This window comes from Neopsephotus bourkii, unplaced genomic scaffold (assembly GCF_033783945.1).
Source record: "Neopsephotus bourkii isolate Nb327-2 ecotype Australia unplaced genomic scaffold, CSIRO-AGI_Nbou_v1 NB_1780, whole genome shotgun sequence".
NCBI classification, from domain to species: Eukaryota; Metazoa; Chordata; class Aves; order Psittaciformes; family Psittacidae; genus Neopsephotus; species Neopsephotus bourkii.
The window spans coordinates 4946225-5018313 of record NW_026902254.1 but is presented as its reverse complement, the minus strand read 5'-3'; the positions used below and the strand labels follow the sequence as shown (position 1 = coordinate 5018313).

Sequence of the window (72089 nt, the reverse complement as noted above, 5' to 3'; positions counted from 1 at the left end):
TAAACAGCAATGAGACTTAAACAGGAATTAGTGTAAAAGCCATTGTGGTCATACTGCTGGCAAAAATAACGCTATTCTTAGCAATGGGAAAAGAGATGATGCTTTAAAATCCAAACCACAAAAAATGTAATATAAGGTGTTTGGACTCATCTGTGGATTTGGTACTCAGCAAGAGACTGTGGGAAGTTAGATTCACAAGGAAGAGAGCAGAGCAGGAGTTTTTAGATAAGGAACCTTTAGAGCAGGACTCATGGACAAGGGCAAGCACAGCTATCATAAGTCTTTGGCACTTTTGGTGCCATGATAGTTCCAAGGCCAACATGGCATTTGATGCATGGGATATCTAACACAATGATACACTCATTTCTTTTTAAAGATACATTTCAGAAACACTACATTCTGCTCACAATTTTCATTTCACACCTCATCAGTAAGGCTATAGAATGCACCATGTGCTACCAAAAAGCTATCTTAGACTGAGAGAATCTTTAAGAAATAAAAGAATTGTTTAATATATATTTCTGCCTGCAAAGCCACATCCTTTCATTAGAGTGAGGCGAATAGAAGAAAAATAAACATTTTTTGTGACAGAAAATATTTCCCAGATTACACCAAACTAGATTTCCCTATTAATGTCATTATTTAAAATACCCAGTGTCTTGGACCTTTTTAGAAATTAAATAAAATCTGGTTCACATAGGGAAGATTATCATCTGTTGTTTCCCCCACCTCAGCCTCAAAACCAAAAAATAACTTTCTTTTTTTTTCTGCTAGTATACTAAAGTTTTTGGCTTTTTGACTCTTAAGTAAGGGTTTCGTGTATCCAAATGTGTGTAAGACTCTCAGCCATCAGCAAGTATCACACTATGGTAAAAATGGTGAGTTTTGAGTAAAGTAAAACTTTCCTTGAAGTGTTAATTCTCCTCAGAGATTAGTGCTCACAGAAAAGAAAATTGAGTCAAAGTTATATGATGAACTGACCAAATGCTATCACATGAGCTTCTAATTCATCAAATGCTCCAGCAGTTCATCACAGTGATGATTGTCAAGGCTCCATTTTTATGCTTGCAACTATTTCAAACTATAGCATCTTGAACCCTAATACAAATGTGGCTCCAGCCAGTGGTATATACTTCCATGTGTGTGTGTTCCCTTACATGTGCATGCAAATAACATTTGAATATATTCATAGCTTGGAGGTTGCTGTTAAGTTCAAAATCTTTTTTTCTGAAATGAAAATGGTGGATGAAAGAAGAAATGGTGGCTCATGGACATGCTCAAATTATGCAGCAATGGAAAATCCTGAACTTTGAAAACAGACCTGTTTCTCTGTAGCCTTTAACCACACAAAATGTAATTCAAATAGCAATCTTGAATGTGCCAATCACATACTTTTTCTGAAGAAAGAAACAGTTTGTGGGGAGTTTAACAAGAAAAATATCTTCAGAATACCGGACAGAAATAGTACTGCAAAACACCCTACTCGAGGTTTAATAAATAACCATTAACATTGCTGGACAGATTCCTACAGGTTTCTAATAGGCTTTAGATGAAGACATCAGTAATAACCCAGGCAACATAATTTATACCTTTAAGAGACCTGATGATTAGAAACAGAATTTTTTTTTTTTCAAAGCAAAAGACAAAATATGAAGCAACTTCTTTTCCTTGTCTCTCCCACAACCCATCATCCAACATCATTTGCTGTCATCATGCAAAGTACAAACAGGAGCATTTAAAATAATCTTTCATATTATTTTATTCCAAGAGTAAAGCAGCAGACTATCTGATTATTGCTTAAAATTCATATTTAATGAAAATATTACTTGTGAGGAAAACAAATACAGAAGCACAAAAGTAGTTCAAAAGAAAAGATAAGGTTAAAATAAGGAAGGTGCATAGAAAATGGAACATACAGACCATAACAAAAGTAGAAACAAAACACTACTATTTTAGACACAGTAATTCTTTAGAAATAATTTGTAAGGGAATTCACAGACACGACTTTAGTCTTCAAGGATGATAAAATTATAGTTTCACTGCTGGAATATGTTTAAAGGAAGAATTTGAAAGAAGAAAGTAGGTATGAGGTTATTATTTCTGGGGCAGAAAACTAATCTACATGTAACCCCCAAACCAGCAGCACCATCATATGTTCTATTATACATTTTGATGTAAGTTCAAGGTTGTTTTTTTTTCTGAAACTGTCTACACATATGAATTAAGATAAGAATGTATTTAAAGCATCTATAGTCACTGAGGCATAAGTTTGCATTTAATATCTTTGCTGACCTGGAGGCAGCAAGACGGATAGCAAAGTTACATTACAAGAAGAATGGCAGCTATAGAGAATTTCTAAGTAAAAAGAAAAAAAGAGTGATAATGTGCATTTAGGAAAGCTAATAAAGAACGTATGAGAACATGTTTGTTCTGTTCTGTACTTCCAAATTCTGAAAATGCCTCAAATTGAAATTATTTTAGGAATACGAGATGTCTGTCCGTAATTTTGCTTTCTGAACTAATCAACAAGATTTGCACAAGGAAAAAGAGAGGCAAATCTGAGCCCTATGTGCATATGCTTAAGGAAAACATTTTTACAATAAATTGAAAAAAAAAATTGTTTCATAATTTACACCCCAAAATAGCAGCAAATTTAATACAGCTTGTTAATAGGGATTACCTAAGAAAAGCTATTGCTGAAGCAAGCGTACAAGCATTTAAAATATCTAAATTGAAACAACTCTTTATTGAAAGAATAGTTTTCTCTCCTGCTGCTTCCAGCATCAGCCGAACAAGCAAGACTCTATCTTTCTTTGCCTCAATTTCCCCATCTGCTCAATGAGTCTTATGGTATTTATAACCCTAGAAAGTCTTTTATGATCAGCTGACAACAAGACATTACATAGCTGCTAGACAATCTCAGTATCGCTTCCCACTGTGCGACATTCTCTATGGAGAACATCTGTACTCTTAATCATAATGATAAATGCAACATTTCAGGTTGCTGAGCAAAAGAAGTGCTACATACAATAGAATTACAGTCATTTGTATTCCATCAACACCCACAATGTGCTAGCCACTGTTCTTACACACACGCATACAGTTAGACAGGCCCTGAAGACCATGTTTATAGGAAGTGGCAGCAGTGCCTTAATGACACATCAGTAATTTACAGCATCAGAGACAACAGCATGATCTATGCTGTTAGACATAATACATCCTAAGCATGCTACATCAATTCAGAGACAAGCCTAGAAAAGCCTTTTCATTTATGGAGATTCAGAATCTGAAGAACTGTGCTTAGAAGTACCGTAAATATATAATTATAAGGAATAATAAATGCTAATTAATAACACTGATTCCTAAAAACCCTATTAATTCACCATTATATGTGATACCACATAATTGTATAATAAAAATCAATCAGTCTTAAAAATTCTTCCGGTAAATGAAATTAATAATGAAGAGGGAGAAAGGGAGTGACCCCATTACAGTGACTCAGCCTTGTTTTTTCTCACTTTCTTGGTTTAGATGGTCTGTGTGACCATCTTGCAAATAGAAATGTGTTTTGCAAAGGGATATTATCAATTTACAGAGAGCGTTTTGTGAACACTTTAGTTCTAGTGATTTTTTATCGGGGTCTGTAAAGGCTTCTTGTTGAAATTTACTTTCTATTGCTCACAGTTATTATGTCTTTAAATCAAGGGCATATTCTGCCTAAGGGAAAAATAGGCGTTGCATATATATTTTCCTTTATTAATTAGAGTTTTGATTCTCTCCAAACAATATTGGTTAGAATGCAGTTTCCAACACAGAAAGGGGTTTTTTTGCCCTTTAAAAAAAAAAAAAAAACACACCGAAATATTAATAGAAGATGAAGAGGGGAAAAAAAAGCCACCACCAAACACAAAACCAAAACCCAAAACAAAAAAGCAAACAAAAAAAACCAACCAAAAATCCAAACAACGAAACAAACATTTCCTTTAGATCAATGAAGCAATTGAAAGCACACAGGAGATCCAGTTTCTCAAAAGCAATTGAAAAATATTCTCTTAAACTCATGGAAGCATGAAGAACTGAGGAAGAAATGAACTTCTTAATGCTGGAAAATTTCAAGCAGAACCAGAAGATTATCTAGGGTGATTTGTCAAATTGTATGAAACACCCTTCTCTGACAATATATTTTGAAAAGAAAATATGAGGGATAAGCAGATATTTGACATTCAGCAAAGTGTATTTTCTTTGTGAGAGAACAGTTTCATTATAGAGATCTGCAAACTTTTTCTTAACATTTATTTCTATATAACTCATTTACCAGTAATTTCCATATTTATTCTCTGCCATTTGCAAAAAGCAGGTTGGCTGCTAACTCTCTCTATATTTTTTTTTAAATTACATTGCAAATTCCTTGGGTTTTTTTGTTGTTGTTGTTTTTTTTGTTTTTGTTTGGTTTGGTTTTTTTTTTTTATATAACACTTCCTTTTCCTTCTGTTTTGTCCTTTCATTTAGTACCACGCATTGAGATTTTTCTTTTGGTTTGAGACTTATGTGGACTTCAGGTACAGTATTAGTTGAAAACACTGCCTTTTCTAGTCTTTGGGTTTTAATCTAGCTGTTTTTAAATGCAAAATATACTGTCTTATATAATATTATTGTAAGTATTATAATATTACTAAAAGCATTATTTAACATGTTTAGTTTTTTGGTTTTTTTTTACCTGAAGAAATGAGAAATAAAATTTTGGATAGCATTTTTCTTGTTTTTATTGGAAATTTCAGTGGGATCAAATACTTTCTACTCTCTTATTTCCACTAATAGTTTTAACAGTGAATTATTGCATGGAAAACTTGTAGTGGTTCACCACTGACCTTGAAGTAAATGGATTTTACTATTGATTTAACTGAAGTCAGCTTTAACCTTTATATTTAAACTATTACAATCTCTCAATGGGTAATTTATGCTTCTTTGTTCCTACAAAGGTATGAATCAGTTACATTTCTGTAGAGGTGTGAGTTTTGACTTCACAATTGTCCACTTAAATCTTAATAACTAATAAGACAGCAGATGTCACATCAACCTCTTGCAAAAATGATCTCTTTTTCCCTGTGTTTGTAAAGGGACAATGGGAAGGTCCCGATCATGACTTGACAATAGCACTATAAGAATAAATTATTACTAAGTGATATTGATGTGAAAATGTATGGAAGAACCAAAGTATAAAAAGTGAACAACATTGCAGCTCTCATACTTTTAGACAAAATTAAGTTTTTTTCTTATGTCTGTTATATTAAATGCCCTGTGGTTCTTCAGTAATGCAGCAAAAGCAGCTTCTAGGCTCACTAAAATGGCAGTTGTGCCATGTCTATCTGTCTCCCCTAGTTAAACATGTTTTCTGGAAAATAAAATAATGGTCTATTTTCCTGTTAGAGAACTAAGAATACCTAAGAAAAAAAAATGTAATATAACTTTCATTGATACTACAGACATACAGAAAGCAAAGTTGCAAAGGGAAAGACTTTTAAGACTCCGTTGATTTGCTTTTGAATACAAAATCTTATTACATTTTAACTATATTAAGGCTTTTTTATTCTTAAAAGTAGTATCAAAGCACTAGCATTTTGCATATTATGGATGAAAATGTGACTCTTCACTGGGGTATGCTCCAAAGTCTGCTAAAGAGAAATCCACCCACTGAATTCTTAGGTCTTATCCTGGATCAAGCCATAGTAATGCATTTGTTCAAGTTCTACACAGATTTTGGACGACACATGGCAAAATAGAACCACCTATTATCAGGAAAAAAAACCAAAACGCTTCTGAATATATAAGTAATCAAATCAAAACCAGAAGAAGAGAAAGAAGATATCTTGAAACCATTAATTTTCCATTGAGAAACATTAAGTTTCAGTCCTGATTTTTTTTTTTTGTGTGTGTGTGTGTGTAATCCAAGATAAGAGATCTAAATTCCTCTCATAATTTCCTATGCAGGATTTTCTAATCTCTTATCACTTCTGTGACTAAGTTTAATATTTTCTGAGGCATTTTGTCATCTTTGAAGAAAAGTACTACACAGACAGAAACCTACTAGCACAGCAAATTTGAACACAGAAATTTTGATGCTTCCACTGCAACTAAATTAAATCATCTTTGTGCTGTGTAAACACTGTCCAGCATGTCCAGCATATTTGACCTGCCAAACCTGTTACTCACCTTGATCTGTATATAATCTATGTCTGCGTTTGTATCTTCTGAGAAAACAAGGTGAAGAATTTTAGACTGCACACAAAATCAGCACAGATTAGTTCTATCATTAATAAAGAATTACGGACTTAAGTTGGAATAGTAGCTTCCTATTGTACATAGATTGAAGCCAAATGCTGGAGTGCAAGCAATGCAAGTATTTTAACACCTGACATATTTGGAAGACCCATCAAAGCTTCTCTTGCTAAACTACTACTTTTGCTGATAAGTAACTACTGTTGCTGTTTCCTGAAAAAAAATGGACAAAAACAATTAAAAGTTGTAGAAGAATGCCTGGAGCAAAAAAGTGCCTTTACCATCTCTTCTGCTGGGATGAATCACTGGACAAAAAAGTAAATTTATATGTTATATTTAAATTCTTGTACCTCTTAGAGTGGCACCCAGCCAGGTATCATTCTCTTAGACCCTTGGCAACCTGATTTGGAGCTGCTCCCTACAATGCTGACCCAGAACTGATGGAATATCCGCAGCTTTAGACCTCTACTGCCTGGATTACATAGAGTTTCTCACATCATGTATGATGCACAAACTCTGAGGCGCGAGGGGACGACTCCTTGTTTCTTTACCATACATGCAGCAAATTAGGAATGTTTCTCATCTCATTTTTTCCAAAAAAACTTCAATGAAGTTTTCCTTTTATTGCAATTCTAGTTCTCTTTTCTCTGTGTTAAGAGAAATCACTACCCAGAATTTCTCTGCCTTATAGTTAGGTTATGGCCATAGATTCAATGGCTCCAATCCTGCAATATTACCTTGTAATATCACCAATGCCAACTAAAATTCCTGTCTCTCATGTAGCTGGGAGTGTTGGGAGTGTTTCTTGGTACAGGTGCAATTAAACAATGTTTACAGTAAAAAAAAAATAGAACCCTCTATGAAAAACATTAGAAATCCAAAAGACCATAAATAATGGCAGCAGTTTGTAACCTGTGTTTTTATCCAAGTTGCTGAAGATGCTAGATTAAGGAACCCTTGTCTTGCCACTGCTTTATCCAAGTCTCTTTATCTAGCCAGGGACTAATTTATATTGTCTGCAAGAATAATAAGGTATTCCTTTTAGAATTTTCTCAAGAAACTTGACAAAAAGTGCTTTTGTTTGCTGTCCAATAACTGCACTTCATCTTCAAATAGCATATTGTTTTCGAACTTGCAAATAATGAAAAATATATGGTTGTGAAACACAATAAGATAAAAAGATAAAACCAGCAGCAATGCACTGGTTGTATTCCTCCTTTCACTTCCACAGTGGCTGTTGACAGGAGCAGGCTAGGGTGCAGTGAGAATACAGTCCTTGCTGATCATTGTAACAAGGCTGGTTCAAGGCTGGTGGCTATAATTTCAAAGTCTAGTGAGGATATTTTCAGCTGATTAAAAAAGCTCAGTAATTCTTTGTGAATCTGGCATGTGTGCCGATTTCTAAACGGTTGTCACTAGAAACGGTTTTTTAATAGTTTTTCACGTGACTATTTTTTTTCAGTAGAGGTTTGATGTTCCTGTTTCAATTGCTATTAACCGTGTTAGTAAACATATTTAAACAAAATTGTGAAAAAGTCCTAGGACCAGAAGTTTTTCAAGATATAGGACCAGGCAAGGTGATGCAAACATATGAAGATCCTATATTTGACAAAAGTAGTACCCACTGAAACAAAAAAAAATTATCTGACCTTAATTTTGGACCCAGTTTTGAAAGGGAATCCTAAATAAATGAGCCAGTATAGTAAATAAAGCGGTCTGCAATCTGTAATTCTCCTATGCCATGCAATCTCCTTAATGCTTACAACTTTTTTATATATATATATGACATCATCCGTAACATGCACAAAACGTTTTCTTCTCTGCTTTTCACAAAAAACTGTTATAAAAATGATTGCTAAGCAAAATTTATTTTACAGAAAAACTGTCTGCAAGCTCCTCTGCACAGTTTAGCAGAAATTTATGGAGTGACAATTGTAAGGTAGTCACATAAAAATTAAAAGACATTAGAGGAAATAAAGATATTCAAGAAGAAAATCTTATGCACTGGTGTGTGACTCATATTATTAACAACACTATCTTGTAAGATGGTCTGCTAATAATAAAAATAGCCAGATATTTCACACTGTGTTGGAATGTTGCTTCTTTGCCTCAGTCATGGAAAGAAAAATTATTACCAGACATGAAACTAACCTTTTTGGAAAAGGCCTTAAAAGGACATTGCAGCATAGATAAAATACAAAACCACAGACCTCACAAATTTTAAATGTTGGAAAGCCTGACCATTAAAGAGGAAGTTTCTACTTAAGCAAACAAATTTTGAAAAGCAAGGAAACATAAAATTGGTGGCATGCAGACAACATACAACTACTGTCATAGTCCTTCCACAGCCAAAGGGAAGTTGAGACAGCTTGCCACCTCTTTTCAACACTGAATCTCTGATATTTTTAACCTATAGACTGCTTAATAGAGATTTTGATTTGGTTTCCAGGTTAAATGTTGGATATTTACTGCTTTTCATTTTGGTTCTATAATAGATAAGGAAGATACTCCAAGGCAGCATGACACAAGTATATTTACAGCAATTTCCCAGGTGCAGTAAGGTCTAAGATTTTCTGTTCTCTAGCGGTGTTTAACTGAACAATAGGCAGAGGACAGTTAAAACAACAGGACAAATGGTAGTGCCTAATTCACGCATTCGTATCATTGTCACAAATACTAGATCTAAGGTCTGGAAATCTGACAAAACAGTTTGGAGCAATTCAGCACCCTAAGACTAGGAGAAAAAAGAATCCATTAGGTAATTGCTGTGCTTTTCTCATATAATTTTGAAATTACATTGTTCAAAATGAGGATAATGAATAAACAGCACACTGTCTTTCTTAGCCTGCAAGATTGTGCAGCTTGTTAGGTTGGGTTTATGATGCAAATTATACTTGAAAGCCTTTGTAATGAAGAACACTTGTTTATGTCATGTGTGTTTGATTTACTATTCAGCTATAGTCCCAAGTGGAAACTTGTGATTTGTGACTAGTCCATAACTAATGGCTTTGGATACCAGTTGAATAAATCAAGTTTCTCACTTTTGCAGAGCTAATTAAGTACTGAAGAAGAAAGAATACTTTCCCCCAATTTCTCCATTCAAAATAAAAAGACTACAGTTCTTCTGTCTACATAGAACATGTTGCTGTCATCCTAGTGTTGCAATAATTTAAATGGGTGTTCAGGATGGTGAGTACTGACAGCATGTTTTATTGCTTTGTGTACAATGAACTTCTCCAGTTTTTCTTTTCAAAGAAGAAGTGTAGGTTTCCTGTCTATCTTATCACCAGTAATATGAGCTTCATATGGAGATTTAGAAAACCAAAAATCCACATTGCCAACCAGATAGGAAAAATACTTATTTTTTATTGTCTCAGTCTGCTTGGAAGAACTCTGCACAATATCCAGACTAACAGATTGAAGCTAGTCTTTGGTTTGACTTGCTTCCAAAAGATTCAGGTATTTTATTTATTCTTTCTATTTACACTGGGTTAATTTCAGCCTTCTAATTACAGATTTTTGTATAGCTGATTAATTTGGTATAGTTCTTCAGGAAATCATGCGAATCCTGTGCTGCTGGCTGCTTGTCATTTGAGTGAACTTATTTCTTCCATAGTAACAATTAACTATCAAATGGAACAGAATATGAACAGATTTTTTTTTTTTAACACTGAAGAAGCAAGAGAAAGGGGAGACAAAGAAGATGGCAATCTGAAAAGGTGAAATTTACAGAACTGTATACTACCATTAAACATTGTGATACAATCCTTCTCCCTACATCTCAGCTCTTCCCAATCAACATGATATTTAAAGAATGTGTTTAAAAATGCTTATTATTACCCAAAGACTTAATTAGTATAATGCTTTCTGTGTGTATTTGTTCATGTTCTCTCCAGTTTGCTTCATGTAGGACAGTTATTTTCTCACCACACCCTTAGAAATATTCATACACAGATTTGGAAATACATGTTAAGTCAGGTCCATGTACCCTCTTCATACGTCTACTGAATCCCTTTGAATTCTACATAAAAAGTTTATTCTCCACTGAGGATGCGCATACAACATCCTTTAATTCTTAATGAGATAGTACCTGTGTAAGAACACTTTACAATAAGAAAATGGAAGACAGAAGCAAGCAAGAAAAAATGCCCAGTTATACAGTAAAAATGGAGAATAGCTCAGCAGTTTTGAAGTGAGATATTTATTGAAATTCTTCTGAGGCTATAAACATTCAAATAAAACCTTATTTTTCTGCTTTTGTTCATGGCAATGACCTAAGGAGGCTAAAGACCCTGGATACGCTAGGAAGCAAATATACTACCATAAAGAAATTCTTCCACACACTTAACCTGCTGCAGGAAAGACCCTCGAATGGCTACTTAAGCAGTCAAAAGATAAGAACAGAAAAATAAGTATAAAATCATCAAGGCAGGAGCTCACACATATCCTCTAAAATATCTGCCTCGAGGTCTGCAATTAGTCTTCCATGTTCATTAGTGCAAGGTAGAAAGCAATAAGTTGAATTCTCGCAAGAGAGATTTTGCCCAGGAGCAGAAGGAAAGGCCTAACTATAAAGGCAGGTAAGAGTTAGGATAGATTGCCTAACACTTAGGTTTTCATTTCTCTGTTTTCAGTTCAGGGAAATATTGTATTAAATGGAGTGCCTGCTTTTTATTAAAACTTCTTATATTAAAACTTTCAAACTTTCTTCTTCTTGTTCCACCAAGGGTCTTTATCGTATTTTCTTACTGTTAAACACCTACAGGTGTTCCTTGGTAACTTTTAGGTGACTACTGCCAAAAAAACAGTTCATGTACTAAGGCAGTTTACTATATTACTTGCACTAGTGTTAGTATTTCTGCTTAAAATACTGTTGCTATTACTGATAATACTACTATTTTTAGACTGTGTAACCATACTAGAAAAAGCTTTCTAATATTCCTTTATCTTTCTTTCTTTTTTTTTTTTTTTTTTTTTTTCAATAGCCCTGTGTCCTGGGTTCAGCAGTAGCAGTAATTTTTCATTTTTCTCCTTCTTAGTAGATGGTGCAGTGCTGAGGTTTTGACTTTCAGCCTGAGAACAACACTGATAATACCAATGTTTTTAGTTGTTGCTAAGCAATGTTTAGTCTGACCAAAGACTTTCTGAGTCTCATGCTCTGCCAGGAGACTCAGAAGCAGAGACAGGACACTTGACACAAAATAACCAAAGAGGTATTCCATACCACAGCACTTCATGCCCAGTATATAAACTGAAGGCAGATACCTGGAAGGGCTAGATCACTGCTCGGGTCAGGCTGGGTATCGGTCAATGGGTGATGAGCTGTTTTACTCTCTTCCCTTGGTATTTCCCTTACCATTATTTCTATTGGTGGTAGCACCAGTGGTTTGTGTTATACCTTAGTTACTGGACTGTTCTTATCTCAACCCGTGGGAGTTACATTCTTTCGATTCTCCACCCCATCCCTCCAGGAGCGAGGGAAGCAAGGAGGGCAGCAGTGAGTGAGCAGCTGCACGGTTCTGGGTTGCCGGCTGGGCTTAAACCACAACCCCCTTAGAATTTTAATTCAAAATGGAAACAAGAAAACAAAAGGTAGACAAAGACCTATTGATCAAACTATATGCAAATTTACACTGAATCATGATGTATGCTTTCTGTTTCTGCCACACAAAGACATAGCAGAAATCATAACAGTAACTTGACAATATTTTGCTTCATACACATTACTCTAATTACAAAAACTCATTGCTAAAATATATGCAGTGATGAATCATAAGATTTAGGGAATGACCTCTATTTTCAGAGTGGATTAAAGTTTCAGTACTAGAAATTTGTAGATTTGGGTTACAGGGCATTTTCATAGGGAAATGTTAATGAAATATAGAATCAATGAATCATAGAATAGTTAGGGTTGGAAAGTACCTTAAGATCATTTAGTTCTAACCCTCTTGCCATGGGCAGGGACACCTCACATTAAACCATGTCACCCAAGGCTCTGTCGAACCTGGCCTTAAACACTGCCAGGGATGGAGCATTCACAATCTCCTTGGGCAACCCATTCCAGTGCCTCACCACCCTAACAGGAAAGAATTTCCTCCTTATATCCGATCTAAACTTCCCCTGTTTAAGTTTGAACCCATTACCCCTTGTCCTGTCACTGCAGTCCGTAATGAAGAGTCCATTCCCAGCATCCCTATAGGCCCCCTTCAGATACTGGAAGGCTGCTATGAGGTCTCCACACAGCCTTCTCTTCTCCAGGCTGAACAGCACCAGCTTTCTCAGCCTATCTTCATACAGGAGGTACTCCAGTCCACTGATCATCCTCGTGGCACTCCTCTGGACTTGTTCCAACAGTTCCATGTCCTTTTTATGTTGAGGACAACAGAACTGTACACAATATTCCAGGTGAGGTCTCACAAGAGCAGAGTAGAGGGGCAGGATCACCTCCTTCGACCTGCTGGTCATGCTCCTTTTGATGCAGCCCAGGATACAGTTGGCTTTCTGGGATGTGTGTACACACTGCCAGCTGATGTTTATTTTCTCATCGACCAACACCCCCAAGTCCTTCTTCACAGGGCTGCTCTGAATCAGTTCTTTGCCCAACCTGTAGCTGTGCCTGGAATTGCTCCAACCCAGGTGTAGGACCTTGCACGTGGCATGGTTAAACTTCATGAGGTTCGCATCAGCCCACCTCACAAGTGTGTCAAGGTCCCTCTGGATGGCATTCCTTCCCTCCAGCGTATTAACTGAACCACAGAGCTTGGTGTTATCAACAAACTTGCTGACGGCACACTCAATCCCCCTGTCCATTTCACTGACAAATATGTTAAATAAGACCGGTCCCAGCACCGATCCCTGAGGGACACCACTCGTTACTGGTCTCCAGTCAGATATTCAGCCATTGACCACAACTCTTTGTATGCAGCTATCCAGCCAGTTCTTTATCCACTGAGTGGTCCATTCATCACATTGATGTCTCTCCAATTTAGAGACAAGGATGTTGTGTGGGATAGTGTCGAACGCTTTGCAGAAGTCCAGGTAGATGACATTAACTGCTCTACCTCTTTCCATCAGTAAGTAATCTTTAATAACAGTGAAGTTGACTGGAAGTGAATAGTGGTCCATATTGCTTTGAAAACATGAATAGTCCAGTGGAAGTATAAGTATTCTCTTTGTTTAGCAGGGTATTATTAACCACAGTAAACACAGAAATCTCAATTCATTTTACAAATTATAGGATATGAAAACACTGGGAAACCCAGCAAACAGGGCCTTTGAAGTCATAAGCAAGGGAAAGTTATAAAACTTCCATGGGAGAATGACCAACTATTTACTGTAGGGTATTGATCAAACTTACATTATTTTTACAGGCCAGAAAGCAACAGTAATATTTTTAAAGCTCTTGTTGCAGTAGCAGGACATGCTCTTGCTTTCATAGCTTCCCCTCTCAGGTGGTTGCCATATGTTTGGCTTCCATGCAAAGGTATATTATTTCATGACTTACCTCTCTGGCACACAGTTTGTTTGAGAATGTGGAGATTTCTTTTAGAATTAGAAAGTTTAGCCATTCTGCAGAATAAATATAAACCGTCACAGCAGAGTCTAAACTGGGGATTACAGAAGAAGGCGGAAATAACTGAAGAAACCGTCCAGATCCAGATTCTGGCCACTTCTCAGAAGCTTTATACCAGCCTTGAAGCGTAAAAGTAGATATCAACATGCACTGAGGGACTGTCCCAAAATTACTTCTCTAGAAGGGGATTTTTAGTTGTAAAGATACCTGTTAAAAACCTCAGAAATTCATGCAAGGTATTTACAAGTCCCAGTACTGGCTAGCTCCAAGCCTTCAGAACCAGCCTTACAACAGCAAAAGTCCATGAGTTGTCCTTTCCACCACTAATAAGTTTTATAGCCAAAATAGCAACCTATCTTCCACTTACATCTTTTGTAAGGTAATCTCATTGAAATCTTTCCTGAGATTTAAAGTTTCGGTCAACTTGTTTATTCATTCAGGTTTTTTGGGATCTCTCTGGGACCACAAGCAAGCATGGCCAGAAAAACCGTGAGAGGCTGATTTTATGGTATTTACCATCTGACCAGAAAGAATTACAGAAATCTAGAGATGTTTACAACCAAAAGTTTGTTTAGCAAGAGAATTTATGAATGCTTTCACTAAAACCATTCATCAGCCTTTTAAAGTTTTGCCCTCACTAGGATAGAAATTAATTCATACTGAGGACAAAAATAAAGGCACTAGTGTAAAAATAAATGCCTAGTGCTGTATAGAAACACAGCAAGGTTAAAAAGTCCTTTCTTTCAATGCATGAGCAGGTAGTGGCTGGGGTAATATTTTCTTCTGTGACATGTGTACAGTTGCCTACCTGCTTTTTCTAGCCCCGTATTTTTAAGTTTCTTGTTTCACCCACCACTGAGTTATTCAGAGACAGTAAATGAAAACTGTGTAAACTGTTCTTTCCTTTTCTTCTGCATTTCCTATCCATGCTGCCGTTTAAATGAAATTATCTTTCATTGTCCTATTCAGAAGGAAGGAATCAGAAACTTCAGAAAAACTGCCAGTATGCACCATGTACTATTGGCTCTTGTTGCTACACCAGCTTCTGATGGGTTCACCACAGAAGACTGTGAGCCACACACATGCAGTGGTCAGCTGTGCTAACCTCCATGGGACAGATTTTACCAGGGACAGATTTTATGCAGACTCCAAACCAGCTGCTAGTTCATATCATCAGCACATTTGGCTCTCTATATCCTGAATTTTCCTTTTAGCAGCTTAGCTGCTGGGTGTATATGCAAGATCAAGCTTGGGGTAACCTCATCATGAGATATTAGTTATACCTTTCATAGCCTTAATCATAAAATCGCAGAATGGTTAGGGTTGGAAAGGAACTTAAGGTTACCTAGTTCCAGCCCCCCTGCCATGGTCAGGGGCACCTTATTCTAGACCATGCTGCCCAAGGTTCTGTCCAACCTGGCTTTGAGCACTTCCAGGAATGGAGCATTTACCGCTTCTTTGGGCAACCTGTTCCAGTACCTCCCCAACTTCACAGTAAAGAATTTCTTCCTTCTATATGACCTGAACTTCCCCTGTTTTAGTTTAAATCCATTCCCACTTGTCTTATCTTTACAGCCTCTGATGAAAAGTCTGTCTCTGATATCCTTGTAGGCCTCCTTCAGATACTGGAAGGATGCTATGAGGTCTCCACGTAGACTTCTCCAGGCTGAACAGCCCCAGACTTCTCAGCCTGTCTTCATATGGAAGGTGCTTCAGCACCTTATCGTCTTAGGTACTCTCAGCTCCTTATCATCCTCGTGGCCCTCTTCTATACTTGCTCCAACAGCTCCTTGTCCTTCTTATGTTGAGGACACCAGAGCTGCACACAGTTAATGTGAGTCTTAAAAATATTTTCGCTATTTTCTTGTACTTGAAACAGTACTTCAGTCTGTCTGGGGATGCAGTTTTTCATCCAGGGCAAAATAGCTCCACTGCTAGCAATTCGTAATTTGCTACTGATTTCAATAAAGGCAGAATCTTTACCTAGATGTACAGTGTATGGAGATAAAATTAATCTGGTGGCCATTGCAAGCTTCATATTTCTGGTAAGAAATACATAATTTATGCTTAATTTACAATAATCCAAAAGCTCTTTTGACACTGTCAGTATTTCCTGTAAGAGTCAGGGACACATCATCTTCTTGAAGATTATTTTCTGTATTTCTTCTTAATACTTTTCTTTTTCTTCTATTGAATATTCTCAGGAACAGCCATTCTTTGCAGAATTAGTCGGAATGCTTAAACAGAGTTCCAGTCTCTTTTTGTACAGTCAGATTTTAACTCCCCTCTGGATTTACATCTTCATCCTTCAAATATGCTTAAGCAAGTAATTTCTCATACTCATTTAGATGCATAGTTTTATTGATTTGCAAAAAGCACTAGTGAGGATATATTCTTGAACAACTAAGTATTTATGAAAGGAGTGCCATAAAAAGTCTGAAAATAAAACCTTAGCATCATAACTTGCTATCAGCACTTCTTTCTTCAAAAATGTAGAAAGTAAACAGATAAGCTTACTATTATTGCCTTGTTCGATACTACAGGATTTTGCATTATGTTATCACCTTAGCTCAGCAAAGAATTTAAAATTAGTTTAATTCATGCTGGAATGCTTTTCTGAGTCAAGGCATAGTGGATAATTCATAATTCACAGATATAGTGAAAGGTTAGGTCTTTGAGGTCAGCTTGATGTCTGGACTTTCAAATTGCACACAAAAAGTTTATTTGTAAGACAAAACAGTATGTAAAGTATTCAGAAGACTGCTTCTTTATACAGTATAATATAAATTAACTTCTCCATATACTGTATAAATTAACTTCTTCATATACTGTATTCACTAGAAATTCGTATTCTCCTCATAAACCCTGTAATAAATGTTTTACTTCTGATTTCAAATGCTGTGATACTTTTTGTAATAAGAAATGCCCAGAAGGGATTGTGAATATGTTGATCACCAAAAGCATCTCATGGGAGCTTCCATAACAATGAAATAAAGACCTTCGGGCTTCTCACAAGAAAGTGAGGAGAACCTGTCTCTAATATCTGTGTTTAGTATTTTTCATGCAACATAGCAACTTGGTTAGATTCATGATTTTTTTTTTTTTTCTATCACATACAGAAAAACTCAACTTGTTATGTGTGTGGGTTTAGTGGCACCTAATGTAGCCAGCAGTTAGGAAATTTAAGAGTATTGTTTTGAAATACAGTGCAATGCTGCTTTTAATATTCTTTCTCCAATTCCGTCCTCAAATGAAAAAATTTGAATAATTTACATATTGTCCTAGATAAAATGTTAAGTTAGTATCTTGGTCCTGTACCACCTCTAATTTTTTTAACAAATTTATCTTCTTATATATTTTGATCTCTTATTACCCAACTGACACAGCTGCACTGCTGAATTTGGCTTGGAAATAGAGATCTGCAAGTTGAATTTCATTTCAAGCTCTGCTGATGAATCTCTTCCTTTCTCCTGTGGATATAAGTTACTTATAGTATCCCAGCTATTAAAGTACCTCTCTGCTTTATAATCTGCAGCTTATTTATCCTCACAGTCCTGCAGAGATTTTCTTGAACAGAGAAATTCAGCACAAAGGAATCAAACATCAATTTAAGGTCACAATAGTGGGCCTTCACTACAGTGGAGGGAAATGACATCTAACTCTGCCCTTCTGTGTTACTGAAGACTATAATTATTATTATACTTTTTTAGCATTCTCTCTTTGCTTTCTGTATCCCCCTCTTTTAACTCCTGAAAGTTTTCTATCTTTTCCTTTCTTCATCTCAATTACACACTCCATCTGGCAATCTGGCCTGCCCCTGAAACCAGAACTCTTCTTGCTCAGCTGTGTACTTGTCTTAATCCTTTCCTATAGCTAAAATCACCTGCCATTTCTTTCCCTTGTTCTGGATAGTAATTTTTTTCAAGGTATAAATACATTTCATTTCAAGACAGGTTGTGAAAGGACACTGTTTAATAAAGATCAGTAGCAAGAAGGCTGTTTTAGAAGAGCTTTTAGATTATCCCTCACACATCTAGAGAAGAAATGGGATAAAAGGCTCCTTTCTTTCTAAAAATCTTCAACTCCAACCCATGTAATACGCAAAAGTAATCTGGATGGCCATACGCTCAAGGAGATTTAGTATGTTTCTAGCTATTTCAGAGATCAGCTTTACAGTGGGGTCATGACCATCTGCATTGGTGCAGTGCCTTTCACCTTTCAGGTGCCCAGGTGAAATGACAGCCCATCGGAGCAACAGCATGAACAAAGGCATTAACAAATCTGCAGAGTCTTATGATGACAGGAAAGGTTTCAGTCCACATGTTAAGGAGTGTGGTTTAGTGAGTAGATGAGCAGTTAAAACTGCAGCATTGAGGGGGAAGTAACTTCTGGCTTAACCCAGATCTGGTGGAGCCAGAATAATTTCTCTGGCCATGCCCTAATTGGATGCACAGGGAAGGATGGCTATGAGTCTGCAAACGCTAAAATACAAAAATGCTCCCAGCATTTTGGAATTTCAGGATTAATTGTGTTCTTATCAATGTGAAAACTACATTTAGCTGAAAGCCGATTTTTTAGGATCGCAGTCTCCTTTCCTGTGATACCCCTGCATTCTAAACTCTGAAGCTGTGTGTGCTCTGTGCTAGAATAGTTACCTATGCTCAGATAAGCCATTTTTTATGAACTGTGGGATGGAGAAAAAATTCCTATGCCAAGTCATGGTCAGAATTTATCTGAACTTGGGTAAAATTGCAATCACTACTGACTGGAATTTAAATAGAAAAAAAGACTGAATAAAGCAGAAATTTAATAAATATTTCAGAAATGTGGTCTTAGACACTCAAGTCTACTCAGAAAAATAAAATTTGTGTTCTTAATCAGGTATAGACTTTCAAACTGTATAAATACATTACTGATAATACATTTTGGCAAGGTTTTCTAGAAAGGAGGATAAAGACCAAAAGAGATTCTGGACTTCTAGGTAATTATCTTAGATGGAAAACATTTTTTAGTTGAAAGCATTAGATGATTAGATGTTAAAGTATAGAACTGACAGAAACATTGTTTATTTAGTTTGTATTTATTTAATAATTATCATGGGATATTACTGTAATAAACTCACTTCATAATTTAATGGTTCCAGACTTCAAAATTATCCTACAGCTATCTATAGCTAATTAGTCCTCTGAGTTTACTGATTAAATTTATTTATACTGCGTAGGTCCACCGAGGTTCAATCATCTCATCTTTGTGGCTGAAAAAGAGTTGACGGAAGAACCAAAAAACAATATATTTTAAAACATTTGAAAGTGTTAAAGCCTAGCCTACAGATATTTATTTTACTATATAGACATCATTCTTACAAATCAGATATATAGGAAGGGCAAATAAAAACATTTAATTAAATTATTTTTCTCTTGGACTTTCCCATATATCAGCAATGTTTGGACTTCCTTGCTTTGCAACACTCTTGCACAACTAGGTGCAGTAATTTTTGAGTCAGTGACTTTTTTCTTCACACTCATCCCAAGATTAAAAAAACAATAGTAATATCAGTCATCAAAGTCTGGTGGACATCGAAGAACCACTTTTTTTTTTTATTCTTTCTACACATACATTGTGAGTAATTTAAGTATTATTAAAAGAGGCAATGGTCTGAAGGACTGAAGATAAGCAAGACAGGATGACTCAGTGTTTAGAAAGAAAAAGAAAATTGCAAGGCTACTTCAGATCTTCTAACAACTTCAGAATAAAAATGTAAAGTGGAAAAGGATACTAACAAATTTTGCTTTTTGCTCCTGTGAATGTATTTTTTTCCCCTTAATAGCTATTGATGCTCCTCTTATTCCTTTCCATTTCTTACATACTCATCTTCTTCCAATAAAGTTTCTTTCTGTCTCTTGCTATTCTTCTTGGGATTCCTAATTATTTTCATAATTTCAATTATGAAAACTTGGTAAAAGGGTAAATGATTTCCTCAGTGAAGTCCAGTCATTGTCAGAGCAAATATAACTGACAGATAAAAAAGCTGTACAGACCATGTATCCTTTCATATTTTGCATGTCTCAGCTAATTCCATACGGTTAAATATTCTGAATCCTATGAAGAAGACCTACATCTCTTTTTTGATATGTCCTCATTAAAGAAGTGCATACGTACTTATACCAACAAAACCAGACTTGACCATTAACAAAAAAATGCTTGTTCTTAAACTTTTTTTCTCTAATAGAATAATTATTCAGACATAAACTAATAGGTTTTTTAAAAGTCTAATATTCAATATTTTTTGATAGTTTTATTGCTAGAAGACTTGCATGTAGTTGATATTTATCAGAAGCCTCTGAGAGGCTTCTGTAAACTTTATATCAAACTGAACTCTGAACTTCCACGCATAACTAAATCAGACAAAACCAATATTTACCCTAGGAAATTAAATATATTGACTTGAGTATTTGAGTAATATTATTATGGAAAAAATATAAATAAGTATGTGATTATACATGTTCAAACAAGGGCAAATTACAGACATTTTATCAATTTTCTAGTCCAGTGCAGCAATGAAAAGCAGATTTTATAGAATCATAGAATAGTTAGGGTTGGAAAGGACCTTAAGATCATCAAGTTCCCCCCCCTTGCCATGGGCAGGGACACCTCGTTCTAAACCATATCACCGAAGGCCTCGTCCAACCTGGCCTTAAACACTGCCAGGGATGGAGCATTCACAACCTCCCTGGGCAACCTATTCCAGAGACTCACCACCTTAACAGGAAAGAATTTCCACCTCATATCCAATCTAAACTTCCCTTGTTTGAGTTTTAATCATTATCCCTTGTCCTATCACTGCAGTCCCTAATGAAGAGTCCATCCCCAGCACCCCTAAAGGCCCCCTTCAGATACTGGAAGGCTGCTATGAGGGCTGCACGCAGCCTTCTCTTCTCCAGGACGAACAGCTCCAACGTACAGGAGGTGCTCCAGTCCCCTGATAATTCTCGTGGCCCTCCTCTGGACTTGTTCCAACAGATCCATGTCCTTTTTATGTTGAGGACACCAGAACTGTACACAATACTCCAGGTGAGGTCCCACGACAGCAGAATAAAGGGGCAGGATCACCTTCAACTTGCTGGTCATGCTACTTTTGATGAAGCCCAGGATACGCTTGGATTTCTGGGCTGCAAGCACACAGTAAAGCTGGCTCATGTTCATTTTCTCATCGATCAGCACCCCCAAGTCCTTCTTCACAGGGCTGCTCTGAATCCCTTCTCTGCCCAGCCTGTAGCTGTTCCTGGGATTGCTCCAACCTAGGTGTAGGACATTGCACTTGGCATGGTTAAACTTCATGAGGTTGGCATCATCCCACCTCACAAGCATGTCAAAGTCCCTCTGGATAGCATTCATTCCCTCCAGAGTACCAACTGAGCCACACAGCTTGGTGTCATCAGCAAACTTCCTGAGGACGCACTCAATCCCACTGTCCATGACACAGACAAAATGTTGAACAAGACCGGTCCCAACACTAATCTCTGTGGGAAATCACTCATTACTGGTCTCCAACTGGACACTGAGCCATTGACCACAACCCTTTGCGTGCAGACATCCAGCCAGTTCTTTATCCACTATAGGTCCACCTACCAAATTGATGTCTCTCCAATTTAGAGACAAAGATGTCGTGTGGGACAGTGTCGAACGCTTTACACAAATCCAGGTAGATGACATCAACTGCTTTACGGCTGTCCATCAGTTCTGTAGCCCCATCATAGAAGGCCACCAAATTGGCCAGGCAGGATTTCCCCTTAGTGAAGCCATGCTGGCTGTCACCAAGCACCTTTTTGGTTTTCATGTGCCTTAGCATGCCTTCCAGGAGAATCTGCTCCAAGATTTTGCCAGGCACAGAGATGAGACTGACTGGTCTATAATTCCCCGGGTCATCCATTTTCCCCTTCTTGAAAATGGGGGTTATATTTCCCTTTTTCCAGTTGTCGGGAACTTCACCTGACTGCCATGATTTTTCAAATATGATGGCCAGCGGCTTAGCAACTTCATTTGCCAGCTCCTTCAGGACCCGTGGATGGATTTCATCAAGACCCATGGACTTGTGCATGTTCAGATTTTTAAGATGGTCTCAAACCAATTCCTCTCCTACAATGGGCCCAAGGTCTTCATTCTCACAGTCCCTGCGTCTGCCTTCCAAGACTTGGGTGGTGCGGTCAGAGCCTTTGCCAGTGAAGACCGAGTCAAAGAAGTCATTCAGAACCTCAGCCTTCTCCAAATCCTGTGTAGCTGGTTCACCCGAGAGCTTCCTGAGGGGGCCTATGTTCTCCCTAATCTGTTTTTTATTTGCTATGTTATCCTTACTGGTTATCCTTTTAATTGTTAAGTTATCCTTACTGGTTTTGCTGAACTAATATTTGCCTACATTTTTTATAATAGGACTGTGTGGTAGGTTGGTATGTACATATCCACTAAATATACATTGCAGTTTGTATTATGCAAATACTGAAGAAACAAGCAAATCTCCAAGGTGGCTATGAAGCAGGAATTGAAGCAAACTGGAAGGAGAAAACACTAGTTATAAGAAAAGAACAGAAATCATCAATGAGCATATACATATTGTTATATTTTCTCCTCATCTCCATTTAGTAACTTGCTAATATAACAGAGATCCCAAGAGTAATGGAAAATGTCTTGTTTAATAAGTTTTGTTAATTTATACAGTTTATATGTACAGAATTAAAAAGATCAGACTGGATAGGTTTAGTTAGCCCAAGTACTGATTAAAGAACATCAGCTGCCAAAGGCACTAGGCACAGAGGAATCCTTCTAATGAATTTACATATAGTTTACATCCATTAACTGATTAGATGAAATATCATAAGACCCCAAGGTACCTGTCTTCAAGCAGAACCATCAAGCATATTTGCATACAGAATGTCATTTTAAAAGACGGACAAGCTGATTTCTGGTTGCTGCAGATCTGGGTAGAAGAAAAGCAGGATAAAATAGAGGAACTGAGAGGAGCTGGGACTGAAATATCCTATGACAGGAGTGCTTCCTGAAAAACGTTGTCACTAGCTCTCAAATCCAACTGTCTTAAAAGCAAAGATCAGTCCTGGGAACCTTCAGCAGACTAATTTCACAACAGCCTGTAGTCCTGATTCCAGCTGTAGACTCCAATCGCTTTTCTTGAACCCAGCTCATGGCACCCAGATGAGAACCAGTTCAAGATGCCAAGAACAAGGTTTTCCAGCATACCTTCTGGATGGAAAAATATTTCTTTTTTCTTTTTTCTTTTTCTTTTTTTCTTTTTTTCCTTTTTTTTTTTTTTTTTTTAACCCTGTGATTAATATTTTCCAGGTTTAGCTGTTAAGTCCTGCTGAAGAAATCTTTCTCCAGCCAGTCTGATGGAGACCTTCACATTGATTTCAACATGTATGAAAAGATAACACATTTAATATATCTAATACAGGTGCATAGTTAAGAGCAGCCATCCTTGCCATGCCTATGAAGTTGACTGCAGTGTACCATAGTACCTTTACTGTACCTGTTAATCTACTGGAAGATCAACACAAATGTGAACGAGACAGGAGAATGGCTAATCATGTTTCTGAGAAAAGATGAAGCTTATGAATCACTTGGGATTTCAGCAACCAACACAGTGCAGTACAGCTCACTGTAAGACAACAGAGCAATGGCTAGTTGGCACTAGTCAATAAATACTGAAGAAAGTATTTTATACACATTTCCTCAAACCTGATTTTTAACACTACCTTAATGATATCTGCAAAATTTTGAGAGATACTTATGTTTTTGATTTTTTTTTTTTAATTTGTAAAGATTTGCACATAAAGCAATTTGTCCATAAATATTCATGACTGCAAAAGTGCAGGAAGTTTCAGGCTAAGACTGTTCAAATTTTTCTGTTTAGAAGCAAAAGTTATAACACATGCAAGAAGAAAAAAAGGGTGCTCAATTTTAACAGGTTATGAAAGATGATCAAAGAACAATTTAGAAAATTAATTTATGAACAACAAACAAAATTAAATTTCTGCTGAGCTGATAAAAAAATAGAAGGGGAAGGAAGGTGGGGGAATAGAAATCCAGACATTAATATCAACAAAACACGTTACTGTGGTGGGTAAGGGTCTTCATTTCTATCCAGCTGTCACATCTGACAAGCCAGATATTTGCTTTTTGAGCAATTTTTTTTGAAGTTCAACTCCAAACAGATATTTTGTGGAGAAGTGGTCTTTTGGAGTTTAAGGTTTCCAGCACCTATGGGTCGTAACCAAACTGGGCCATATTATTTAGTGGCTGTAGTCAGGAAATGAGCAGTTTAAAATATCATGTTAAGACTCATCAAGATCTTCAAAATATTTCTGATGCTGGTGTTGACATTTCAAGTGCATAAATTCCACTGCTACTGAAGTCCAACTCTCATGCCAGTAAACTTGTAGCTTTCTGTTAGCTAATATTTCTTAGGTGCATAATTCTCTTCCTACACAGTGTATGGAACAAAAATCCCACTCCCAGCTGTTCCTGCTGGGGAAAAAGACAAGTGAAGGCAAGAAATTGAGAAACAAACTTCCAATATTGCTTTATTTTCTACATAAGTATTTGAGGTTACTTATTTTCTGTTCCTGTGCCTGAAGATTTGTCTAAAAGATTTTTTAGTTTGCTTTGAAATAATTAGGTTATTTATTTTAGTGATATGTAATCTTACAGATTTTATGAATAATTTTCAACACCGCAAACTTCAGGTCAACATTGATTTGACTGTATTTCCAGAAGTTGTTTCATTCTGTACTCATGGATTTACATTTCTACCCCTTTGAAAGGTTCATTTTTATGTTTGTTTTTGGCAGAAACAATCCACTGTTAAGCATCAAATTTCAGCTTGATAATAGTGTATTAAGTAAACTCACATGAATTGAACTATAAGCATTAATTAAACGCAGATTATTTTAGTAAATGTAAAAACCCCTTTGCCTTAGTTTGGCTTAAGTGAAACAGTTCAACCTATACCCACCTAAACCAGGGAGCATGAGAGATGCATTCAGGATTACAGACCTCTTCTTTCCATTTCCTCTGCCTCTCTCCCTTAGCTGATAGTTCTTTCAGGATATGCTAATGTTGTCATTACATAGCCCATGACTTCTTTCTGAACTAAAAACACCAGCTAGAGTGAAAGATTTCTCTCTGAAAGACTAGTTGAGAGGTCACCTGAGAGTAACAAACAGAACTCCACTGTGTTTTCTGAGTTGGAGTATTTGTGAACTTATGAAAGAACCATGGAGATGTACAGCAGGGTACAGATGAGCCATAGCATTTCGATTAGAAAACATAGGGGGGTCTAGGGAGTTGAAATCAAGGGCTGAATAAAAGTTAGTAAAAGCTGTGAGAGAGAGGCCAGGAAAGCAAAAGGCATCTGGAGCTGGGCCATCTTCCAAAGCCAAAGCAGTAGTTATTGATGATTAGCAAGAAGACCAATATAGTATTTTCACACTTATGTGAGGATTTTGCTATAGGGTACTAATTACCTCTTTATATTGTATGGAGTCTACATGTTAAAAAAAGCCTAAGAAACATTTGGTTATTATTCATTGCACATTGGGCATTTCCCAGGTTGTTATTGGGTGATAATTCTTCAGCATTCTCCCAAACACCAGACGTACTCCTAAAAGGCGAGATGTCAGTAACGTTGACAAAATGCACTGCGCAGAAGTTGTCAGCATTTCAGTGCTGAGCATCAGGGATCCCTCCTGCAGTGTAACATATTGATGCCTGGGAGCCAGCTACCTGCCCTCTCATTAGCACCAGGGCACTCCCAGTGTCAATGCTAGACAGTAATGAGCATGACAGGGCACTGCCTGGGGGATATATGCCATTGACAAGGTGCCCCTCCTTACCAACAGTTTGCAACCACTGGGTGATCCAGTGAATGTGGTAGGGCAACCTCTGGCTTCAGATTGCCTAGAGACATTCTTATTGTTCCTGTCTTAGAACATCACAAGTATGATGTCTCAAGGCATTGCCTTACACATGCTGTACTCTCTTAGAAATGCTTCTAAAAACATTAACTGACCTATCAGTGGCAATTAATGAGAAAGCTCCTTCACAGTAACTCAATGTGTTCGACTCTCTTTAAGCATAACATCTCCTTGTATCTTCATTTGATTTTAACAAAGGTGTATTTCCAATAAGGATCATATTGCAAGCAAGAAGACCCTTCCAATTTAATGCAAATTTGGAGACCAGAATGAGGTGAATAGAACAGTATTCATAACATAGTGCCATTGCAATGGATTTGTAAACACTCTCCTAGCATTACAATGCTGTCAGGTAAATAGATTTATAGCATACTGGAATGTGAGACACCAGAACAAACACTTGAGGCGTTCAGATAAGTTTCAAATAATTCATATTTTGCAGTGTTTGAGATACTCTGTCAAATTATTGCCCATGTTACCTGTCTTCTCTTATTTTAGATTCAGCTCAGGAAGGCTTTCTCTGTGTTCATCATATCCTCTTCTGTTTCAAAACAGACATAGGCTAAAGCATTTGCTGAATTGCATCCAAAATTTTATGGAAGAGAAATGGTTCAGCCTTGTGTTTACTCAACCCTTCCAAAGAGGAGTTTTCAGTTTTAAGGCTTCTTTTTTTTTTTTTTTTTTATTTTTGTGATCTGGGAGAATGAAAACAAACACACAAAAATGTCATATGTTTGCATGCTTTGCTCTGGCTAACTCAATGTGTGGCCTTTCACATATCACTTTGCATAAAAGTTACTGACGGCTTTTCTAGAGTCAGGAAGAAGGGCTGGCCCTGCAGGATTGTTGGTTTTGTAGAAGCCTCTTTGCAAAGCACCTTTTCCAGGAAAACAAACACTTAACTAAATCACTGCCTTTTAAGGGATGAACTTTATACCCCAAACTCAAGTGGATTTGAAATCTGCTTGAAGCAAATATAATTCAAATCTTGAAGGTATAATTAAATGGCTTCGGTTGGGATGAAACTGCTCTCATGGTAATTCTACTATTAATGAATTTTACTAACCCCTGAAGATTTTCACATCAGAGCTGGGTCAGCTGATTTAGTTGGGAAAATTTCTTTCCATTTATTTTCTTATTTGTTTTGTCAGGTGGAAGAAACTCTATAGAAAACCTTATATGCTCATTATTTCTAGAAAATAGTTGACATTCTGAACAATTTCTAAATTTAATGAATCTCTCCACAACTGGCATTCATTCACAATGTCTATTGAGGGTACTACATTCACAACAGCACAAAATTGAAAGCAACTCTTGATGGTATGGAATCATAACACATGATGTAATGACATTTGGAAAATACTCATTAGGGAAGAAAATGGCAGAAAAGATATGTTATGCTGTATCTTGTTTTTCATGGTTATATTTAGTCTTTTACCAAGCATTGTATTTGAAGGTGGGGAGAAAAAAAAAAAAAAAGAAACTTGCAAAGCAACTGATTTCCATGATGAATTTGATCAAACAGTAATAGACTACTGACAGATGTGGTATAAAAGGAACAGGGTCAAGTGATATAGCTGGATTGAGGATGAATAGTAGGTCAATGGCAGAAGTAAAAACAGGACCCAGTACAAAATGGGATGCCTGGCAGTTTCACAATTGCTTTCTCTTTCCTGGAATTTCGCTTTAATAATCTAACATTGAAATTCAATTTGGATGACTTAATGTCCTGCTAGTCTTCAGCAAGTGATAGTCAGAAACCATAAGATTTCTGCCTTTGAGTGCCAGCTGTCTTTTACAGGGTAAGTTTTAGAGGGTTACCTGGAATGAGAATTTGATCTATGATGACAGTTTCTGAGCCCTGCTGCTTTTAGGGAGCATTACACAGTCTCCATGAACAGTGGTTAGACTCAGGTAGAAAGCCTCCTTCCTGCTCTGCATCTCAGGGAACCAGGTCACATTCTAAGAAAATTTAATTCTACTACCTCTCTTTTCTGTCAGGAAGAGAGCTTCCTGAATTACTTAAGCTTAACAGGGGAAATACAGTAGCGTAACCAGAAAGGTTTGCCAATGACGTTCTGGTAATTTGTACATTAGTTTATTAGGAAGGTTGCATCTTGCTCTGCCTTTGAGACACTCAAATAAACTGTAGAGATGTTTTTGGTTGTTTTGCTGGGTTTTTTTTTCTCCCTTCTAAAAGGACAGCATTAAAAAAGGATACTGTAAATTAGTTCCATAAAAGGGGGGATATTTTTACATATTTGTAGATGAATATTCTTTTGTTTAACTATTGAAACTAATTTCCTTGTTTTAAAGATAGGTAAACTGGGAGTTAAATTTCAAACTGGAAATGAGTTTTCCAGCCTTCCATGACAATTTCTGGAGATTTTGGAAAAATACTTGTTTCTAACTTCCACCATCTTGTGCAGGATTTGGAACTGCAGATCTCACACTTTGTACAGGCCATTTGTATTTACCTATCTAATCTGGCTATATTAAGATTTCTAGCATAAAACTGTCCTAGCTGGAAGTAATGAATGTATGTAAACTGGAATGTATGCAATGCAGACCATTTCATGAACTATGAAAAATCATCACAGCTTATTATCTTTAATGACTATGACTAAGTTATGCTGCTTTTCTGAATACAAATGAGTATGTGTGTGTGCGTGTGTATGAGCATTAGTGTGTGTACACATTGGACACTGTATCTAATTGTTCTCAGAGAAATGGAGACTTGTGAAGCAAGTGCAGTTTCACTAATTTATGTGATACAGTGCTTTTCCCACAATAAGGGGTGATTCCTTGATATATTTCCATCCTAAACAGTGGCAGCTCAATGGTTTTTTTAGCTGCTGAGGATCTCAGCTGAAAATTTTTGGAGCAGAGGTATGTATTCGTGTGTGTGTGTTCATAAAACAAAGGAGATTTAAGAAAACAGTACTGTAAAAGTCAAGGACAGTATATGCTATTAATTATCAAGAAAAATACCAAGAAAATACTGACAACATAAAGCATTTCACTGTTATACAATGCAAAAGAGAAGAAGATGGCCAGTAACAAAAGTACTGCTTTTTGCAGTGCCACAGGACAGTGTACAGTGTTGGGGAAATCTGGAGAGATCCCCTGTGTGCCAGTACTTTCTGTTCAGAGCTGAACCATGGGGGAAGGTACTGTTTGTCCACCCAACTGCTGGTACGCCTATGAAGCACACTAAAAGTAAAAAGTATGGATTAATGCTGTAAATAATAATTATTGTTCTGTTATCTGACATGATAGAATTTCAATTATAGAATGCTGTACTTCTCCAAATAAACTGGATACAGCTGTCTGGACAGTGAGCTTTTGTTTGATTTTCTGAAAGAATTAGGATTTCTGAAACCAATATTTTGTGAGAATAGGTGCTAATCTTAGCAATGGGCTCTTTAATTTCAGAACATATTTAGTGAGATACCATGCACAGACTGTTTCAAGCAAGATATCAGGTCAATTCAGAAGTGAAGGTTCTAAGCCTATTGCTTGAAAAGGCTAAGTTCAAGCCACTGCTATGAGACCTTAGATAAGTCACAGTCCTCCAAGCCCATTTCCTCATCTTATGAATAAGTGGTTTTATTCTGTCTCACAGGGAAATTGGGTAGCTAAACACATAAGGAATGGTTGAGGAAGTTACAGTAATAGGGAACACGTAAGTATATAAAGTTCCAGTAGAGAAACAGAAATGTTAGCACTAAGTACTGTGCTAAAGTAACGATTGTTTAGAGCTGATGTACCTACTTCATATCTTTTTCAGTGAAAAAAGAACTGAGTAATGTTGCAGTGATGAAGTTCTGTTTTAAATTCTATGTGCCCAAGGTTTAAACTGTGAAATTAACTTAGCCACATCTGTAGTGCATTTAACCTGAAAAAAGTCACTAAATATCTGCTGTTCTAAAATAATGGTTTAAGAATTTACATGCATGTAAAGGATTTACACAATGCCATTGATGTCCAACTGTTAATACCCACTTTTTATTTCACAAACGTTCATATACTGTCACTTTTGGTTTGTTTAAACTAGATTAGACAGGACTGAAAAATGCTTAAATGTGTGTATGTTAGAAACAAAGCCCATGTTTCTGTGCTTTGCTATTTGCTTCACCTTTTTTTCACCTCTTCCCAACTTTCTAGATTTTAAATATTTTGCTGAAGAGCAGGGCTTTGCCAATTTCAGTGAGGTGAGGATCTGACCATTTTCTCTTCAGCTTTCTAAATCTCCCTGAATCTTTTTAGGTACTCTGTTGAGGACAACACCCTGGGTGCAGAGGCATGTGCCCTTCTGGTTCCTGTTACACAAGGCTCTCAAGTAAGGGTAAGTCATTTAAAAGCAGCAGCCATATAGGACTTTAAAATAGCTCCATAAATCTAAATGAGAAAAAAAACAAAACCAACAACATCATCTGTATTCAGAAATTTTCTTTAAGGGACTGGTCTCTGTCCCTGTTTGTGCACTGTATTCCAAATTGCATTTGAGAAGTATTTTACTCTGCTACTAAGAATATGTTTACAGGAATACAAATTTTGTGGGCAGAAAACACTGCAGCACTTGAATAGTCTAATAATGTAGATCCAGAGAGCAATGTGTTACCAAGAACTTTCCCTCCAGGACTTTTTTCTCAATGTGCGATATGATGTCATTGTATTAAAAGTGCCACTACCTACATATTAAGCCTAAATTGCTTATTGTCACTGTTCGTGTTTTTATGGAAGACACCAAAACTGCAATGAAGAGAGACAATTAGGAAAAGCAGAATATTGACATATTTTTGTTCTAAAACAGGTTGCATTTATGCTAGTATGTTCACCCACTAATAGGGAACTTGTGCTGGGGTTAGACCGTTGTGAGACAGGTTAGTTTTACCCTACTGATGTTTTGTTGTTGCAATAGTAATCTTGCTCATTAGTCTTTGGGAAACTATCCCAGGAGAAGGAAAACTAACTTCAAACCAGGGCAGATGGAGCTTGTCTGGCCTTGTAAGGCCATTCATCGAAGAGAAGGACACTGTAACCAAACCTACTACATGAGGACTTTGCTGTCACTGTCCAAACTAGCTAGGCCCTGGCAAATAAACTTCAGATGTAAAGGATGGGGCCAGTTCCACGCACGCTGTTCTCACCTAAAAAATCCACTGTGCAGGCCTGAAGAGTTTACTCACACTTGCAAAGCCCTGCAGCGTCAGGTGGTAGACAAAACAGCACGCGATAAGGTGCACTGGAAGCCCAACGCTGCATGCAGGTAGTTCAGGACATTGGTCGCTCGAGATTGTAGTAAGCATGGGTAAAGCCCTTCCCAAATCTTCGTTTGTGAAGCCAAGCCATTAATCAATATTGTAATTCTTAAGGGCATCAGTCAATTTTTCAAACAAAAGTTTTTATTGAGAAGGGAAATTCATAATGAGAACTATTTTCATTGGAAGTGAATTTTGCTTTAAAAATTGGAAAAAAACCCCAACCCAAACATTTAAAATGACAGAGCTATACTGTATTTCTTTAAGAGTCTTCTCCTTTTGCTGAAACATGGAAAAAAAAAAAAAAAGAAAATAATGAAGCAGGAATTTAAATTTTTACTGTATTTTTAACTTTTTCATATTGAAGAAAATAAGCAAATAAGAATGTGGGAAGTGTTCCTCACTATCATGTCTGTGACTAAACACTACCAGGTGTAGAAAACTCTATATATGTACATAACCAGAAACACAAGAGATTAAGAATATTTTCATATATCAAAACCTTTTAATAATGTTATAGAATTGCCTTCCAAAAGAGTGGGCTTATTACTCTGAATTGTTGAAAGAAGATGAGAGAGGAAAAAAATTAACTTGAGATTGCAGTACCTTCCTCCCCTCTGTGACAAGATTGATGGGATGACCTAATATGCCTTCTGCATCTCTCAATTCAATTACACTGATGTGAACTGTCCCCCTGAGGTAGATGACTGTCTTTCATAGTTAGTTTACTTTCCAAATAGTTTCTCTGATACACTCTGGAAAGGTCTTAAAGCCTCTGAAGAAGGACTGCAAATTCAAGGAACTTGTTTTCTGGGTAGCAGCCAGATATGATTCCTGGTAATTTTTCAGTGACTCTGGCTCTTGAGAATTGTTTTCACCAAATCAACCCGTGTTGCTAACAGCTCTCTGTTCGGTACCGTAGTCAGCATGTTGTCTAAACAGGCTATTATGCCAAGCTCTTGCTCACAGGAGGCTGCTACCATGGTGCTGACTAGAGGCCAAATGGTAGGCTGGAGAACTGCCAAAGTTCTCCTTCCCAGCAAAGGCTGGAGAAACCCTTTGACCTTTTTTTCACCAGCAAGATAGCAAGACATCCTTCAGAACTAATCTCACCATCCAGTTGTCCCATGTTGAGGTGTCTCTTAGGAGATGGAGCCCTTCATCTTACAATTCATGTATAGCACTCCAGTATTCAGTCTTTTCAGATTTATCAGAGATCAATAATTCTTCCTCTGTCCTTTTGGGCATCAGGAAAAAAATTGTTTGCAAATGCTGTTTGGGCTGAGATAATTTTTACTGCTGCTTGCTTTCTTATAAAGGAAATCATCATTTCCTTGTATAAAGTGCTTGTTTGAACTATGGGAAGGAATTTGGGAAGTGAGAAAGTATCTGGCAAATCTCTCAAAGCTGAAATTGTGAACTTTGAATTTTACCAAGGTCTTTGCTCCTATCTACTCAGCTGTTGAAATATCATTCATCTTTCTCGTTGGTCACCCATATTTTGGATGTCATGAAAAGAAGTGTGAAAAGAAGTGTGATTCTCTCTCTCTACTCCACTCTCATGAGACCCCACCTGGAGTACTGTGTTCAGCTCTGGAATGTGGACCTTCTTAAGCAAGTCCAGAGGAGGCCTGCAAAGATGATCAGAGGGCTGGAGCACCTCTTCTGTGACAACAAGCTGAAGGATTTCAGGCTGTTCAGCCTGGAGAATATTCTGGGGATGCCTTAAAGCAGCGTAACAGTACCTAAAGGGGGTCTGCGAGAAATCTGGAGAGGGACTTTTTAACAGGGCAGGTAGTGAAAGGACAAGTGTTTATGGCGTTAAACTGAAAGAGGTTAAATTTAGATTAGGTATTAGAAAGACGTTCTTCACTATGAGGGTGGTGAGACACTAGAACAGGTTTCGTGGAGAAGCTGTGGCTGTTCATTGAACACACCTGGAAGTGTTCAAGACCAGGTTGGACAGGGCTTTGAGCAACCTCATCTAGTAGAATGTGTCCCTGCCCATGGCAGGGGGTTGGAACTAGATGATCTTTAAGGTCCCTTCCAGCCAAACCATTTGATAAGTCTATGATTCTATGGTTTTGGGGAAGGCCATCTAGGCTTCCTGAGAATTTCACACTTTATAAGAGAGAAATTGAATAAACTATCCAGAAAGTGCCATATTGGCCAGGGCATCTAATTGTGAGCCTCTGATTTTGATAAAGAGAATAATGGTTGTCCTAGTGGAAGGAATGAACAATCCACTTCCTAGGTGAGTATTGCATTATACATTTTGATTAAAAAATCCCTGTCTGTATGTTTTAAACTTTACTGAAGCTGAAGAGTCAAAAAGGAAAAGAAAGGTTTGGAAAACTGGTGTTCTGTCCCATTTAAAAAAATTGTGATTAAACAAGAGTCCAAAATCAGGACAAAATGCTTATATAAAATATTTTGCATGTGATTGTTCAAATAACCCAGTTGTTTGGATTCAGTTTGACTGTTTCATATAGGCGTTGTGCCTATTTAGTTTTTATTATAAAAGAAAGTATGTAGTTAAATATATATTTGGACAGGAAATTGAAGTCGGTTCCAAAACCCACCCTGGGATTTGATCAGTAGAAAGTATTAATTAGGGGTCTTTCCAATGCAGCATGGTCTGCACAGAGTTTTGATCAACTTTGTCATGAAGTGGTTTGGTAGACCCCATATTAGACAGTCATAGCTTCTTTATATTAGCGACAGTACTTTTTTATAAATCAGGGCTTTAAGAGTGTCACTATTCTCATTCCAAGGTTTTTTGCCCACTGTGCGTCAGGTGAAGCTCATGACAAGGTACAAATCCATTGCTTGCTCTTTTCCTCTAGACAGGCTGAACTGTGCTATTAATCTTATATTACTGGATATTTGAGAAAGCCAATACTTTGCAACTGAACCATGCTGATATTAGCATCTGCTCATTCCCTTACTTTCTACAGCTGAGATTTAGAAATACTTTCATATGTGTTATCTGCTCAGCATTTAATTCAATGTAGCAGATGACGCAGAAAAGCATTTCCCCTCTTTTATTCATAATAAAAGCAGTGTAGGAGTACCATTTTCAGCAGCAAACTTTAGAGCCTTTTTTTTACCCTTTTTCAGTTATATTTTGCATAAAGAGCAGAAATAAACAAAGAACATTTTTGATCATTCAACTGACATGTAGAGTAAGGATAGGCACATTCCCATGCTAAGTATTTATATTCACAGCTTAACAGTGCCTGAAATTGAAAATCCAATTTTTTGTAAATCAGGACTGAAGACATCCTGAATTACACGAGTCTGATTAAAAGTAGTGTGTAATAAGTAAAGATTACTTTAACTTCTGCTTTCAAGTCCCGTTGTTTTCTCTCATCCCAGTGCACTTTATGACCCTGTTATCTTTAACATCCTGTGAGACATGAACATGATTGTTACTTGATTTGTAGAATGTTTTGTGTTTTGTATCTGTCTGGTACATCTGGGTTCTCAGAGTTTTTTGTTTTGTTTTTTTTCCCTAGATCTGGAAAAAAGATGATCATGTTGGAATTGCTCCATGTCTCCTTTCTCTGATCCATTTTTTGAACTATCGTTTTTAACAGACAGATTCTATTCAATTAATGTACTGCATCAGCCATCCTGAAACCTGATTTTTTTTGGACATGACCTTCATTCTTATATATTTCACAACAAAGAACTCAGAATAATATGAGAAGTTTACCTAACGGAATTGATTATCTCAGAGGTCTGCTTTCTTAAACACAGCTGCAGATCCCGGTCCTGTCTGAAGCATAGTTTGACAACAGCAAAGACCATGAACTTATAGTACTTGGTTACCATATGTGCAGAGATTCTGATCTCAGAGGAAGTTCTGTTGTTAGCGCGAAGAAAATTTCCATGTCCTCTGCACGATTTTGCATTCTGTTGATTAGACCAACCTTGTCTAGCTTGCAAATGAAGTCTATGATCATAAATATATAATAACATGGCTTTTTTTTTTATTTTTTTATTGCCTATATATTTCATGGGCCTTCCAAAGGTTATAATTGTTGCATGTAAAAAATATTTCCTTCACCAATTTTTCTTCTTAGGAAAAAATCTAATTTGTAGCACTCAGAAGCAGCTTTATTCTTCCTGCATATGGTCAGTCTCCTTTACCCATGGACTGCTTATCTGTTCAGTAACTAAACTAAGCTTACTGCACAGACTTATCAGAACAGCCTCTACCTGTACCAGATGGATCCCATGAGGGCTCATTATCTCCAATATGAAACCAGAAAACACAGATAAGCTCCCCCAAGGGCTGGCTTAATTTTGAAAGATCAGTTATGTTAGTGTAGCTCTTTGCCCAGTCTAGTTGACTAACTCTATACCACATTCCGAGGAAAAAAAACAAAAACAAAACAAAAAAAACCAACAAACTAGTTTGTTAAAATAATTGTTCTGTATGATAAGAATCTTTGAACATTATAAGAAGATGCTTTTAGCATTGGCTTTTGAGTCACAAGTCTCAAGTAATGGAAAAAATGCTCTTGCTATGTATTGTCGCTGCCCATCTCTCTATCTGGGTGTAGTGAGGTTTGTAGAGTGGCCTTACATTACAGCACTGGCTCTATGCAAGCCTTTATTCTTTCCTTCCTGTGATCCAATGCCCCTGACTCACATTCACAGACAGAACATGTGCCTGCTCCCCATGGTGATCCTTCTGCCCAGTAACATTCTCCAGTTCTCATCCAGTATGCTCATGGTTGTCTTTGCTGGAATGGATCCTCAGGGACTATATACACTTTTAAAGTCTTTAACTCAGCTAATGGTTTTGCTTCCTTCAGAGAGCAATGGCAAACTCTTGCTTTTTCTATTATGACTGTATTAGAAACCTAAACTTTTTCACATCCTGTATTAGATGTGTGAGATTAGACAAAGTGAATAACAACTGTCCAAACAATTTCTAGTTTTCAGCAAAAATTTAACAATATATGTTAAATGATTATCTTTCAATTAATAAATCAGTCTCACACATTAATAAGGCTTTTATTTTATACACTTGATGTGAAATTTGTCTCAAATAAGCTTTATTCTTCACTACTTTTTGTGGCGGATGGTCCAGAAAAATAGATTACCTGCGACAGCTGAAATATAAAATATAACTTCTGATCTTACTCTATTATTTTGTGTCATCCCTAAAATGAGAGTCCCATTTCTGAAAACAATACATGAAAATAACTTGGCATACACTTTATTTATTCATCTTAGTAAGTAAGCAATATAAAACTTAAAACAAGATTACAGTTTAGAATATTATATCTTTGATTATATCTTAAAAGCTGAAGTGTAAAATGCTTTCTGCCACTGGAGATTCATTACTGGCAAATCAATACTGTTTATGACAGGCAAACTTTCTGAATAGTGTTACAAAGAATCCACAAAGTGAGCCTGAATTGTTTAATCCAACTCTAGAATTCACTTCAGGTACTTTAAAAATATCTCACCTGCACTCTTTTTATCAGACCAATGTACAAATAATTTTCATAACTGTTGTCCTATAGCACAATTCAGTTTAGGAATAGAAACTCTGGAACAAAGCCAGAAGCAAGGAAAAAAGAAACAGAGTCAAGGATAAATGGAAATGTAGGAAAGGAAGTTCTTTTGATTTTTTTATATACATTGCAATGATGATAGGGCTCTAGAAAGGACCAGAAGCCTTGCAAACAGAAAGATAGATATAGCTGTTGCCCTGAGGAGCTTAAACATAAGGGGATAAAACTGAAGATGATGGTTTGAAACACAATAGCCTAAAGGTGTGGAAATGGTAAAAGATGTGTCACTGAGTTCAATAGCAGAAGGCAGCTGAGGTGCATCGTATATCAAATTCACATGTATCTGAGGTTCAAAGTATTGCTATGCTCTGAGAAAGCCTTTTTCACCTCAGAACTGTAGGAACAGCAAAAAGACTGGCAGAGGACAGATTGTAGAGAAAAGAATATTACTGAAATTTCCAAGACAAAAAGTAGAAAACAATCTCCACTGTCATTTCTCTTTTAATCTGCAATTACTTTTATCTTTAAAACAGTTAAGCTGGTGATATGAAATGTACCCTGCTTTATTGTTGTAAACATAGACAAAGGCTGATTTACTTTTCATTCCCAAATTAATTGTCATTCAAAGTGAATGATCAGTCTCCTCTAAAACCAAATCTAATTTAAAGTGCTATCAGAAATCATTATTTGCCAAATTAAGCTAATATGCATGTTTGGTTTTGTTGGTACTCCCACTGCAACATTTTATGAGCACAGAGCAAGGATACATATACATCTATCAATTTTCTGATCAGTAAGTAGCTGCTCAAGACAATATTTCTTAGTATTTCCGTTTTCCACAAAAATAAGGGGAGTTTTCACAATAAAACTCTCTCACCGAAACCTTTTTTTTTTTTTTAAAAAAAAAAACAAGCTATGACTTTCTAGGACTCAGCATAGTGAAGGTATAGACCAACCCGACCTCTTAAAAGAAAATTTGCACAGCAAACCATCACCCAGGACTTTCAGATTTTATATGGAACAATTATTTCACAAAGTGGTTTCACAGCGTATCTGCAAATGTTTATATAAATTCTTAATCTTTTCAGATACATTTGAGGATGATATTCTTATTCATCCACATACTTTGTCTTTTCCTGTAATCTCATATTGTTGTCCTCTATAACATCTTGTGGTATTGGCACCACAGGTAAAGTATTTTTTATATAAAGTTCTCTGTTATCAGATTCATCTTTGCTGTCTTTCAGTTAGCTTTATGTTAATTTACATTTATGCTGTCTTCCAGTTCTGTTGAATGTCCCCACTGTTCTTCTGTAGAAAAGGTCTAGACAGCATCTGATTGAATCCCTAATTCTCTGTATTTAATTACATTACGCTTAACACTATAAAGCTTGAATGGCAAACTACATAATACTGTCATGAAATTCATGTATGTAATTTTCCAAATGTTTTATTTGTTATATTCCAACAGGCATTTGGGGGGGAAAAACCCAGAACAAAACTAGCAACCAACCAACCAAAAAAAAAAACCACAATAAACCAAAGCCTCAAACCAACAAACACAAAAACAACAACTCAAAACTTAACATTATTCACAACTGTCAGATAAAACTCTTCCTTAGTAATGAACAATACATATTTTTTTTCTACATTTTCCAGCTGAAAGCACCTTTAAACCAAAGATCTTTGAAACCTATGGGAGTTACAGTTGAATAAAGGGAAAGCACAAATGTATCAAGTTCTTTCTGTTAAACCCTGTTTGTTACAGATACATAATTACCCTATAAATTAAGGAATTTGAGAGGTCATTCTTGAAACTTGATATACTATCGTGTGTTAAAAACTGTGAGACTACATATGTATATAAAGACAGCGAATTAAGAAATAGATTGCTGGATATGTACTTGTGATGTATTAAAAAAAAAGAGCTTAAAGAAAGTTAAATCCAAACTTATGTGACTACTGATAATTGAGATAGACATTTGAGGCAACCCAACATTAAATAATTTACATTCTAGAATTCATCAAAGAATATAATAAAGATTTTTTTGAGATAATTGACAGTGATTTCTCCAAGATTTTACATAATACCAGCATTTTTTTTTTTTTAGTGTTTGCAAGGGAATTGATACGGTTCCCAGGGCTAGATAGGCCATACAATTAAAAAGTTGGTATGAATGATGTACACTACACTGAAGGGAGGTTGGTTAATTTTTATATTCTTCATAACAGACACCACTAGCATGTGCTATAACATGTACTTGATAATAATTTAGTGGTTAAGTGAAGTCAGTATTTGGCAACAATTTTGTACCTCTATAACCTCTGCACCATTGTTTAGGTCATTAGTCTACCTATCTCAAAATCAGTCATGTTGAGAGGGTTTTAAATTGTTGAAGAATTTTGGCTTTGCTGCACTGTTAGTTAGCGGTGACTGAGGTTTAAAAGAAAATTTAGAAGAAAAATAAGGGAAAATTAGGCAAAATAGGAGAAACATGATAGGTACAATGAAGATACCTTGCCAGGTAAAACTGACTCATGTTAACATACATAAATTTAAATGGATTTCAGATTCAAGATCCTTAGGGCAGTGAGAAGAGCACTCAGAAAGCCCACTGCCCTGGACTTCAAGAGAGGAGACTTTGGCCTCTTCAGGAATCTGCTTAGTAAGGTTCCATGGGATATAGCCCTAGAGGGCAGGGGGGCCCAAGACTCTTGGTTGATATTCAAGGATCACCTGCTACAAGCTCAGGAGTGTTGAATCCCAACTGGAAGGAAGTGCAGCAGGAGGGCCAGGAGACCTCCTTGGCTGGATAAGGAGCTGATGAGGAAAATTTGAAGGAAAAAAGAGGCTTATAAAAGGTGGAATCAAGGACAGGTGGCCTGGGAAGAATACAAGGATGTTGTCTGGGAAGCCAGGGACGAGGTTAGGAAAGCTAAGGCCCAGTTCGAATTAAACTTGGCTAGGGATCTTAAGGAAAACAAGAAGGGATACTATAGATACATAGTGAATAAAAGACAGACTAGGGACAATGTAGGCCCCCTCAGGAAGCTATCAAGAGAAATGGTTACCTTGGATTTGGAGAAGGCTGAGGTTCTTAATGACTTGTTTGTCTCGGTCTTCACTGGCAAATGCTCTGACAACACCACCCAAGACTTGGAAGGTAGGTGCAGGGTCTGTGAGTATGAAGACACTAGGCCCACTGTAGGAGAGGATCTGGTTTGAGACCATCTGGCAAAAATGTTGGAGCAGATTCTCCTGGAAGGCATGCTAAGGCACGTGAAAAACAACAAGGTGCTTGGTGACAGCCAGCATGACTTCACCAAGGGGAAATCCTGCCTGACCAATTTGCTGGCCTTTTATGATGGGGCTACGAAACTGATGGACAGGGGTAGAGCAGCTGATGCCATCTACCTGGATTTGTGCCAAGCGTTCAACACTGTCCCACACGACATCCTTGTCTCTAAATTGGAGAGACAACAATTTGATGAACGGACCACTCAGTGGATAAAGAACTGGCTGGATGGAAGCACACAAAGAGTTGTGGTCAATGGCTCAGTGTCCAGTTGGAGACCAGTAACGAGTCATGTCCCACAGAGATTAGTGTTGGGACTGGTCTTGTTCAACATTTTTGTCTGTGTCATGGACAGTGGGATTGAGTGTGTCCTCAGCAAGTTTGCCGATGACACCAAGCTGTGTGGCTCAGTTGGTACTCTGGAGGGAAAGAATGCCACCCAGATTGAACTTGACATGCTTGTGTGGTGGGCTGATGCCAAGCTTATGAAGTTAAACCATGCCACGTGCAAGGTCCTACACCTGGATCGGAGCAATCCCAGGCACAGCTACAGGCTGGGCAGAGAAGGGATTCAGAGCAGCCCTGTGGAGAAGGACTTGGGGGTGCTGGTCGATGAGAAAATGAACATGAGCCAGCTTCAGTGTGCACTTGCAGCCCAGAAAGCCAACCATATCCTGGGCTGCATCAAAAGGAGAGTGACCAGCTGGTCAAAGGAGGTGATCCTGCCCCTCTACTCTGCTCTAGTGGGACCTTACTGGGAGATTCATGTACAGTTCTGGTGTCCTCAAAATAAAAAGGACATGGAACGGTTGGAACAAGTTCAGAGGAGGGCCACAAGGATGATCAGGGGACTGGAGCACTTCCTGTATGAAGAGAGGCTGAGAAAGTTGGGGCTGTTCGTCCTGGAGAAGAGAAGGCTGCGTGCAGACCTCATAGCAGACTTCCAATATCTGAAGGGGCATTATAGCGATGCTGGGGGTGGACTATTCGTTAGGGACTGTAGTGACAGGACAAGGGGTAACGGGTTCAAACTTAAACAGGGGAAGTTTAGATTGGACATAAGGAAGAAATTCTTTCCTGTTAGGGTGGTGAGGCACCAGAATGGATTGCCCAGGAAAGCTGTGAATGCTCCATCTGTGGCGGTGTGCAAGGCCAGGTTGGATGAAGCCTTGGGTGACACAGTTTAGTGTGAGGTGTTTTTGCCCATGTCATGGGGGTTGGAACTAGATGATCTTAAGGTCCTTTCCAACCCTACCTATTGTATGATTCTATGATTTTATGTGAAAAAAAAGCATAGAATCAATGGATAACTTTTTTCGTGTTCAACATGCTGTCTACGAGATACAATGAATACAATAAGAAATACAAATTTCCATTTAATAGCAAGTAAGGCATTTACTCTAAAAAGTGCTAAAACATAGGAAGGTTATGGCAATGTTTAATTTGTAATTATTCTTCAAAAAAGAGCACATCCTAAGCAGGATCTTAATGATTTAAAGAAGCGTTTTGGTGTTGATAGCCTATGTCTAGATCCTGAAGACAACTCTGTTTCATATGGTCAGTGACGACATTATGTAAGTATTTTATACTGTCTGAAATTATAGAAACTTTCTTTTTCCTCTGTGGATCCTATTGAACCTTTTTTTTCGTCTTAAAAACTATTTAGGTTTTCTTCAAAAGAAATAAAGTATAACTCAAAATATTTTTAATATAAACACACCATTAATATTTTTTGTTAATTTGGAAAGGGGAAAGTGCAAAGAATTTTTGCTGACTAACCAATTTCAACCAGTTTGGAATTGGTTAGTCAATTCTTTTTTTTGTCCCTTTTATATGGTGCTGACATTGTACAAGAGGTGTCTCTGGGACTGTACTTTGGTCACAATGTTGCTACCACAGCAATAAAGAAAAGGGAAAATTGGAGAAAATGGTGGTGGTGTTAAAAAATGTTGTGACAAACATGGATTAAAGCAAAATCAAAGTCTTCTGTGCCCTGGTAGAAGACCATGGGTTCATGAAGCATGTCTTCTTCACATTTCTAGCTCTGTGACAGATATAGGAAATCAAAAGGCAGATGTAGTAAATTGTTACAAAGATCCAAACACTAAAAATAGAGGCCTAGCAGAGAAAGCATATGAAAAATTGTATTGCATTAAGTGATTGAATAGCAGCGAAAGCATTATGTTAAAGAAGCCAAACAGATCGATGTCCTTGCAGTTAAGTGGCCTTTTCTGAGAACAAACCATGAATAACTTTCTCTAATCAAATCTGTAGAGACTATAAGCCCTGAATAGAAGGACAGAGGAACTTGATATGATAGGGTATACAAGTCACACATTGTACTACACAGGACAAATTTTCAACAGAATGCAAACCTTCACTTTTTTCAAATTTATGTGTGTTTCCTGGAGACACAAGAAAAGTTAGAAATTTTCCTAATCAATTTCTGACATCAATGGAATGATTCCTACTGACTTTACACTCTAATGTATCCGCTTGTTGTGGTTTTAACCAATGCCAGACAGCTTTCACTCACTGCCCCCCCACTTCTTGCCCTCCCCCTACTCTCGGAGGGACGGAGAGGAGAATCAGAAAGAATGCAACTCCCACGGGTTGAGATAAGAACAGTTTAGTAACTAAGGTATAACACAAATCACTACTGCTACCACCAATAATAGTAATGATAAAGGAAATAACAAGGGAAGAGAATACAACACCTCACCACCAGGCGACCGATAACTCGCCCCCCAGCCCGACTAAGCACCGACTGATACCTCCTCCAACCCTGCAGTCCACCCTAACCCCCTTCTGGGTCCCTCTCCCAGTTACATCCCAGGCATGACGTGCTGTGGTATGGAATACTTCTTAGGTCAGTTTGGGTCAGGTGTCCTGTCTCTGCTTCCTCCCAGCTTCCCTCCTCCCTGCAGAGCATGAGGCCCACAAAGTCCTTGGCCAAACCAAAACATTATTTTTATCAGCTTTGTTCCCAGCTGAAAGTCAAAACACAGCACTGCACCAGCTACCAAGAAGGAGAAAAATGACTGCTACTGCTGAACCCAGGACACAGCTCATAGTTAACTGGGGCAATACAGAAAGCAACAGATAATGCACATATAGCAAAAGAAGATGGCTGTAAATTTGCCCTCTTTACAATCATTGCTTTAAGAAGAAATACTTAAAGTCATATATTATGGTGTTCTAAGAAGTCATAGGTTGAGTAGAGGTGGCACACATCAACATATAAAGCCACTTACCAAAGGGATGTTTGAAATTTAACATAATGCCCTCCCTCTTAAGACTTCACCATGTAGCAGCACAAAAAAAAAGAGGAAATATCTTGCTGTATTTCTTCTTTCTATATGGCTAATAGGACTAAGTTAAATAAAATGTAATATTTGCATAAAATGTGTTAGAATTGCTTTTTCACAGATAGGCTTCTATTTCAAGTCTCTCATATAGATAAATATCCTTGGATTAATAAAAATTCATTTTTAGATCTGCCTCCTTTTAGGTTTCTCGATAAACATAACAGTGAGAAAATCCGTAGAAAGAGCAAACATTCATACACAAACATGGCCTAGAATAATGCTTCCATCTTTGCATGAGATTTTGCAACATACTCAAGTGTTGAATGCTGTAACCAATGGCATAAACCAAACATTTTGCTTTTGGTTAAACATACTATTTTCCTTTAATTCTTGGCCATTGTGGCAATCTAATAGGAAGTCATAGGTCGACAATGAGTGAAAACATATGTAATGAGCATGTAATACTGTGTCAGATTTCGATAGGCTCATTCAGCCTGGAGAAGAGAAAGCTCTGGGCAGACATTAAAGTAGCCTTCCACTACCTAAAGGAGGCCTAATAGAAATCTGGAGAGGGACTTTTTACAAGGGCATTTAGTGATAGGATAAGGGGAAATGACTAAGCTGACAGAGGGTAGGCTTAGATTAGATACTGGGAAAAAAATATTCACTATGGGGATGGTGAGGCCCTGGCACAGATTGCTCAGAGAAGCTGTGGCTGCCCCATCCCTGGAAGTGTTCAAGGCCAGGTTGGATAGAACATTGAGCAACCTGGTCTAGTGGAAGGTGTCCTTGCCCATGGCACAGGAGTTGGAGCTAGATGATCTTTAATGCCCCTTTCAACCCAAACCATTCAATGATTCTATGATTCTATGATATTTGGCAGCTGTACTGAGGTGCAAATTGTGTTCCTAAACCAATTTATAACACTCTAAGGTCCTCCCTGGAGTCTACTGGTGAACCTGTATATTTTTAGGAAGAGATCTCAAGTATGTACTAACCTTTTCACACTTGAATACTGTTGCCAGGAGCCGGTACATCACCAAATAGAGTCTGCCTGGGTACCAGCTTCTGGCAGTGAGGGTAAGGGAGAGCAGTGTCACTCAACATCAAATTTTGGAGAAGAGTCATTTGGCAGTATAAACTGACAAGCAGTGTGGGGACTAATCCTATCATGTGACTTCTCACACTACAGGTAGTGAGACTACTTGTGCATTTGAAGTTAAGCACATATACAAGCATTGTATGACCATGGTCATAACTTTTTTCTCCACAGTATTTAAAATAATTTAAAATAATATAAAATTATTTGTTCAGTTCTTAAAACCCTTAAGATGACATAGCTGAGAACAGGTGTTCCTGCACTTACTTGTTCCTGAAGATATGGAGTCATTGACTTAATGATTGTGACCTCAAATTACAGAAGATGCTTAATGCTACTGTCAGAGCAGTATAAAGCTGCTTTATAAATAGAAGAAACACAGAAATATAGTATCTCTAATCATGAGAGAGAGAATTTTCAGGTGGAAATGGATGCTCAAGTCTCATATGCAGTGAGTATCTATTGCCAAAGGTGTTATCGGAATTGCAGAATTATTTCTACATCTCTTTTCACACCAAATATCTCCCCTGTGCTGTTTAAAAGGGCCATGGCATTCATTTTATTTCATGGAGAATGAGCAGCTTGTTACATGGATGGAATAGATTTTATTCCTGTGTATCAATTTTTTCTTTCCAATGATGAAATTTTTTAAGATGGCTGAGAAAATATCTTTCATGCAATACGTTAGATAAGTTTTAATAAGCCTGGACAAATTTTTTTCTAAAATAAAAAAAAAAAAAAGAAAGATTTACCATTAACTCATTGTTTCCAGATTTCTTTTTGCTGTTATAAAAAACATGCTTAATTTTATTTTTCTTTCTTGACCTATATTCTGCTCTGAAAGCCTCATATTTTGATATTATTTGTATATATTACCGCAAAATTGATATTTTATTTATATATTTATTTATATAAATAAATCTTTACAGAATCTCTTCCTGCTCAGATGTACTTGTTAGACAGTACAATTACACAGTTCTAACGCTAAGGAGCAACAGAAAGTATAGCTTCAATTATTAAAATATCATTGAATAGTATATGCTTTTTTTCCTCTTTTATAATTAGCAGATTATTCTTGATGAAATTGACATTGTTTTGCAAGGTTTATGGTTCCTGTGGAATGTTGCTAACTCTAACACTGAACATGACAGAGAACGCTGAGGTTTGGCAATTTGCATCTGACATCTATGAAACAAGAAAAAATCAGTGTTAAAGCTCTGCCTGTGTTCACAATAAAATACATCAGGAAAAGGAAAAACAGTTTTCTCCCCCTGGCATTTTTCTAGATAACTGTTGCGAAGAAGCTCTGAAACAGATAAACTGATTTTGATTTTTTCTCTTGGATCATAAAGAAAGTTGTTTCTGCATCTTCTCCTTTTATTTATTTATTCCTTATTTTTTTTTCCCCCACTCCAAAGCCTTCCTTTCATTGGGAAATGAAAGAAAAATACCCAGAGAAGTTGTGGATGCACCATAGCTGAATGTATTCAAGGCCAGGTTGGATGGGGCTTTGAGCAACCTGTTCTAGTGGAAGGTGTCCTTGCCCATGACAGTGATTGGTGCCACTAGATGATCTTGAAGGTCCCTTCCAACCCAGACTGTTCTATAATGACTCTATGATGATCCTATGATGATTCTATAATGATGAAGTAAAACCACTGGATAAGGCCATACTAAAAATAAAATCCATATCTGCAATGGTGAGCCATGACGGATGCCTGGAGAAAAGCAACGAGGAGAGGATAAGCAGTCTGCAAGACTTCCCAAGGATGCTTCTACAACCTTCTTCCCCTAATGATACAGTGGCTGCACTATCAAGAGGCTACCTACTCTAACATCATGTTAGCTTGCTTTCATATGAGCAACACTATAATCAAATGTTAAGGATATCTTTTTTCAAAATTCTTAGTTGCAAGAATTCACAAAAAAATACCACAGTTCTTTGGGCATGTGTTTCCCATAGAAGGAACTAGACTTTGTGGATAACCTCATGGACCAAGAGTCTAAACAAATGGATTGAAGGCATAATTTAAATGATAGGTGCCAATCTTCATTTGGACCCTGCTCTCCATAGAGACAAGAGAGAGGATAACACCTCTGATGGCATGCTGCAGTAGGGTGGTGGAGCTAGAAGCCCACTTCTGCACCCCAGCAGAGGATGGAGGAGAGGGGTTTTCACAATGGAAGATGAGAATTTGACAATGGCTTATCCTCACCCCTGCACTGGCAATACTGTGATGGTTTCATTTGCATGGAGAGCCGAAGTATCCTGGTGGCAGCTCTTCCAAATCCTTTTTCTGTAAGAATGCAAGCAATTTGGAACAAAGCACAGCAAAAGGGAGCAATGAATCTACAGTTGTGGGATGGGGTTTTAGTGGGAAGACTAGTAAGTAGTTGGGTGGTTTGGAGGATTCAGATAAGACAACAGTCAGAGATCCTCCTTGGGAGGACTTCAGTCAGTGGAGCAGTGTGATCGGAAATGAAAAGAGCACGTGGAAAAAAGTGTGACTGAGTCTCTTTCCCCATGTGAGTATCGTTTGAAGAGGGAAAGAAAAATGAAAGACAGGAGAGGTTAAACTGACTGTTAAATAGAAGCACATTTCTTGTACATAAAGTTTTATTGTGAGGGTTGTGTTTATGAGCCTAGTGAGAAGGGCTGATTAAATGAAAGGTTAATAAAGGGACAGCATGTGGTTTCTGACCCAGGTGTAGAAAAGTTATAAGGTGGGAGAGAAAAAAGTCTGACTGAGGGCCAAGATTGGAAAGAGGAAATCTTACATTGACACAGCTCATAATCAGTACTCATTTAATATGGAGGAAGCTGTTGTGGAAAGGAAAAAGAAATGTGGCATGTTCCATTGCTTTACTGCCAAGGCTAGCAAACTCATGTCTAGGATCTGTTATCAGACTATAGTCAGTAGCCCAGGTGACTGCAATTTCTGTATCCCTCAGTTTCAAAACTCCTAGCCCAGCACAAAGAAAATAATACTGTCTAAGCTAAATATAATAAGAGTATAAAGAACTGAAATTTTCATATGTAACCTTGCACATTAAAACTGATTATTTTGCATAGGTAAATGACCAGAAATTGAAGACAGAAACCAGTAAAAAAATTACAGTGATGCTTTAATATAAATCTACATAATGATAAAATTATAATGTCACTGGATTGTGGAACTATAGATAAAGGGAGCTAGATATGATAGCCATTGTAGAATTTAGCCAAAATATGGTCACATCTGCGAGCATCTGAAAGCTGATACCTTATATGTGTCAGACATCTACACTTGCAGGAGTAGTGAAGATCCCAACTAACTGAAGTGGTTCCTTTTATTTTATTAGCTCAGCCTAGAGTTTTACTCAGTTTGAAACCCCTACCATCATTCTCACTACTGAAAGTTAAGATATACATGAATTATCAAGAATGGAGGTAAATCCATTTGCTGTCTGTTCACGCAACCACAGGCCAAACTGTCTAACTCTGGTGCAACAAAGTTTTGCCAAAGCTTCTACACAGCTGTGAAGCTTATGTTGTTGTCTGATGGGCAGTTTGCATCTAATTGCATTTGTGGTACTTCTCATTCTCTGTTGTCTTAGCATTTCCTGAAATACAACCCTGTTTGACCTACAGTCTTGGAAATGCATATTTAGTATGGCAAATTATCATTTCCAGTGCTTCATCAGCACTTTTGGCAAATAACGTTGTTTTGGGAGAAATCCATTACTTTTATGGAAATTTAGCCATGCTGCTCTGTAATGGAACATAATGACAGGATGCCCTCAAGTGGCAAAATATAAACTCCACCCAGTAAAAGTTAAAGTGGTTAATATATAGACATTCCCTGCTAGAAGACACCCTGTTGGTTCACATATTGACACTCCAGATGAACTTAAATATCTCCTAGCTCTAAAATGGTAGGAGGAAATTAATTAAAATCACATAATATAAACTTTGTAAGACTAGAATTTGGCCAAGAAAGAAAATGACAAACTTGAAAAGGTGTCTAGGTTTAGGCTATGTAGATTGATTAATTTCTTGCCTAAAGTATTAACTTCTAGTTCTTTCACAGGACAAGCAAACTCTTCATATACTTCCTGGTATTCCTAGACAGGGACTATCAGCAGAGTATAAATTGCATGAATTCTCATATATTTGTGTTAATCCAGGCATGGTCCTTCTATTTCAAAAACATTCTGTACCAAGCCCTAAGAAAGTGAAATACATTAATATATGAAGAAAGAATCACATATTATGTTTTACAGATTCACTGTTCTTTGGAAATACAGCACACACGCACAAGTAATTTTCTGAATTCATAGTAAGTTATCTTCCACTAAGCCACAAAGCTGGCAACAACAAAAAATATTCAGCAGTTGGCATAAATTTATTTTTAAAAGCTCTTCAACTCTTCCTAAGAATTTTCATTCTCCCCCTTAGGAAAAAAAAAAAAAAAAGAAACAGAAAACACCAAACAAAAGACAAAAATGAAAACAAAAAAAGGCCCATAACAAACAAAACAGAAGATTTGATTAACCTTTTTTTTTTTTTTTTCAAGTAACCCAACAGAGGTTTTGCAATAAACAGCATTACTACTTTGGTAATATGGTTAGCTTATCCTATATGAGATAAAACAATAGGGACTGTAAGTAAGCCAGGATATACAAGGTTGAATATTCATTAATAAATCAAATACTTTCAAGGTTACTCTGCTAAACAGAACAAAGCAGAACTTTGTGGTTGCTGCTGCTTTCCCTTTAAAACTGTGGGGTTTTTAGCTAAATAGATGTCATAAAAAATAAAAAAAAAGATTGGAAAATAAGTGATAAGTAGCTCAGTTAATCCTAAACTCTTCCTTTTTAAAGTCACTGTTTTATCTAGCATCTGAGGTTTCCCTTCATTAGGTCTGTAATCTTAAAACCTTCTAGTTCAATAAGAGCCACAAGTATTTCTGCATCAGGTTTTTCAAGTAGGTAATTTTACATACATTCATGAGCCTGTTGTGACATCATCCATACTGTTCAAGGACAAAGGACTTGTCTTTATTAAAACATCATGCTTTTCAGTCATGTTTTACTAGGCTAAGGCCTATAGTATTTCTTAAAATACCACACTGAAAATTTTGCATGAAGGCTAAGAGGTTTTAAAACAATGTAGATAACCTTATTCCGGTCTTTATGAAAATAGAATAGCTGTGAAAAATCATTAATGTTACCACAGGTGTGGGAAATGATACTGGAATAATTCCCTTTTTGCAGAACACTTGTTTCCCTAACTCCCCACTCAGGCAGCTACGTGCCCACATAATGTGGTCCTTGCCCTCTTACTCTCCCCTTCTGACTGCCTGGGTCAGTCTTTACATAAAAGAACCCAAGTTCCACCTACAAAGCACTCTCTCTGTCTTTATTTTCATGGCAGACACTTTTATATCAGAGTATTTTCATCACAGTGGCACCCATACCAGAGCCACAATACTGTAGTTAAGGGTCTGTTCTTTGGTATTTCTATTCTAAAGCACTATTGTGTGAGGTTGCTGAGCAGCTAAAATTCCTTCCATGCTGAGACTTGGCATACAAGCACTTAGCTCAGAAGCAATTTAATTTTTTAAAAATTTTGTTTTTTAACTCTTAGGTGTCCTTTTGGAAAATGCAATGGTGAAAAATAATAAAAGTTGACTGTCTTTGGGTGATTGCTGGCTATGTGGTGGTGTGGGCGGTTTTTACTATGAAATATTACATGCTGTTTGTCAGTAATGTAGGTTAAATAGTTTTCAGGGACTATCTGTAATCCTTGAATTGCCCTCTATGAAATAAGCAAAACAAGATACAGTAGTAATTTTTATCTTCTGAATGGATGTTACATCTGCTAATGTATGAAGGTGCTCCCCTATAATGATAATTTTAAAATATTAGAGTGGTGGCTATTTTAGAAGTATAAATTTAAAGAAAAAACAAACCACAAAACAACCAAAAAAAAAAAAAAGCACCAAAAAACCCGAAACTAAACTAGACAAAAAAGCATAATACCTTTAATATCAGAATGTCTTTAGACAGGAGATTTTGGAGATAAAGTAGTTGTCACATGGAATGAAACAGAATTCTTGCTTTCTCGTCCCCTTGATCTATCTAGCAAGGTTCACTCTGAAGATTTCACACCATGCTTTGAAGCCATTGTTAGGGGTAGCTCATAGTGGCAAAGTGCCAGACTAGTGGACTTTTGGTCTGTTATCATGTGGTTAGGAAAGGAAAGGATTCTGAGCAGCTTAATGTGGATTAATGGTGCCACTTTAAATTATATCACTGTTATTTCAGAAAAGGCAGGAGAACACTGAACCATGTTACATCAGCATATTGATTTACAGTTCTTATACACCCACAGACACTACTAATAATAGAAAAAATAAATTGAATGCACAAAGAGCTTCAGGATTGGGTTTGGGGTTTGGGTTTTTTTTCAATCTTTTAAGATTGAGCAAAACCTGAGGGTTTTGCTTTAAGAACTGCTGGCAGATTATATATATTTCCAGGAGCAGACACAGGCACTGATAATGATAATTTTCCATTTAAATAGATTAGATGATACAACTTGAGTATTTATTCCCACCATAGAGGCAAGTTGAAGCTTTGGCATCCAAGCAGGACACTCTCCTTGGGTACAAAACAGGACTGAGGGCAGAATTTACCCATGGGGTAGCATGAAAGGGTGGTATGGGAAGCCATATAATTTCTTTTAGACATCACAGTTTTGCTTGAAATCTGACAATAGGACATAATTTGCTGAAGGTATACTGGCCAGAGTAATTTATTTATTCGCAGGTGTTAGATGTCAAAGCTAAATGATGTACTGATTTTACAGAAATTACCTCACTGATCATAGCTGAGATATCTAAACAGGCTTTTAAGATGTCTTTTAGCCTGTTTGCGTGCTGAAAGAATGCTATAAAAACATATGTGGCCCTCAGGCCTTTCCACCTGCCATTCAGGTTTCCCAGTAAACACAGCAGTCCAGTAAACTAAGCTGTCCCGAAAAGCTTATTCATGCTCTGAAACTACTTTTTTTTAACTCTTGTATTTACTGTTCCTTTTGACTTGGTTTATACAACCCAACATACCTCTGAAGATAGAAAGTGTTAGGTACCAAATATCTATTCTGCAAAATGCTTGTATTTATATAACATTTTTGGTTTTCAGTTTTTCAGTGTAAGACCAACAAATGTTGGGTTTATACCTTTAAATGCATCTATTTCTCCTGCTGGAAAAACAAACAAACTCAAGAACTGTGTAATATCTGATGCTGCAGTTCCTTTGAGAAGATTACATGCAGGTGAGAAAACTGTGGGTATGCATAAGGCTTAAGAATTGAAAAGTGGCATCTTCTCAGAATCAGGTTGTGATCACTAACAAGATGGTTCCTCTAAGATTCTTCTTCTGGGAATATCTAGCATCAATCCCCCAAAAACGTGCAGCCAAGATACTTGCGGTCCAAGAAAAAAAACACAAACAAAAAAGCATGTGAAAAATAAAATACAAACCCCATATATACCTATATTGATAAAAACATATTCAGTTCCACTAACTTCCATTTTTCTAGAAAATCAGAGAAATGTAATTGGAATATCAACAGAACTCCAATTCAAAATCAAGTGTCTGCAGCAACAGCAAAAGAAGCCTTTGTGAACATCAGCCAGATACGCTGTTTCCTTTTTTTTCCTTTTTTTTTTTTTGTGGGTAAATATCATCTTTTTCAAACTTAGTGTGATAATCAGCCTCTTTTTCAATAAAATGTGAAAAATATCTGAAGCAATTAGACTGCATTACTGTCTAATTATACCAAATGGTAATTTTCAAATCAGAGCTGTACTTTCTGTATTTTCTGTAGTTGTACAATCACAAATTAGTAAAGCCTTAAATTAGCTAGCTTCTGCTGGAATCACTGGCAAGGTCTTTAACTACAGTACAGCAGTGTGAGCACACTTCTGTAATGCACCCAATTAGTAAATTATTCTGTTACTTATTATCCAATTAAAGATTGCTTTTCTTTTTACACGTTTTCACATGTGTTTGTGTGAGTTTGAGTGTTTGTGAATAAGTATACCCTATAGAAGTAAACCAAGAAGTACTCATTTATAAAGTATTATTTCTGTATTATGAAACTGAAAAGCTCTTCTTCACACAGCAGATTTTATGAGGTTCTTAATTGTGTAACAAATGCAGGTGATGGATGTGTAGAGATTAAAACCAGATGTCTTACTTAAAAAAAGAGTGCCACTAGCTGACAATTTAAAGATCAAGAGAATAAGTCTGTTTAATCATTTTTTCTTTAAAAAGAATGTTCTGTGTTTTGCGTTAATGATGGACACTATTTCCTGCCTTACAAGCTGAAAAGATTGACAAGAAATTTTAACAAATTAAAACAAGAGATAAGGATCATTTTGATTAAACACCATAGTTCTTCAAAGAAGAGTGAATAAATACATCACAAAATTACAGGATAGGGCCATTCTATAAACAGCTGGAAAAAAAACCCAGTGAGGTTGTTTTTGTAAAGAAGTAATTACACCAAATGAGTCATTAAGAGCATTCAAATTCATATGAACTATTGCAAGCAGACAGAAAAACAGAGAAGCAAATCCATATAAGAAACCTGGTATAAGATAAGCTTTTAATTTCTGGATATGTTTTATGTCAGCAAAACTATGATTTCAAATTCAGTTTCAATAAGATTTAACTCATAAAAATTATATAGAATACACAGAACTAGCTCCTGATTTAGTTTCTTTTTAAATAATGAAATAATACTCCAAAGGGAAATTTTTCATACTAGTTACTTACCAATTATTAATGTTCTTGACATAGGAAACATGTAAAAATAAGGAATATTCTCATGAACTGACAACAGGAAGGAATATTTGGGAATATTAATTGATTGTAAGATTGTTGTGAGCCAATAACAGGCTGTGGCTGTAAAAAACCTGTGAATAATATCTTAAGCATTTCAAGGATGCATAGTAAAGTATAGTGCTGTAATATCGATAACTCATCTGGAATTCTGTGGGCAGTGGATGCTACACAACATATATAAATCAAAACTGAATGAATCCAGAAAAGGGTCATTAAGGTAATCAGATGAACTTTCTTATAAGAATAGAATTAAAAAATGAAACCATGCTAAGTCTAGAAGATTGAAGACTGGGATGGATTCCATTGCAACCTACCAATGCCACATGCATGTACAGGGAGCAAAGCCTATCTTCATTGGAGGCAAAAGTAAGCCCAGAATCAAAACAGCTATTTTAACTAGGAAGATAAAAAGTTTCAAAGAAAGCCCTTAAGTATGATTAGAGGGAAATAACAGGGAAATAATTTTACACAGAACTACAAGTTATGCATAAGATATAGTGTATGTCATGGTTTCTTGTAATGGGAAGTGAATGGATCAGGTGACATTACGGTAAGTATGGCAATTAGAGAGCACCAAAATGGCTTTCAAAATTTTTCGGTACATTTTGTGTACAAATCTGGACTGAAAGATGACAATATAGCCTCTCTCTCTTGTGTGCCTACTTTCATTTACTGCATCTTCTCCAGCCATGCATAGCCTGGTTCCTGAAGTATCATAGTACACCTAGGCTGATCTGCTTACAGTTGAGGAGAGTATGTAAAGAGTGAAGCTACTGTAGTACGGTGACTGGAACTGGTAGACCTTTACACATGTAAATCCTGTATACAGTAGTTAAGAGAAGGTTTGTTTTTTGTTTGCATTCCAAACATGGAACCTTGAGTTTCTTAAACTATCCACCATATCTATCTGCACTGTTGTTTTCCCCCTCCACTGTGACATAAGGCAAAGAATACGTCATTACAATTTACATCTAGCATGGATGTATCCCTCACTTTTTTGTTTCCAGCATACTAGTCATTGTACAGATGAGGGAAAAAATAATAATAATAAAAAAATAAAAATCCTTTGCTCATGAATTTTAAAATCTAAGGAGTCCTTTTAATATGTGACATCTAGATGAGAGACATTACTTGAACTGCTCACAGATCATGTGCAAGTTACAAGGCAACAGCAGGGATATAAGCATGCCTGAAATCTCCAGAGGGAAGTAAAGAAATAGATGTATAATACCACACTCTTGAAATTTCACTCTGACCTAAACCTGAGCCCCCTCAGGTAATGATGTGTATAGGGTTGATAAAGGATTATAAAGTGTTTGCATTTCTCTAATCACTTGTGCGAGAAAATATTGTACATCTGAAGTTTCAGAGTGATAGATTTCAGTTGAGACACACAAATCCTTTTATCATTCGCAGCTAGGGCTTTTACCTGTTACAAGCTACAAGACAGCAGCTGATAAACTGAGAGAAATGGGTCATCATTCCAGCTATGCCACCCATCTAATGTTTGCCAAGAAACCTCAGGGGAAAAGGACAATTTTGCAAATATAATTATGAGGATCCTCTGCTTCTGTGTGCATCAAGAAATCCCTGGAAAATAAATAAAGATTTTTTTTTCTCATATGTCATCACAGCTCATACATGTTAAACGTTTGGTGGCTCAGCCTTGAACATTGGCATCAGAACAAGGATCCATGTGAAAAGGTTAACAAAAAATGTCAGCTTTAGTTTTAGAGGGCTAATGCATTCACTCAGAGCAGAAAATCCAGAAAACAGATATAGGACTAAAACGAAACCAGTAGGCCAGTTAGAAAGCCTGCTTTGTGTGTAGAGTGGGTCTCTGCATATCAGGCAGTGTAGATGCAAACAGCTGTGATGCAACTACAGCTTAACAAACGATGATCCCATTTGCTTGTAGGTAGCAGATTCATTTTCAGATTTCAATTTAAAAAAAAAGAAAGTGAACTGATTTAAATACCCCTGGGGAAAGAAAAGATCATGGTCAGAGCCAGCCATTCAAGTCAACCTGTGATTTTGCAGTGCTGCAAATGTGATAAATGTAAACTTTTTGAAAGATTCATTTAAAACCATTATTGTTGAAGTATCAGATGGAAGAACAACTGCTTTTTATTATATTTTCCATCCCCCTGTAGTGTTTCCTTGCCCCACTGTCAGTGTCTCCTAGCACTTTAGATAATTTTAAGGGAGTGGAACAACTGATATTACCAAACACTGAAAAGCACCAAGGATTCATTATTTAACCTTTCATTGTTCAACCCTTAATCACTTTCAGTGAGATTTGACTAATAGTAAGTAAGGTTTTCAGCTAACTTGGGTGAAAAGATGAGTCTTACAAGATGACTGCTTCCCTAACAGTTCAACAGAGGGAAAGATCAATGGTAACGTTATTTTTGAATCTAAGGAAAATCACATTAAAGCCATCAGCCTCTGGTTTTCACATTGTGGCTTTCAGGTATGAGATGAGAGGTCCTGTGACAGCCATGAGAATACTTCTACTGAGTCAGTATTATTTTGCATCAGTGCATATGATCATCAGAACCACAAGCAGGATGTAAGACCACTATTGGGTCAGTATGACAGACACAGCAGCGCACAGTTTTTTATGAGGACAGTAAGTTAGGTTTTGCTAAACACTCATTTCCTGGTTCGACTAAGACCAATTCCCATTCTCACTATAAAGCAGACTGTGCCAACTCTGTAGACACAACTCACAGATAAAGGACACCAGACTGCAGTTTAGCATGACTGGTAGAAATTTAATAACCCTAGTACACTTAGACAATTCTCTCAGGCTGCCTTGTGTTCATTAAAAATTGCCTTTAAGAAGGTAATCATGGGGGGCAGATGATTTTAAAAGGAGAAACTTATGAATTATAGACTAGATTAGCATTTTTAAATATTTAATAAAACAGATTATTTCTGACTACCTTGAAAATAACGAGGAAATAAGAACCACCAAGCATTTGTCATAGAATCAGAATACTTTGGGTTTTAATGGACCTTCAAGATCATCTGGTTCCGATCCCAGCTGCCATGGGCAGAGACACTTTCCACTAGACCGTGTTGCTCAAAGCCCTGTCCAACCTGGCCTTCAACACTTCCAGAGATGGGGTATCCACAACTTTTCAGGACAACTTGTTCCGCTGTTATCATCACCCTTATAGTGAAGTGTCATCTGTTTTCCTTTTGAGATGTTCAATGAGCTTCTGTATAGTGTCATATATATTGATTTCATTAAGATTTTTAACAATATGTTGAATGGCTAGTTAAAACTTCCATAATGTGAGCAAATGAATAAAAGCAAGTTCTGAAGTTCATTGCCAATTTAGAAGGATGTTATAAGTAGTATTTCACAAAGATCTGGATGGAAGTTATTATATGTAATACATGTGTATTGGATGTAATGGAATAGCTACTAATGAAATATAGAACCTGTTTGTGCAGGCTTCACCAGTGGGAGTGACTGCAGGCACATTTGAGTACAGTGCTGGGATTTGGTGTGAACCTAAAATTGGAGAAATAATCCTTGGAAAGGATTCAACAAGGACAAACGTGGATTTTGACAGGTAGAAAAAAATCAGCTGTCTCTCATAGTAGTTTAATTTACAGTTATGAGAAAGAGGACATACAATTTTTAGCAGAATCTGAACAGCTGATGCAGCACTGCTGAAGCAAATAATACCAGTGGGCATAAATAACATAATTGCATGACGGATGAAGTGGCCCTTTCAAAACACATACTGCTGGAGAGGCCAGTACTTGTCCTGTCTTGAACATAACAGTTAAAAGAAGATTTTGACCAGCAAAGAAAAAGATCAAAGATCATAGCAAGGGCCTTGTGTAAATCCTTGCATTGTCAGACAAGCTGAAAAGGGTAGAAAACAAATAATTCTCATGTCCACTATGGACAGAGTGCCATAACATCACAGAATCAGACTTGAAAGCAGCTTTGAAATGTTCTTGCAGGCAACATCATCCCTTCTAAATATGTTCTTTGTCAGACCTTGAGTCATTAACCGGAATAGAATATTAGTGTTATAAGGCACTACTCTGATATTTAGAAACCTCCTTCTCAATCAAATCATATAAAACTCAGGTGGCAATAAAAAATCATATACAAAATTAATATATTCTGCAGCATTCTGAGTGAGAATTGTTACCATTCCTTGTTTTAAATATCATTTGCATGTAATGTCTAGTACTTTGATGTTACCAAGCTAAGTGTGCAGGTTAAGAGAATCTTCAATAATCTTTCAAGAAAAAAACTTTTTTCAGAGACTGTTAGAATATACGGATATAAGCACTGTCTGTATTCAAAATCCACTTAGCACTTATTTTTATTTGACAACTGGAAAAAGATAAATATAACCCCCATTTTCAAGAAGGAGAAAATAGAAGACCCAGGATATTATAAACTAGTCAGTCTCACCTCTATGCCTGGTAAAATCTTGGAGCAGATTCTCCTGGAAGGCATGCTAAGACACATGAAAACCAGCAAGGTGCTTGATGACAGTCAGCATGGCTTCACTAAGGGCAAACCTTGCCTGACCAGTTTGGTGGACTTCTCTGATTGGAGCTATGGAACCGATGGATGGGGCAGGGCAGTTGAAGTCACCTACCTGAACTTATGCAAAGCGTTCAACACTGTTCAACATGACATCCTGGTATGCAAACTCAACAGACATAAATTCAATTGATGGACCACTCAGTGGGTAAGGAAATGGCTGGATGGCCACACGCAGAGTTGTGGTCAATGGTTCAATGTCCAACTAGATACAGGTAAGGAGTAGTCCCTCAGGAATTGGCGTAGGGACAGATCCTGTGCAACATCTTTCTTGGCAACACAGACAGTGGGGTTGGGTGAGCCCTCAGCAAGTTTGCCAATGACACCAAGCTGTGTGGTTCAGTTGGTACACTGGAGGGAAGGAAAGCTGTCAAGAGGGACCTTGACACACTTGAGAGGTGGGCCAATGCCAACTTCATGAAGTTTAACAAAGCAAAGTGCAAGGTCCTGCAGGTGGGTCAGGGCTGTCCCAGGCACAGCTACAGGGTGGGCAGAGAAGTGATTCAGAGCAGCCCTGCAGAAAAGGACTTGAGCTGGCTAAAGTGTGCACTCACAGACCATAAACAAACTGTATAGTGGGCTGCATCAAAAGTAGCATTATCAGCATGTCAAAAGGTGTGATCCTGCCCCTGTACTCTACTCTCGTGGAACCGCACATGAAGTAATGTGTGCAGATCTGGTGTCCCCAACATAAAAAGGACATGGAACTGTTGGAACAAGTCCAGAGGAGGGCCACGAGGATGATCAGGGGACTGGAGCACCTCCCATATGAAGACAGGCTGAGAAAGTTGGGGCTGTTCAGCCTGGAGAAGAGAAGGCTGCGTGGAGACCTCATAGCAGCCTTCTAGTGTCTGAAGGAGACCCATAAAGATACTGGAGAGGGACTTCTCATCAGGGATTGTAGCGATAGGACAAGGGGGAATGGGTTCAAGCTTAAACAGGGGAAGTTCAGGTTAGATATAAGGAAGAAGTTCTTTCCTGTGAGGGTGGTGAGGCATCGGAACAGGTTGCCAAGGGAAGTGGTAAATGCTCTATTCCTGGCAGTGTTCAAGGCCAGGCTGGACAGAGCCTTGCATGATACAGTCTAGGGTGAGGCGTCGCTGCCCATGGCAGGGGAGTTGGAACTCGATGATCTTAAGGTCCTTTCCAACCCTAACCATTTTATGATTCTGCGACTATTGAAAATGTAGCGAATGGAAATAAGTCCGAAATCTGAAGAAAAAAGGTTAATATTACTTTTTGCAAATCCTTAAAAGAAAACTATTTAGATTACTCTTGATAATATTAGACCCAGCTAGTTAACCTTCAAAAACAGGGAGCAGGATAAAAAAAACTCTTCCATGGGAGCTTGCCAAGCAGGGACAATTTATTCTTACAATTTTATACTTATTGCCAATGCGGTGAGACACAATCCCATCTGATATTTGATCTATATTTTATGTAACACTCTTTCTTTATATGAAATTCTAAGAATTATTTTTATTAAATTACAGATGAAAACGGACCAAAAAAATGGAGAACTGTGAATTAAGCAAATAAATAAAATTCTATTTTTCATTATATTTTTAAAGAATCATGAAGTGTAATAGAATTTACATCCTAATATTTTCCCCTTCCTCCTAAAACTTAGCTAGTTTTGCATCTTCTGAGATCGATAAATCCATCATTCTTGTCAGCCTCAGTAATAAGTTTTCATTGAAAAAGCAACTTGATGAAATAAAAAGTAGCAATAGTTACATGTCAGGCCACCTAAGAAAAAACATATATTGCAAAGTCTACTCTCTGCTCTTTTGAACCTTTTTAAGATGTGATCTTGAAATGAGAGCTGCACTAAGCTTTTTCTTAAATATCTGAACTGCAGAGAAAGAGTTCCTCTAGGAGAAAATATTTTGAACTTCATATATGTGAATCAGCTGTTTTATTTGGAAAACCTGTAGAGTAATTTTGCTACATGAATTTAAAACAAACATAATATATTTAATTTAGTGCTTTTATTTTGTTGGAGGAGGATTTCTGAAACGACGTTTAATCTCTAGCTAAAGTTTCAAAGCTTGTAAGACTTAAAAAAATAGTTCACATTCCTGCAGTTTTAATTGAGCTGTATGTGAAGTTTTATGGAAAAGGAGAATTTTGGAACAATAGTGTCCAACTTATCAAAGGTAGTTTGATACCATTTTATTTAAGGTTAACAAGTAGCAATTCTCATATCACCCTAACTAGAGAAAGAAGCCAACACATAACATTTTTGTTACTGAGAAAATGGTTCTGTACCACATTCACAAATAAATGTCATTAGAAGACTTCTTTTCATCTGTGTTATACCCAGCAATTTTTAATACACTGATTCAAAATATATACTAAGTCAGATTTTTTGGCCAGAAAACACTCTGATCATGTAGTTCACCCTCCTTCATGACAGTCCCCTGGCCCTCCCTGAATTAATTACTGTTTTAAATAGTGGATGATTTCTAAAAGCAAAACATTTTAGTAGACAGAGAGCTCACAATGCTCCTAATAGTCTGTTCTGATGGGTAATAATTTTTACCATTTAAAATTCTTAAGATATTTTTGGTTTTAATTTCTCAAACAGTAACCTTTTTTCCATTTTTGTATGAAATGTTGAAAAGCTTTTCATTAAGAAACTTTTCAGTCCCTTAAGATTCACTGTGATCAAATCTCTCCATAAATTTTTCTTTGATTCTATAAACAGATTCTGAGTCTTTGACTACAAGGCACACTTTCTAACACTTTGATCCTCTTCCTGGCTCCATTTGTAATCATTTTGCTTTGGTGTGTTTGCATTCACTTAAAAAAATCATGTTTAATTAAAAAAAAAAAAGTCTGATGCTTAAATTACACTACAAATTATGTCTATGATGTTAACACAGTAGTCTTTATTTTAGCTATATGAGTCAATGCCATTTGTCAGCTTGACGACAGTGGTAGTGTTCAGCTTTATAGAAAGAAAGGGTTTGCTGGAATTCTCTTTTCACAGAATTTGTTCCAATGTGCACTTTGAACTGCTTTTCTGTCCAAAAGTATCTAGCCTTGGTGTGATGCTCATCTTCCATAAAAAGTAATGGTAAAGTTCCTGTTGACTTCTAGCAGCAGATAGGAAGAAATGCCAACATTTCTGAAAGACCTTAGCCTAAATTATTTCTTCTTGATAATTCATAATGCATTTATTAAATTCGTGCTTTAAAAAAGGGTGCCACCAAAGTATTGGCACATTTCTGCCTGCAAAGCATTGAGTTATTAGTTCAGAAAGCACATATCTATATATATTAATATAATTGAAGTAACAGCCTTTAAATTGTTAAAATCATGCTATGACTTAAATAACTGTGAGTCATTTAAACTCTCTGAGCCCTCTATCTTTCTAGGGGCAAGTGAAGTTTCAAATTTGCTTTGAAACCCCTCAGAATTTATTTCTATTGGAGACTGGATAATGTAAGGATTTTAGAATAGAGTTTAAATTTCCTCTTAGTTCAAAGCAGTTTTTCATAAATTGTGTCAGTTATCCACAGCTCATGGTTATGCCTTTAAATTTCCTCTTGCCTCTTCATTAACTAGAAACAAACTTACTCACCATATAGAATGAAGAAAGGACGTCCTTTAAGGATTCTAATCTCAGACTAGAAAAATGGACATCTGGTCACTGTAAATGCAACTTTCTCAAATAAGCAAGTAAAATATTGAAAACTTCTACAGAGGCCACCATGATTCCAATTTTGGCTTCTCTGGAGGATGCGTTACCAGAGCAGGGAATATGTAACAGTCATGCATTACTGAGGAAGCACAGCAGAAAAGTCTAATATATTTTCCTGTGCATCATACCACGGTTTACAACTTGTAGGTGATATTGCAGGGAAAATATTCAAAGGATGTAGTAATAATGAGGAACAATCTTCAACTTTTAATCACTTTTCAAAAAACTGTAAGCTGTGTCGTGGTTTAACCACGACAGCTGCTACTAGGCTGCCCTTAGCCTCCCCTTAACCCAAATAAACAAGCACAGCTCTCTTGGCGTCTCTTCATAGGTTCTGTGCTTTAGGCTTTTGGCCATCTAGTAGCATGCTGCTGGATGCTCTTCAGTTTCTTGACGTCATTCTTGAACTTGGGGGCCCAGACGTAAATGCAGTAATTCATGCCAGTGGGGACTTTTCATAGTATCTTATTCACAATGAGAAAACAATTGGCTCATATGCTACCTGGCGTCTATCATAACCTTCAGGTGCTTCTCAGCAGGGCACATAGCAGCCAGGCTCTTCACTACTCCTTTGTTTTAAATTTTAAAGTATTAACACGACTTTGCACAGGTTTATTTTTTGATGTTTTTTTTATCTTCCAGTCAGCACAGAAATATTTAAAATAGAAATCTCAAACAACAGAGTACTGGAAAGCAAGTACATAAATAAATGAATAATTCTGTGACATTCGTTGTTGACAAAACTGTATTGCCTACACTACTATTAAGGGAGGTAATGGGTGTAAATGGCACAGTAAATTGCATTTTAAGGAATTCTTCATTCTTCAGTGTGGTGAGTTTTAAGTGAGATTCCATATTTCATAGCTGAATATTTTTAGTGCCTCTTGAGCCATAGTTTAAAATCATATGCTGTGCTTTTGAGTCATTCTGATAGATTTCCATTGCTAGTTTGGAACCACCCCAATCCAAGAGCTCTGTGATGATGTCTAGAAAAGTAGGGGAGCTAGGAAGCTTGCACTGTGCTTTTTAAATGACTGAAGAATTCTGTAAGAAGAACATGCGAACTCTGATACGAAAACTGGAGGCAGGATACAATGTCTGCTGGTATACATCCTTTGAGGTTGACCTAATCTCCCAGGCATGTGAGATAAGTAAGCCATAGAGGCCTCTAATATGCAACGTGTATGTTTTACACATTTCAGCAGTGGACCTCCTTGAACACCTTTGCCATCTGTCACCTGTGAACATTCTTTGTTCAAAGACCCACAATGTATGTGGTATGAGTTTTGGGACTACTGATTATATGAAGATTTGATATGTACCTCACAAGGTCAAAAAGCCTTTTTTTTTGCAGAAATGTGCACATCATTTGTATTTTTCAGAGGAGATAAAACCATGAGAACAGATATTTACAGGGAAGAGGATTTTGTCATATGACACATGACCCCGTCGTACAGAGGAGTTTTGAGAAAATTGCAGGGTTTCCTTAGCGCTTCAAGGTCAATATGTTTTGTAGTAGAATGTTTTCTTTTTGGTTTTAATTTCTAAGACTCCCTGATATCAGTTTGCATGCTTCCATTTCTTTGCATTCAAGATGGTTTCTTTCTGTTTTCTTCCGTATTTCAAGGGTACTAAAGTCTTCTTATGTTACTGCAGGTTACTTCAGCACAGTATTTAGCAGATTGTGCCCTTCAAATTATTACTGGTGTTTCAGGTAACGCTTCCTTGAATTGCTAACCTAAAGTTTTGAAAGATAAATTTGATATTAGATACTATAATCTTTATTAACATCAGCTTTATTATTTTGGTGTACTTGCTGATTCTCTGCAAGTTACAGCATGTTATCAACTTAGAATCAGGAGAGATTTCACAATCTGCCATTGAAATAGCCTCACTTGAGAGCGGATATGTTATGATTTATTATTCAGCTATCTCTGATGTAGAATTACTTGGAACATTCATTCCAGCATTCTTCTTAGCCTGTGGATTATGAAATTGCTAAAAATATTTTACAGGCATCTAGAGCCAAAAAACAGTGGCATGGTCACATTCAAACCACAGGGTCTGAATCTCCACAGTTCCCCCATTTTTATGTTGGTGAAACTTCATTTGAATCAGTGGTGTGATATCCTGAAGAATAAGGATGCAAAGGGCTAGTGCAGAACCTAGCTTTAATTAATCTTCATTAGTGTTCTGGAGGTGGAAGCAAACAGCTCATTAACAGAATTTGCAGATGTGAATAAATTGAGAGAAGTTATGTACCCAAGGGAAGACTGCAAAATAATAAAAGGACATCCAACAGGGGTTTAAAATGTGGACAAAAAAAATAACAATTTAGCTCAGGAGAGCTTATATTAATACAGCACAGAAATAATTAAAAACACAAGAATACAAATTAATTCCATAAATTAGAGAATGAGACATTGTATCAGCAGAAGAGTATCTTTTCCATTAAGTATTTGGAAAGAAAACCGGGAAACAGAATTAGAGTGTCACCAATGATAGGCAAAATAGGTAGGCAAAGTGGATAATTAGAGGCATGATACAAGATGCTTCTGCTTTAAGGGTTTTCAGTGAGCTGATGAAGTCTCCAATTCACTATACATGCTCAGTTAGCTCCAGCATTGGATTTTCCATGACTTCAGTTGTCTAAATATTCTCATTTTTTAATCAGTCTTGCCAAATGATGGCTGGGTTTAACCCTGATGAAAATGTGTATGACAGTATGCAATTTGGAATTTGAAAATGTACAGCCTGTGTATGCCTGTTGTCCTTTATTTATTTTTATGTATTGGTAAAGTTAAGAATTCTGACAAAATAAGAAAATAAAGAAATTGCTGCTGATCACTAAAGAGCAAGTATTATACCCTTCTGGCCTATCAGGAAATCCTCACAAAGCTATTTCAGTTTTTAGTAAGCTTATTTACAGAAATACATAATAATGTTTTAAATTACATGTTTGGGTAAAATAATTCCTTTTATTTTCTGTCTTTGGACCTCTGTAGCTGAAGACATTTATGTATATATATTTAAAAAAAAAAGTAAAATCAATGACTGTAAGAAAATTATATTTGTTTACACACCACTTTTATTCCTACATTAGGTTCTATGTTTCTTCACTGTGGGGAATAATAGACACACTGAGCAATAAAAATTGTACTGCTTGCTAGCTGTAAAGACAGTCATGAGCTCATCAGGACGTAATGCCATTTAGATGTGAGCCTAAGGTTTGCTAAACATTGCCAATGACTTTTAAAGCTAATCTGTATTTCTTTTATATTTAGAAAGTTAAAAATATAATTAAAAGCTTCAGTTTGTTTAGCATATTGCTCAAACATAATACAGGTCACTATATACCTGATATGTTTTGCAGCAGTGTCTTCCCTCCAGTACTTTCTTACTCATGGCACTTTTCTTCTTGTTATCCTTTCTCCTTGTTTATTTGTTCAAGGTTCATATCAAACCAGAAAATGTTCCTTTCTATTCCCAATACAGCCATTCTTCTTTCTCTTCTGCCTGCCTTTTTGTTAGAATGTTGTTTACTGCAGTAGCTTTTCCTCTGCTTTTACCTTCCTTCTCTAATTGCATTGAGGACTATTTGGAATGATTCCCTCTGTCTCTAAAGACTCTTAAAGATCAGATTAATTGATCACCTCATCATTTTTGCCGTCCCTTAGTTGGAGGTGGCCTAGAGCTTATTTTGAGCTTGACTTAATATGATGTTCTCCTGTCATTGCCACTCAAGCATATGTATCACAGCTGTGAAGCTGCAGAATATGGAAGTTTTTGGCAGGTTGCTTTGCATTTGAGGATGATGAGATAGAAAAGCTATATGAGATAAAAAGGAGATGTAGCATCCTGAGACACAAATGATCACATATGGGAAGGAAGTAAAGAAAACAAGGATTGTGTAGGCTTTAACCTCAAGTGCAGATTTTTGTGTGTCTGATTGCCTAACGATACACATCTGTGAAATCAGCGTTGCATGCCCTCTGAAAAAAGGCAGTTCAATTTATTGATGTTATTGTGGAATGACAGAGCATGATTTGATCAGCATTTGTACAGTGCAATTGAACTCAAGAAAAATGAGGAATACTGAAAATATGTAGGTTTTGTAGACAGGCAGAGGAGGATGAGCAATGGAATGGAATTTCAGCTAATGTGTGTGGTATGTCCGGAATCTTTATCTGAGATATAGTATTAAAATTGAATTTCTCAGAAGAAATATAGGACTGTCAGAGAAACACCACTGGCAGCATGAGAAAAAGTAATCATTACTTTCAGTCTGTTATTTATCTGCTTTACAAGCATAAATCAGTCATTATGCTTTATCACAAAATAGCTAATATGACACTTCCCCTATGCAATTCCACAGGTATCCAGTGAGACAATCTTCTTGGCTGTCAAATACATGTACCTTGGAATTGCTTTAGGGTCAGAATCCCCTTCTTTCACCAAATGGAGTCCTCTCATTCATCACTTTAGGTCAGGTCACCCAAGTAGTGCTGGTGGGCTTCCTTGGCTGGCTTCCCTGCATGGCAGCTGCAGAGTTCTGGCCATGATTAATCATGTTGCATTTACAATGCTATATTAATTGTTTTGCTTCACAGCTGAAAAAAAACCTTCAAAACTGTTAGGTCTCTAACAGGACACAAATTGCCAATTTAGTTTCTTTTACCAGGAATAAAAATTTATCAAGCAGTAACACTGCATAGATCACAGCTGATGTGATACTCTAATCAGAGATTTGTAGTTGTAGTTTAATATTGCTGTTCTAAGAGTGCTACAGCACCTCTTTTTTCTTATGATTATGACTCAGGATCCTGAAGATTATGAAGTACCATTCAGCCAAATAGCTACTATTGTTTTAGAGATTCTAAAATAAATTAATAACTAGGACATATCAAGATCTATGTTTAAGCTAAGCTTTCATATTTTCTCTAAAATAGGTTTTTATGTTTTAAACTCTTGTGGCCAATAGATTTTGCATTTTGTACAAAGCCTGAAAGCTAAAGCCAAATTAGGTAATGCCTGTTTTCCTTTTTTAAAAAAAAAAAAAAAAAAGAAAAGGAAAATAACAAAGAAACAAAACCCATTCTTTTTTTTTTTAATTTTTAAACAAAAAATATAGTCTGGGATTTGAACAGGAGTCTACAGGATTTATTTCCTTTCTGTCCCAAACACTGAGTCCGGTAGGTGCTCCTTAAAGCTTAACTCTTGTCTCTAGCTTTCCTGTGGCCAGAGTGCTTAGTACCATTCTGTTGAATCAAATCCTACTTTGCCCATTTTTCCAAAATCCATCCCAAAGCTTTAGTCTGTGATTTCACATCAGGGATTAGTAAGCCTAATAGCTGTTGCCTACCATAAAAAAGACAACACTGTTTCTTCATTTCCCACCCTCCGCCACAGAGTCCTTCCATCTTCTTCACTGTTGTTCATCTGATACATGGTGGGTGAGTTGATAGTCAGAAATTATCCACTGGGGGACAGAGGGAGGGAATACTGTTCCTTACTAGTATCTTAATTAGTTCACTGGGGAAAGAAGGGTGCCTTCACTTAAAGAAGGCATACAGGCATATATGGTAGGAAGGAGCTGCAAAGGGGGGGACAGAAATCTGTTCTGACAGGAGAAAGCTTGAAACTCACCTTTAGCATCTATTTAATCCAGCAAGCTGGATTAAATAGAAGTGTTCCCATTACATGGGAATCCCAGGGCATTCTGAATCACATTCTTATTTATTTTTACAGTACCTTTATAGTTGTTACTCATGATACTCATTGCTGAACGGCAAATATCGATGTGAAAAACAATATACAATATTATACTGCTTATTCTGCTTTTTGTTCATCATGATCTTGGCAAATTATCACCAAATATGGTTCTTCTCTCATTTCCACGTGTAAAATCATAAATATCTCTGCTGAAGACAACCAAATTATGGTGCTACAGAAGTGGACTGAAGAGAGTTTGAAGGTGATGGTTCTTGGTTGGATATTACCCCCTTGTATGTGGCTGAGGATTGGGTGACACAATGATGAAGAGCTGCTCAGCTTCTTTTTTTGTGTGTGTTTTGAAGCTTCCAGACAAAACAAGCCACTTGTAGCTCAGGAAAACTGTTCTCTATTAAAAAAACCAAAACAACAACAAAAAAAGAAAACAAAGAAAAAAACCAACAACCAACAAAAAACCCAACAAAAATACAGCAACAACAACAAAAAAAATAACACACACACAGAGAAAAAAAAAAAATCGGTGTGGATGTTGGCCTTCATATCCTCTGTGAAAGGGTATCTGTTCCTGAGAAGCAAACTTCATCCTGAAACTAAAGGCTCCACTAGATTTAGTGCTTTGGTTTATTAATGCTTTTGGCTGTGTGCCCTGCCTCTCTGCTCATGCTGCTTAGACTAGAACAGATGCATGCCCATCCCTCCTCAGCCTTTCTTCATAGGATTGTTTTTTACCATAAATTCACTGCCTTTCACTACTTGAATTAATATGTTGAGCTGTGAACTTCAGTGAGTCAGGTAACAAAGCATGTTTCCTTCTACTCCTGCTATGGGCCAGTAAATTCTGGTAGAATGCATAAGGAGTGGGTGTGATGTTTTGTCATATAGCCATTAAATCCATTGGCAAAAATCTGTCAGAGTTCTAAGAAACTCTCAGCATACAGCCATACTCTCAGCGTAGTTTGGGAGAAACTGGGAATTCTGAGGCCGAATCTTAGTTTTATAAAGAAGGTATTTCAGATATTTTCTGCCATCTCATTCCTCTCAAATTTCACTAAAAAAAAAAATCATATAAAAAGACAGAGTATTGGAATAAATCAGTCTATTATCCATTTATCTACATAAGGTCATGAACTTTAACATTTAGGTCAGCAAAATGTACAAAAAATTTTTTTGCCCAAAAGGCACTCTGACTGGCACACTGCAAAGTATTTATTTTTTATTCAGTCTCATCTAATTGTATGTGATTATATCTGTTTCAGTGCATCATATAAAAACAAGAAGAAGGAAAGTTTTATAGTATGGCGCTCATCATCTAATGTGGTGTCTTTTGTCATGCACATTTCACATTCTTTTTGCTGTATGACTAATACATGTGAAGAATTGGAATGTTTTAACATGTCCCTTTAGAAACTGGGATAAAAATAAAAGCTATGTAGTCAAATAAAAGCACGAAATAGAACACACCGAATTTTCCAGTACATTTGCTTTGCTCTGAACTATCAGTGCCATTTGGTTTAAAGGCAAAATAATTCAGAAGAAGTAATAATATAAGAATGATCTAAGAGTAGGAGTGATCTACTGGAATTGAAGTTCTTAATACCGTCTCTACTGCTGACAGGGGAAATAGAATGGAGACGAAAAACAGGGTGTATGGCTGAAACAGCAGCACTTTGATCTTAGCCTGTTCTTTTAAAAAGCTCTACATCCTTCACAGCCTGGCATACCTTAAATCAGCTCTTATGTTTCTCGGTCTGAGTGTAGGGAGAACTGCTGCCACAGAGGAGAACAAGGTTAAAAAGGTGCAGTGGTGAATTTCAAAACTTACCTACAGAGCAGCCTTTAATCCAAGCATGGTCATAACCAAATATCTGGCCCCATACATCGTTATTGTTCTGAATGAGCAATATCTTCAGTGGTTACGGAGCTGCAAGTGCATATTGAACTCTCCCCAGCCCCCTTGATTAATTGATTAATTTCAAGATTAATCAAAGAATTATGATAAAAAGTTTCTAGTGACTAAATTATTTTTTTTTCCCTGGATAACCGTCTGTGGCATTTCTAAGGCAAGTAGAACTTTTTTTCTAACAAGTTTCTTATGGCAATTATAGACAACAGACACTGGAATGAGGTTCATCCCACTCCAAACCCAACTTTGTTAAAATCTTTGTCATTTTGTCTTCATAGCATCTTGCAGCAGCAGCATATCCCAGTGGTGGAAACATGTAAGAGGGGGGTAGCAGTTAATAATGAAGGTACTGCAAGATAAATTTCCATGCATATATTTTTTTTAATTTCTAATGCTTGAAGAAATCAAAGACTGTTACAGAGATTTCTCCTGAGCTAAAAAAAATGTGAGAGCTGTCTTGATCCTTAACTGTCTACATTTTTGAGTGGATGTGCCAGCTACTCCGCTTTACCTAGGTCACGTGGGGTATGTGGGTGACTAAAAGCAAAACAGTTCTGTAAGTCTGTAGCCAAGTTTACTTCAGCTTAGAGAAGCTGAGCTACGTTCTCCAGCTGAACTCACTCCTGAACTCTTGTACTGAAGCTAAGTTTTATCATGGCCAAGCACATTTCCCTTGTGCTTTTTCATATTTGACTGTATTCAAAGTGCTTCCAAAGTGGGGCACAGACACAGTTATTCCATCACTCTGCCTGCTGGTGGATCCATCCTTGTGTAACTCCCAAACTGACCCGCATCCCTCCCTGCCTCCTGTACTCAGGAGGAAGAGAGAAAGCCTGTCCCTGCAAACAATTGGTAAAGAACTGGCACAGATTTCCCTCTTTGGTCTGTTCTTCATACTTTCGTATGGATTTCCATTCTTTTTTTTTTTTTTCTTGTCAAAGAGATGGCCTGCATAAAGTGTGAAGACGTAACACTTCTTGTTAGGAAGGGATGGAATTTAATTCAGAAGTCTGTTCTGGTTTTGCTTTTTTATGTGTCTTTTAGGAGAGCTAAATTGCAATCATGAAAGGAAATTAATACCCAAATGCCTATCTTGCCAACTCACATACAATTATTTGATTCTGCTGGCAGCTCAATGTCTAATTGCTCTCAATACCGCTGAAAAATCCCAGCTGTACAACTTCAGGTATTTTTCATACTGATATTATCTTAGATTGTCTTAGCTACAGAAGATTGGTTTCAAAGTAAGGTACTCTTTAACATATTGTCCCCTCTCCCTGTTTGCTTACACATTAGTTGGGTCAGCAATTTTGAAAGAGCTACAGCCTTGTCCATTAACATGTTTGTTGTCATTTTGGCTACACTAAACTTGGCATCAAATTACTCATCAGCATATGGAAAAGCTTGCTCTGGTGGTAGGAGAATAATTGAATTGTCAACAAAGTTTAGGAAATTAATGTTAACAATTCCTGTTTGAATTCTCTAGTTGTTCAAATCCTGTTCATAAAACCAGGAAAAATATGCAAGGTAAAATGTGCTAAAAGTCTGATTAGAATTTAAACATATGAAAAGTGCTCTTCATTTACAGGCTTAGAAAAGTAGTTGGAAAAAGAATCCCTAAGTGTCTACACATGTTCCTGTACCTAGTAACTAATGTGTTACCAGAGAGTCAGTCATTCTGTAGAAAACTCTTCTCTCATTGGCATGATTTTTGTCTGCTTTTTCTTGCTTCTCTTTTCTTTTCCTTGGTTTTGCATTTCTTGATTTTCTTTCTTATTTTAATCTTTTTTGAATACTTAGAGCTATTAGTAATATAACTTTTCAGTGTTTGTGCTTTGGTGTGATGTCTCTTGATGAGGTTTTCTTTTTCCATTGTAATATATATTTGCAGTAGTAGTGAAAATAGAGGCAGTCATTATTTTTGTGAAAATATTGAGGTTAGCAGATGTATATATATATATATAAAAAAAAATCCTGATATTTCTTATGTACCAAAAAGTTTATTGGCTGGCAAATGTATTTCCCTTAATATGCCCACTCATCCTACAGTCTTTTAAGTATATTTGTGCTGTATGCACTGGTCTTAAAATAATACACCTAAATCAAGATCAAAGATTAGCTGTGCAGTCAAGTCGAAGACGTAGCTGTAATACAAGGTAACTGATTCTTCACAAGACAAACTGCTCTGAAAAATACTGAAGATATTAGTATCCACCCCTCTTTTCCATGTCTTCCTTTGACCTCTATTGAAAAGTGGTCAAAGTGTGCATTCCCCTACCATGAAGTTGTATCTGGAACTGGAAGGGACAATAAGTATGAGCAAGACAGTTATTCATGATGCTCTTGAAAATAAGTGTTTCTTTCAGGTTACATAGATGTAATTACACAGATGTCTATGTACCCTTTAAGCAAAGGGTTACCGGTGGGATCTTTTGTTTTTTTTAGCAACAGCAGTTGTTGTTACCTACTTACAGGAGAGACAAAGATGACACAAGTACTTCACTTCTTGAGTACCCAAGAATAGTCTGTGGATTGCTGTAGGATGCCTGCAGGAGCTCGACCTCTGTTTGAGAACTGCTGCCCACAAAGGATAGTCTGGTTGGTTCTTGCCACTGAAGAGGCAGAAGGGAGTTGAGAGGTAACATTAGTATTTGCAACTAATCTTAATATGTAAAGGCTGCTGAACTCATAATGCTGTAGGCACAAAGTCTCTGTATATATCTTCCCAGCATATCACATATTTGATACTTTTGCCTTCTGGAAAAGTGTAAAAAGGAAGGTAGGGTGGATGGGCAGGCTGACAAGAGGTCTTTCTCAGTTAACAAGATGGTTAATGCTCAACTTGATCAATAAGATGATCAATTTTACTTCAGGTAGGTATCTGTTTTGCCACACAGTATTCAGTGTGTAATATTTGTTAGAAAAAT

At 37.0% G+C, this 72089-nt stretch overlaps 1 long non-coding RNA gene across 1 annotated transcript; it reads right to left on the bottom strand.

The window, feature by feature from the left end:
- Window positions 1–23891: 23891 nt before the first annotated feature.
- Window positions 23892–63826, bottom strand: LOC133226360 (uncharacterized). The gene is made up of 3 exons (XR_009729485.1): window positions 63575–63826; window positions 41888–41971; window positions 23892–24382 (listed from the first exon to the last, which is right to left on the bottom strand). It is a non-coding gene; the product is annotated as an uncharacterized LOC133226360 (long non-coding RNA).
- Between the last annotated feature and the right edge of the window lie 8263 nt (window positions 63827–72089).